The sequence below is a fragment of the Bidens hawaiensis genome, unplaced genomic scaffold, assembly GCF_021521415.1.
Source record: "Bidens hawaiensis isolate Kalapana, Puna unplaced genomic scaffold, B.hawaiensis_p1.1 tig00001692_1, whole genome shotgun sequence".
In the NCBI taxonomy this organism is placed as follows: domain Eukaryota; kingdom Viridiplantae; phylum Streptophyta; class Magnoliopsida; order Asterales; family Asteraceae; genus Bidens; species Bidens hawaiensis.
In genome coordinates, this window is record NW_027491096.1 from 3811683 (window position 1) to 3883771 (window position 72089).

The 72089-nt window shown below is 34.9% G+C and overlaps 1 pseudogene; it reads left to right on the forward strand.

Moving 5' to 3' along the window:
- Positions 1–33852: 33852 nt before the first annotated feature.
- LOC143594265 (uncharacterized) lies at positions 33853–34797 on the forward strand (annotated as a pseudogene).
- Positions 34798–72089: the final 37292 nt, after the last annotated feature.

The window sequence follows — 72089 nt, forward strand, 5'->3', positions numbered from 1 at the left end:
TGTTGCTGCTCTTAATGTCAAAAAGAAGGAGAGTATTCTTGAGGGTATGTTCGGAAAAACTAGCAGGGGGGCTGTTGGCTGGAAGTTGGTGGCTGGTGGCTGGTGGCTGGAAGCTGGTGGCTGTAGCTGTTAGCTGTAGCTTTTTAGATATATTTAAGTGTTTGGCAGAGTAGCCGGAGCTTTTAATAAAACTAGTTTGGTGTCTGTACAGCCTTTGCACAAAGAGGTGGTCGGGTAACTTGACATCAACCACATAATCAGTCTTGGTACATGATTCACTTCTTGATAGCGCACACATAACCCGAATGTAGACGTTTAATTCGTGCAATGCAATACGCTTGTAATCGGTGGCGAAAATCAAGAAGCAAGAAAAAATGTACAGTAACTTCAAATAGATAATTTTTTAAATCAACCTGCTTTGATCCAAATCCCGTTCCGACCCGGCACTATTATAACCTGAAACATGTTCTGACCTGACCTCTTTCAACTCAAAACCGTACCGAACACGAACCAAACTAAATAACCCTTTTTGCATCGACTCGTTCCGACCTAATTTGGTTTTACACATGACCCGAGCTCTCCTGACACAACTTGTGGCCGATCCTAATCGGTAATTACATAATATGTTACTTTTTTAAAGTTAGAGAAGTATAACAATACCATACACAAATTAAAGAGAATGAAATGCTCGTTTTTATGATGTGTGAAAAAGTTATGGCCTCATAAAAAGTCGTGGGGTTAGTTGCTTTTGAATAAGATTTAAATGTATAACTATTATGTAAATTAACAAAAGCTGATGGAAGTTCAAGAACCAAACTTGTAAAATTTTAAATACTAAAAGCTTATAGCTTTTTTTAAACGCTACTAGTAGGAGCTTTTAGCTTCAAGATTTTTTTCCTAACCAAAAAGCTTCAAGATCCTTCAACTAAACAAAGTTTTTTATTGAGTATGAGCTTTATCTTAAACGCTTGAAGCTAGAAACTCCTAAAAGCTCCCTACCAATCATACCCTGAGTCTTCTTAAAAAGCAGCTGAAAAGAAACCAAATGAATCAGCAAATAAAGCTGCTGAAGAAATTGCTCAGTTAAAAGAAATGCTCAAAAGAGAAAGAGAAGCAAAGGACAAGGCTTTGGTCAGCAAACACGGAAAAACCCAGATGAAACAATCTCAGCAAAGACCAAAAGACCAAAGTCCAAATCCCAAAAAGGAAGAAATTGGATACAAAGACAAGTTGTTTCTCAAACTAATGATGAAACAGAAGAAATACCAGTAGTTTCTCAAACTACTGATGAACAACAACCAATTGTTTCATCAACGGCTGATACAAGACCAGCAATTTTACAAACTGTTGATGCTGCTAAAGCTACCCAAACTACTAGAGCTTCACATGAACCAATAGTAGTTTCAGAGACTGTTAAAGCACACAATGTTCCACAATAACCAATAGCTATTCCGAAGGCTGTTGACACCTTGAAGTCAAAGTCCACTCAAAAGACTTATGACTGTAGTTTGAATAGAAGAAAGTTGATCCTGCCTAAAGTAGATGATTCACCACCTTCTCCTCCTTCCAAGAAGTCTAAGGCAAAGAACATTGAAGACGTTGTATCTGATCAAGAAAAGGAGGCTTCGAAAACATTGGTAGAGACTGCTAGGATCAAGTATGATGAAGAAGCTACAAGAATATATCAACAAGAGCTTTTGAAGATAAGAGACTTTGAACAACAAGATTATAAAATATGCTTGGTTGTTTTAAGAAGACCAATAGCTGATAGACAGGTATTAATTGAAGAAAAGAAGGTTGCTCTAATATGTCTTCAAGAGCACGCAAAATACAAAATCTCCCTTTGCAGATTCAGATGTGGGACCTATGAAGAACTACAAGCAGAATGTGGGAGAATAAGGAAGCTCATTGAAAAAGACCCTAACCAAGATTACCCTGAACCTGATTGGGAGGTTGTAAAAGAAATAATAAATGTGGAGAAAGAAAGGGAGATCCTCAAAATGAAAATGGAACTAGCTAAGGCTAAGTTTCATTCTAGAAGAGAGACTGCCAAATAAGGAATTGATAAGCTCAGAATTTCATATAGGGATCCTGCGCTGGAAAGAAAGAATAATCCAAGCAAATACCCTGAACCAAAAGCTTTATCAAAAATTAAAATCCCTAAGAGATGTTGATACATGTTTTGTACGTCTCGATTTTTATCATGGTTATTAATGTAATAGATTAATGTATAGGGGTTATAATGTAATTATAGTAAAAAGGCCATTCGCTCTACTGTAAGTTACATTCGTTACTCCGTAACGAATGTAACACATTCGTCTAAATGTAAGCTCATTCGTTAACCATGTTTAACGAATGAGTAACGAATGAGGGCCATTCACTATCATTTAATGTACTAACGAATAAGCATGTTTATTCGTTAAAGTAACTGTAACGAATGACCTATTCGTTAAGCTTAACTTAACGAAAAGGGTCATCACCTATATATATCCCCTATAATCTATTCTAATAGTAACAGTTCTGATTATTCCATCTCAAGTCTCGTAACTCTACCGAATTGTTCTCGCAACACACACATCACTCACACATAACGTAATCAAGCCTAATCGTATTAATAATCAACATGAACATCGTCGTTATCATATGATCTAGATCCGTATAAGGTCTCTCAAGTGGTATCAGAGCCACGGGATCTGATCTTCGTTGCTTCTGTGTTAATTAATCGTATAATTAAGCTTGAAATTGATTCGTTTCATGATGAATTAACTTAGAAGGAAGTTCAATTGAAGGTTTGTGAAACAAATATGAGAAAAAATGATTCATAGTAACTGTATTAAGTGTATTGATTCGTTATGAAGATGTTAAGAGTTTAGAATTGATAGTTGGAGGATAAGTTCAGTTTGACTTTAAGTTGGATAAGCTGATTGATGTTGAATTGTTATGAATCTGGAATGAGAAATTGAATGAGTTTTGAGAGTTGTTCGTGAATCCAGACTAGGACGGTGAGGTTCGGATTTGGTTTAGGAACATGTTGATCAAGGTTTAGGGTGATTTTCATTTGATTTGGACGGATTTGAAGTTTGATTTGGTTTTTTAGACCTGATGAACATTTGAATACAGATTCGTTAAGATTAAGACTGATTCATTAAGATAAAACTGCTCATTCGTTACACCTAACGGCCCTTTCTTTTAAACCTAAGTGCCCATTCGCTAAAAAAATTCGTTAGCCATTCACTAGTCAAATCACATTCGTTCAAACAGAGTCGTTAAACTCATTCGTTAAACGAATATTGTTGATCCATTCGTTAAGCCTTTCATTCGTGAAAACTTGTTAACGAATATCACTCATTCGTTAAAGTAATTCTCATTTAACGAATGTCAGTCTTTCATTAAATCAAATTTCTCATTCGTTACGGTACCCATTCGTATAAACAGTAGACTTTAAAGATTAACAATTTTGATCCTTGAAGTTTAACCAGTGTTTCATCATGGCTTCGCAAAACATGTCTTACTATGCATTAGCCTCTCAGAGCATATTACTGCAACAGATGCTAACCATGGATAATGAAATTGGAAGTCACAAAAAATGTCCCAAATTATTAAAATTGTCAGACTTTGCTCGCTGGGAACCAAGGTTCCGTGCTCACTTGGGATCCGTGCATCCAAGTAGTGTGTATTTTCTCGACGATGTGTATGCGGCACCTTTGGTAGGCAGTGACAACATGGGATGGACACCAAAGGAATTCAATGATTATGAAACTCAAGAGTTGAAAGATTTTTAGAGTGAAACTAAAGCCTACTCAACTCTCACTATGGCATTACTGGAACAAATTTTTCATCAATACAGTACAATTAAGATTTGTGCTTCTTTGTTCACAACTTTGAAAACAAGAAGTTTGGGAAACACACTTGAGAGTAAGAAGATGCTCGTAAAATTTCAATTTAGAAATTTTATTTTGATGAAAAACGAGACGGTTGAAGAGATGATTAACCGATTTAGTCATTTGATTGTGGAGATGTCAAGTGTCAATTTTGAGCCAACTGAAATAGATAAGATTGATACACTGAAGAATGCTTTACCTCCTTCATATTCAACTTTTCTATTTGTATTGAAAGAAAACGGTTTCTTTCCAAACACCGAGCTCACAGCTATGCAATTCATCAACTAGATTGTAGAAAGGGAATTTGATATTAAATGTCAAAACTCGTTGAAAGAAAATCAAAACCAGCAATCTTCAACTCAAAACCCTTCACTCTATGGGGGTGCTTTGCCAGCAAATCATTCTTCAAGTTCTGTACCAATCAATGCTTTCTTTGCCCAAGCTCAAGAAGAAAATCCTAATGTAAACTATTCTCCTAATGTATGCTTTATGGCCAATGGAGCTAATGCAGACACAAGTGCTCCATCATCAAACTTGCCTAAAGTAAATCTGCAAGAGGCTGAACAAAAGTTTGCATTTTTGTGTGCTTTCATGACTTCATATGAACAGCTTGTTGGAAGCAAGATTGCCACAAGTGAATTAACAGATGAAGATTATGATCAAATTGACCCGGATGATCTTGAATTAATGGATCTCAAGTGGAACATGGCTATGATCGTTCGAAAAGTCAAGAGATTCATGCAGCGAACTGGGAAAGATCTTCCTGCTTTGAATAAAAGGGTCGGATTTGATAAACTGAAGGTGAAATGTTACAATTGCGGGGACTTTGGTCATTTTGCCAAAGAATGTGATAAGCCAAGAAAAGAATATTCTGGGCCACGCAATTCAGAAAGATCTTCAGGGAAGAATTCATCTATTGGGGATAAGAGTACAACGACTGTATCTAGTGGTGAATAACATAAGTCTTCTGCTACTCAAGATCTGGTGGTTAATGAAGCTGTTGATTGGTCTCAACGTCTGTTGGGGAATCAAGCTAATATGGCAATCGTTGAACCAGTAGAGAAATTCGAAGATGCTAGCAGTGATAATGTATCTAAGGAAAGTGATTCATCGGATTCTGAGACCGATTCTGATCAAAGTCAGTCGTCTCAAACTGAATCAATTCCTGATCAAGTTGAATCTTATGCATGTATGGCTAAGATTGATGAGGTATGTCCTAAACCTCAAATTAATGTTTCTGAATCTTCAACTGAAGTGATTGATTATGCTGAATGTGCTGTATTTAAAGCCAAACTTGAAACAGCTTTAAATCAGAATAATACTCTCACAAAAGATCACTTTATGATCAATGAATGCTACAAACAGAAAACAAAATTGCTAGAGCAATCAACTCTTAAAATACAAAAACTGTATGAAAACAATCATGATCTTAAAGCTAAGGTTCAGTGTAAGATCATCGAAGTTGACCAACATTTAAAGGAGAATCTTCGACTCAGAACTTGTATTTCCAATCCCGAAAATGAAGTAATGGAACTTAAAAATAAGCTTGGAAAATTTAGAGATTCTTCATTTCTTTTAAATGAAATAATCGAAGTTAACCATTCACATAAGAAAAATGGAAAAACATGTTTGGCATATGTCAAAATTCCTCCTCCTTTTAAGCAAGATTATAGTAGTATTCCTGATGTGGAAAAATGTTCAGATATGTCTACTGTTAAATCTGAAAATGTTGATACAACTGAAACTACTCGTGAACCGATTCATGTCAAAAGTAAAAGTGTTTTCACCAAAAATGAACTAGATGGTTCAATCGAGGAGTTGACTGAACCAAATGAGATTGTCAAAAACAAAGATATACATGTTGACAATCACATTCTGTGTGAACTCAAAGAGTTTGATCAGGCGGTTTGTGGCTCAAAGTTGTCGGGTAGTTCAGTGAAAAAGATTGATGTAACTCCTAAATCGAAGATGTCAAATAAACCAACTGTAACTGATGAGGAATTGATGACATTTATCAATCCTCAGTCGGTTTCTTCAAATAGGAAAGTATTTAAATTAAAGGGTTTATCAAAAGTGTTCTCGGACAAGGAAGTTCCTTTGAACCTTCTTAAACCTGAAATGATTGAAAGTGTATATCAAGATGATACCTCAAAGATCACCGAACTTGAACAAAAATTTTTTCAATCAAAATTGGTTAAAGTTCATAAAAAACATAAAATGATGTGTTTAAACCTATTAGATTTGTAAAATCATCAGGTTTGGAGAATTCTTCGAATTCAACAAATCTTGAATTTTATAAGAATAAAAAGGGTTTAAAACATGAAACACCGAAGAATGCCACATTTCAGACACCCAAAGACGATATTCGTCAATCTTTGCTATCAAAGACTACCTGTGCTTCACCATCAAAATCTTTGGACTCTCGATTATGTTTCAAGTGTGGTGAACCGGGCCATGTCTCCAAAAAGTGTAAAACAAAGATAGATGATATCAAAAGCTCATCAAATCGAAATACTGATTTGTTTCCAAACATAAAAGAAAATCAAGTTGATGAGTGTGTTATAATATATTCGAATATTAATCCGAAGAAAGTTATTCGGATTGATTCGGATAATGTATCAAACAAATGTGTTGAACATGCTCAACTAATTTGTTCAAATACTGATTCGGGAATAATACGTGATGGATACTTAAAGAAGAAAACTAAGAAAAACTGTCACATATTCTCAAGTCCCGAATGTCATCATTAATTTAAATGTTTCTCCTAATGTTTCAAAAGGAGAGCCCAAGACTGAGGCTTGGGCTGCCTTTTTGAACTAATCATTTACTAGTTTGTGTAGAGTTCATCCAGTTCAGGGTCAACACACAAGTGGATTTTGAATAGCGGATGTTCTAGGCATATAACTGGCAACCTAAATCTTCTGAGAAATGTTAAAGACATTCAAGGAGGTTATGTTGCGTTCGCTGGTAACAACGGGGGAATGATTACAAAGGAAGGAGAAGTGTCAAACGGGATTGTAAGGTTTGAAAAAGTAAATTATTGTGAGAAGGTGGATCATAATCTGCAAAGTTTTTTGCAGATCCACCATTTTCATAGACAAGGAATGTATTATCCTTCAACCGGGATATACAATTCCTGAAGATATGGTTGTCATGAGATCACCTCGATCGAATGATATTTATGTACTGGATATGAGTTATGATGTATTTGTTTCACCCTCAGCGACTTGTTTCGTGTCAAAAGCGACTGAAAAAGATTCTATTCTTTATCATCGACGTATAGGACACATTCACTTACGAAAGATGAACTTTCTTATTGCAAATGATTTAGTGCATGGTGTGTCCCTCAAGAATTTCAAGTTCAATGATCACTGCGTCTCATGCAAGAAGGGGAAACAAAAGAAGAAATCACATCCAAGCAAGTCACTTAACACGATTGTTACTCCTCTAGAACGACTTCGTATGGATCTCTTCGGTCCAGTGAATCGTGCCAGTATTGCTGGAGATTGGTATTGCTTAGTAGTGACTGATGATTTCTCACGTTACTCTTGGGTGTTATTTATGGGATCGAAAGATCAAACACCTTTCTTAATTCAGAATCTAATTACTAAGATCGAATCACTTTACAAACTAAAAGTGAGACGAATTCGTAGTGACAACAGAACTGAATTCAGGAATAATGTATTGAATTTCTTCTGCATACAGAAAGGAATTCATCGGGAATTCAGTGCACCTTATGTTCCTCAACAGAATGGTGTTTTTGAAAGAAAGAATCGTACGCTGATTGAAGCTGCAAGAATGATGCTCGTGGATTCGAAGCTACCTGTTCAATTCTGGAACGAAGCTGTGAACACAGCGTGCTATACTCTGAATCGCGTACTAACAGTAAAGAAGATCAAGAAGACGAGTTATGAGCTTCTAAAAAATCGTAAACCGAACTTAAATTATTTGGAACCGTTCGGGTGTCCATGTACTGTTTTGAAGAGAGAGGCTGGAAAGTTTGATGAAAAAGCCTTTAAGGGGTATTTCTTGGGATACAATTCTCCTAAGAAACGGGTCTTCAATATCTCTTCGGGTTGTGTGGAAGAATGGTATCATGTTGATTGCCAAAGTTATACCACTCCGCCAACTGGTACTGGTCCCGACCGGATGTTCGATTACGATGGATTATTTAATTCGTTTACTTCAACAGTTGAAGAAGTCCCTAAAGATCTCATTAGATCTTATTTGGAGGAACAATGTCTTCCGAATCCAAGGTGTTCTTCAGTTGATGTAAATGACTCAACAAACCTATCAGAAACGTCGAACGAAGTTTTTGAATCTTCCGATGATGCTAATTTTGTGGATTCATCGTCCGTTATGTTAGATGAAGCTCCAGAGACAACTGAGCCAATTCTAATTAGTGATGATTCAACGACTGTCTCTTTATACACAGCGAAGGAAAATATCATCAATTTGGGTGATAACATATCTGTCCCTGCCAATCCTTTCTTAAGGATTCATTCGAGTCATCCGTAGGAATAGATAATTGGTGATGTGAATGATGGGGTTCACAAAAGACACCAATTAGCTAATGTATGTGATGATCAAGTTGATGTTAATGTATCTCCTAAAGAAGATTCGATAGTTTGTGCTTATGCGGATTTGCACTCTTCGGGTATCCTCAGTATTGCACAATTCACCTGCTTCCTATCACAGATAGAACCGACAAGCGTCACAATGGCACTTAAGGAACCGTCTTGGGTTGAAGCTATGCAGGAGGAGCTGCAACAGTTTTTTCGACTTGGTGTATGGGACTAAATAGATAAACCTGACCGTGTGAAAAAGGCTATTCTGACCAAATGGGTTTTTAAGTGTAAGAAGGACGATCGTGGGATAATCGTGAGGAACAAGGCACGATTGGTCGTTCTTGGTTACAGTCAACAAGAAGGCATAGACTACACTAAAGTATATGCCCCGGTAGCACGACTGGAGGCTATACGTATCTTTCTTGCCTATGCAGCCTATAAAAATTTTAAGGTTTATCAAATGGATGTGAAGTCGGCGTTCTTAAACGGAGCTATTCATGACGAAGTGTATATGAAGCAGCCTCCCGGTTTCGAGGATCCAGACTTTCTGGAGCGTGTTTACCGATTAAACAAGGCTCTTTATGGTTTACACCAGACCCCGAGAGCCTGGTACAACACGTTAGCTGACCATTTGATTGAAAGTGGATTCACGAGGGGGACTGTGGATTGTACGTTTTTCTATAAGAACGTGGGTGATGATTTGCTCCTCGTCCAAATCTATGTGGACGACATAACTTTTGGTTCGACGAACGACAGCTTATGTAAAGATTTTGAAAAGACGATGCAAACCAAATTCGAGATGAGCTCGATGGGAGAGATGAACTTTTTCGCAGGATTGCAAGTTCACCAGTCTGATTACGGGATCTTTATCCATCAGACGAAATATGTGAACGATGTCTTGAGCCGATTCAAGATATCTGACAGCAAAATTCCTTCGACACCTCTTCCCGTGGGTCACAGTTTATCACCGGATGAATTGGAGGATACCGTTGATCCAACCCTATATCGTGCCATGATTGGTTCTCTCTTGTATTTGACTGCATCGTGACCTGATATTATGTTTGCTATTTGTTTGTGTGCTAGGTACCAATTGAGTCACCGAGTGACTTACCTGGTGGGAGTAAAGCGCATCTTACATTATCTGAGGGGAAATCCAGACATCGGGTTATGGTACCCCAAAGACGATAAGTTCGATTTCACCGCTTTTACTGATTCGGACTACGGAGGATGCAAAATCAACTTCAAGTCTACAACAGCGGGACGTCAATTTTTAGGAAACCGGCTTGTTTCCTGGCAGTGTAAGAAGCAGACGACGGTCTCAACTTCTATAGCCGAAGCGAAGTATGTGGCGGCCATGAGTTGCTGCTCACAGGTTCTCTGGATCCAGCAACACTTGCGGGATTACGGTTTGAAGTTTCTTACTACTCCCATTTATATTGATAATTCTGCTGCAATTTCAATCACCAAAAATCCGGTTCATCATTCGAAGACCAAACATATTGAAATCCGTTATCATTTCATACGTGATTGTTTTGAAAAGAAATTAATATCAATTGATAAAATTCACACGGATTTTCAAAAGGCTGATCTGTATACCAAAGCATTTGACAGAACACGTTTTCAATATCTGCTGGGTATAAATGGTTTAAAAACTTTAAAAGAGATTCAAAAGCTTGGTTAATCATTTTATTTCTTGTTTTGTTTTGATTTTTTTCGTTTTTAGGGGGAGAAAATATATAAACCAAAAATAATGTGTTTTCAGTTTTGTACAGAGAAAATTAAAAACTCCAAAAACATTCAAATATTGAAAATTTTCAAAAACAATGAAAAATGCTCCTCAAAATGAGTTTGGAAGCAAAAAGGGAAAATGATAGTACATTGATGGGATTGAGCTAGTACATGAATAAACTAGATTAAAAATTACCGTAAGGCCAGCAATATGATATGTGAAGATAGACTTGACAGACTATATAGGAACTGATAAGATATAAAGATAATGAATGCCGAACCTAGTAGAATTACATCTTGAAAGATTGATACTATATCTTATTTAAAGAAAAGTCAAAAGTCAAAATGATTACTGTATCGATTTGCGACTAGATCTTGGCTCGTAATAACGTATTTACATCTGGTCCCGTATTGGATCATCTCCTGCGCGATAAGATTATCCGACCTAAGGGTTAATATTTGAGTATTCTGCTTTATTTTCTTGGTGTTTCGTTTAAAATCTTGGACTTTCTTCGCTCGATAATACGGGATAATCCGAATTAAGAGTTAAGATTTTTTGCAACTTCAACTTATTTTTATCTTTTTATTTTGTTGAAATGGAACATTATCTGCGTGTAGTAATACCGATCTTAAGGGAAAATTTTGACATTCTACTTTATTTTCTTTTTATTATTTTTGCTTGAGTCACAGTTAATCAAAATTTGGAAAAACAAAGAAAAACGTACATGTGATATTCACTGTATAAGAGATAGAAATGTTATATCTGATTGATGGGGTCCACATATGGTTTTGTGCCTAATTAAACCAAATTAAAGCATATCGTAAAGTTTCCGAAAAGTTTGTGAAAAGTTTAAGAGGATAATTATATATGCAATCATCGTTGGGTTACGTGTATAATAATCATCGAAATTGAAGTGTTACTTAGTGACATTTTCGTAAATGTGATTCCCTGCTCAACTCACAAAAATATGTACCGCTTTATTAGTATAATTTTATATTCTTGTTTGTCATTTGTTAATTGAAAATTTTCGAAAATCCAAAAAGATTTTTTTTTTTCATTTCTACTTGAGTTTCGATTTACCAAGCTAGAAAATAATTCAAAAGAAAAAGAAAAAGACTGATCCCCAAAATTTTTAAGTTAATCGTGCTTAACGTATTTACATCTGGTATCAGAGCCGGCGGTTGCTCGTGATACGGTTCGGTTCGTGTTCTTCGTGTGAAGTTTCTGTTTGATCGAAATTTTGATGAATCGATGAGTGTTTGATGGAATTGATTGATGATTCAAGTTTCTGATCAAAATCCGAAGCTACGTATCGTATTCTGATGGTTAATTAGTTGTTGGATCGGAATCCACCATGGATGCCATGGTTGAAGCTTCGAAGTTTCAGAATTAAAATTAACATCAGTTAATTGTATTTGGAATGAAATTGACGATTTAAGTAAGTTGCTAATGTATTTCCGAGTATTCGTTGAAGATCTGGGATGATAATATGAAGATTGGATGAAGATTTGCGTTTTTCCGGTGGATGTAACCATTTTTTCCGGCGATATTCCGTTTTCCGGCTACAGTAATCGTTTAACGACTCATTCATTACGGAAGTTTAGCGTATGAGTGATTCGTTAAAGGGTTTAACGAATGTTTACTTCATTCGTTATGTGCGGATTCGTTACGAAGATGGACTCATTCGTCATCAATACTCTTTCGTTATTTTATTCTCTGACATCCGTCAGTTCCATAACGAATGTGTTCCTATTCGTTCAATATTTAACGAATGTGGAAAGGCTGGTTATTTATAGCGAATGTGAGTCTTTCTTTCAAGGATAACGAATGAGGAGTGCCATTTATTGTACAATGTTCAAACGAATGTGAACAGATAATGTATGAGGAATTTAAAAAAAAAGAGTATTTTCGGAAAATTTTCTTAAACGAAATTTTTCGGAGATATTTAAAACATACAGGATACTCTTCTGGCAAAATTTGATGATATATTTTTTGGCCGACTTTTCACGCATATCGAGGGGCCGAGGGGGAGTAACCAACTAAGTTAACGAGAATTTTAATGAAGATTTTCGAAGAATTGTTCAAGACCTTGCCTAATTTGTCAAGAAAAATGGGAGATAAAACTTTCAAAGAGGTTATTCGATTAGTATCTTCCTATGTTTGCAAGGATTTCTTGAAAAATTACTGCAATTCGGGAGGTAATTCATGATTGTAAAGCTATGTTTGACCGAGTTCAAGACTGTGTTTGTTCTTCGATCTTGGATTGATTTGTTCGATATTGAAACCTGATTATATGGGATACGAGTGTCTGTCCGATTACTTCTTTCTGAGGGACTTTGATCCTGACAATGTTGGCTACGAGTATTCGGCGGATTGCTTCTGTTGAAGGGGACAATTCTTGAATGGGTTGATCTTGTTGAGGAATATACGAGTCTTGTCATCTGATTGAAGAATGTGATCGTTCGGGATTGATTAACGAAGGTTGGAACTCTGAATTAGCGCATCCAAGCGTTTTGGTTGCCGAAGAGCTTCAAAGAGTTATATTTTGGGGTAGACGTTATCGAGAGAGTGAAGACCGATGTGAAAGATGTGGAATGATTGGGTTGTTCATGAAGATGTGTGACGAGGTTAAACGTAAAGACATTTTTATGTTACTGGTGCGACAGATATGCGATCACTTGCTACTGATTTACTCGTTTGATCGAACCATATCCTATGCCAGTTGAATGATCGAAATGATCACCTGGAGATGCTTATTTGAGGGGGAGATCCGATACGAATAGCTACCAGTTGTTGGTTTGCTTACAAAGAGTTATATTTTGTCTGATTGCACAAGCCCGAAAATCATCAGCCAAGGGGGGTTGACTGTACGGCTGATGATATGCAGATAAAGTATTCACGGTTAAAGTATTCAACGTTAACGTATTCGTCGTTAAAGTATTGAAGACTAAAGTATTGGGTGCTAAAGTATTGGAAAGCATTCGACAGCTACGGAAAACGGGGAGTCTGTAAGTGCGCGGATTTGGTATCCGTAACTGTTCAAATAGGATAGGGGTTGTTTTGTCTTTATATTAATGTATAAAGGCACATTAGCTAAGGATGTTTAGCGAATGGGCCTCATTCGTTAAAGACTAGACATATTCATTAATGTAAGAGCTCATTTGTTACTACTGTGTAACGAATGGAGGCTCATTCGTAAAATAATGCCCATTCGCTAAGGATGTTTAGCAAATGGGAGGTCATTTGCTATGGGAAGCCTCATTCGTTAATGATGTTAACAAATGAGGAGGACTGCCTATAAATAGGTCTTCCCTAGTGAATGTGCAGAGTGATCTGTGCTTATTTATTCCATTGTAACGTTATGCTGCCGGATTCTCTCCAGGATTAATGTATTGATCTCCATTAACGTATTGAACACGAATTAACGTATCGATTTGTGACTAGATCTTGGCTCTTAATAACGTATTTACATCTGGTCCCGTATTGGATCCTCTCCTGCGCGATAAGATTATTCGACCTGAGGGTTAATATTTGACTATTCTGCTTTATTTTCTTGGTGTTTCGTTTAAAATCTTGGAATTTCTCCACGCGATAATACGGGATTATCCAAATTGAGAGTTAAGATTTTATGCAACTTCAACTTATTTTTATCTATTTATTTTGTTGAAATGGAACATTATCTGCGTGTAGTAATACCGATCTTAAGGGAAAATTTTAACATTCTGCTTTATTTTCTTTTTATTATTTTTGCATGAGTCACAGTTAATCAAAATTTGGAAAAACAAAGAAAAACGTACATGTGATATTCAATGTATAAGAGATAGAAATGTTATATCTGATTGATGGGGTCCACATATGGTTTTGTGCCTAATTGAACCAAATTAAAGCATATCGTAAAGTTTCCGAAAAGTTTGTGAAAAGTTTAAGAGGATAATTATATATGCAATCATCGTTGGGTTACGTGTATAATAATCATCGAAATTGAAGTGTTACTTAGTGACATTTTCGTCAATATGATTCCCTGCTCAACTCACAAAAATATGTACTGCTTTATTAGTATAGTTTTATGTTCTTGTTTGTCATTTGTTAATTGAAATTTTTCAAAAATCCAAAAAGATTTTTTTTTTAATTTATGTTTTAGTTTCGATTTACCAAGCTAGCGAATAATTTAAAAGAAAAAGAAAAAGATTGATTTCCAAAATTTTTAAGTTAATCGTGCTTAATGTATTTACAACTGGTATCAGTTGTATTTTTAACGTAAAAATCCGTTTTAATTAAACATTACCGATTCTTGGTTGATCGGGTATTTTCAATGTATAAAATCAAACCCTAATGGGATTTGGTTGATTATTTTATTATTTTTTTTAAACCCTAATTGGTTTTAATATTATTTAATTCCTTAAGATATTTGTATCTCATTCGCTAAAGGAAACATGGTGATTCGTTAATTAGTTTAACGAATGTAAAGCCTTTCGTTATTTAAAGATTAACGAATGAGATTTCTCATTCGTTATAATGACATTCGCTTCCGTTGTGCATAACGAATGGAAGACATTCGTGTGACCATTAACGAATGGAATGAATTTAATGTATCATTCGTTAAAATTTTAACGAATGACATTCTTATTTGTTAGAAACGTTAAAGAATAACATATATTTGTTAAAGTTTAACAAATAAATGCTTATTCGTTTAAAAGGTTAAACGAATCAGGACATATAAGTTAACGAATGAGGCCATTCGTTAGTTTAAAATTTGAACGAATGACCTCGGGTTGCGTGAAATTATTGGGGTTTATAATCCCAAGAACAGACGACGACGGTTCAGTCACCTGTTTCCTATTTCATCGTCACCTAAGAGAACTCTTGCAAAGATTTTCCAGAATTCTTACACTCAAGATTATACCGATTAACTGATCTCATTGTGTTCTGCATGTATAGACGATGACAATGATATGATTGGTGTAGAATTTCCTTGGATATTTTTAGTTTAATCGATTGAATTATTTACTGCATGTTAACCAAACAGTTAACAATGATTAAAACCGTTTATCGGGTCGTTTCTCGAGCAAAAGACATATAATCGTAAATAAAATTAATCATCGATGCTTGTTATTAGGATTAATGGTTAAATGTTATCATATTTGTACGATTCAGACAATAATCTTCGTCTTGTTTGACCTCTTTAAGTCAAAATCATGTCAAAAATTTGACTCTGGATTGTCAAAATGATAATTAGGATAGATTAGTTAAGTGTTAACGAATGATATCTATATTCGTTAAACTTGTTAACGAATGATCATACGATTTGTTAATGAATGAAGTATAACGAATCACATTGATTCATTAATTATTTAAAAACTTATTCGTATCACACATGTTAACGAATAGGTTTCATTCGTTAAAGGAAACGAATGTAAATATAATGTATATCGAATGTCTCATTCGTTTAAATCTTTTAACCAATGAGATAACCCTTCGTTAATCAGTATTGAATATTATACTAATCTTTGTTATCTTAAACAGAAATGGCCGACGAAAACGTTCAAAATCCTACTCCTGAGCAAAACCCGATGGTTAACCATGCTGAAGCTGAACCTGAACAAGCACCAGTACTTTTGTCATGGAATGAAAGTCATAACATCTGTGCATATCTCAAGCCACAATTTGAAGATACACCGATTTTTGGCGGGATGATTAGTTTCTTGACTCGATCGAGAATTTACAAGGCCATATCCACTCGCACTGTGGTTTATCAGAAGATTATACGTGCATTCTGGGATACAGCTCGATTGAATGAAGCAGAGAATCAGATCGAGGCTGTTATTCAAGACAAGCGAGTGGTGATCGACGTTAAAGTAATTCGAGACTCGTTGGGCTTTATTGATACAATTGACGATCCATGCGAGTTCGAGAAGGATTTGATTAGAGGGTTATTCAGTCGTGTAAAGTATAATGGCGATCTGGGTAGATCCATGTATAACAAGGCTAACTTGTGTGAACAATACAAGTACTTGTTGCACGTGTTGATACATTGTCTCGGTGGACGAAGAGGTGGATTTGACAAGTGTCGAGCCATGTTACAATCTGCTTTTGTCGCCTTGGTGTTGAATAAACCATTCAACTTCTCTGAAATGGTTTATTATCACTTGAAGGATAACTTGACGAGCCGCCATAAGTTTTTAATGTATCCAAGATTCCTCCAGATGATAATCAATTATCTCCAACCTGAGTTGATTAAAGATTAGGATGATGTGATAAAGTTAAAGCATATGGATGAGGATACCATGAGACGTTTGAGATCGTACCGAGGTCAGAGTCTTGCAGATAGACCAAAGTTCAAGCATTTGATTGGTCACTTGGTGAATATTGATTATATTGCACCACCTAATGATCGTTGGATTCATGATGACTCCGATTCTGAACGTGAAGGTGGTGGTGGTGGAAATGGTGGTGATGATGGTGGTGATGGTGGTCCAGGACCATAGGCTGAGTTAAGTTATGAGCAGAAGCGTAAGGGTAAGGGTAAAGAACCTATGGTGGAAAAGGGGGAGAAACCAAAGAAGCAAAGGGTACGATGTGGCTCAAGGATTGAAATTCCTAGTCAACCGTTCGTTCATTCGACTCCTACAGTATCTATTTCAGCTCCTATTCCCACATCTCCTATGCCTCAACAAATTCCAAGGTCACCGACACTGGTTCACATGCCAGTATCTCCGGTACCTCCTTCTATGACCTTGATTACAACTGCACGACCAGATCTTGTTTTTGGTGACATACTTCAGACAGTGTTGGCTCGTATGCCTACACCACAGCCAATCACTCCAGTGCCTCCTGTTACACCTACTTCATTGCCGAGACCTGAGCATTCGTTTATGACTTTTAATCGTCCTCAGGGTCCAATGCAATTACTTCATCCTCATTTTATGAGTTATCTCCCAGTGCCCAGTGGTTTAACATATTGAATCTGGTGCATATGCAACAAACCCAGATTCAAGCAGATCGTTCATTTCAGGAACAGATGCGGGCAGAACAACAGAATATAATTAGACATATTCAGTTCATTCAGCGAGAAAATAGGGAACTGAAAGCCCTTGTTGCTGCTCAGGGGGAGAGATTGGATAAGCAGGATGAGATCATTCTTCAGTTGACATGTAAAGAGGATGAGTTAAAGAAGTTAAAGAACAATGAAGATGATCAAGATGGAGCAGGTGGTGGGATAGAACCGGGCGGCAGTTCTGCACCATCGGCATGTAATAAGACTGATTCAAGTGTTGGTGGTGGGTTTGGAGATAGTCAGATGCAGATTGTGCCATACAAAGACTACACGAGAGCCAAACCGATTGATGTTATTCAGGCCAATATGATTTTGTTTGTTGGTATGGATGGGATTGTGTACAGTATGGTGAATGCAGATGAGATCGAAGAAGGTGAATTTGTTGATCATTCATTAACAAAAGAAAAAATTGCCTTGCTTTTGGATCTAAATGAAGAAGAGGTGGATGTGTTGGGAAAGAGTGTGGACGTGGATGTTGAAATAGAAGAAAGTACTAATACAGGCATTCCACACGGGAATGTGCCTGATTTTGATGAGGTAGAGGTAAAAGATGTTACTGCAGAGGAAAATCCGGAGTTCTACACTGACAATAACAATGACTCAGGAATTCCATTTTTCACTACAGAACATTTTGATGCGCCAGAACGTCGTTTACGGGAGGAGATAGAGAAGTGGAATAAAGCTGCAGAGACCAGTCACTTATCGGCGACAGAGAAAAAGCGCAACCGTGCTTTGGATGATATGTTCGAGCATAACGTAAAGAAGATGAACAAGATGATTGAGACCTTTCGTTATCATGAACAGGAGGAAGTCAAATTAGCAAGGGCTCGAGCATCGGCATACCAAATGACAAAGTACAAGCCAGCAAAAGATGTAAGAGGTGATTTGGTGGCATGGCAGTTTGATTCAGATCTTAAGGTATATATCGTTAAGTGGGAGCATGGTATTTATTACTTCAAACGCCCACACGATATCTTATCTATGCCCAGGTGGGATGTGAGAACACTAGCTAATCGACCATTCGTGAATCGTGGGGACGATAAGTGGGCTAGTTGATTCTATAAGCAGTTATTACATGAAACCCGTTTCGGTTTCAAGTTCTTCAAGCCACAGGTGCCTACTCATAAGTACATTGATGAGATTAATACTCGCACAAGCTGGAGAAAGTTGATATTACAGGTAAAGCTGGCAAAGACGATGAAGAGGGTTCCAATGAAGATATTTCCTCAGAGTCTATTCACCACGTTTAATTATTGGTACTACGACAACGTTACGGGTGAAGCGGTTATTGTATATGGTCACGGTTCTAACACGAAGACAATACGTGTGATTGACCCAATGTGGCTAGTTAACTTATCTGAGGCTGACAATGATGCATTATCTACAAGTCAGATCAGACTTGCTAACGTAAGCGACTACGAGCATGCTATGCAGTTTCAGAAGGTTGTTAGACTCTGTTACGCATACAAGATTCACAGTTGCGTTGATTGGAAGACCAAGATGTTCCAGAGATAAATGATAAAGAGCTCGAGACGAGGGGGAGTTTGTTGATATATGTTTTGTACGTCTCGATCTTTATCAGGGTTATTAATGTAAAAGATTAAAGTATAGGGATTATAATGTAAATATGGTAAAAAGGCCATTCGCTCTACTCCGTAACAAATGTAACACATTCGTCTAAATGTAAGCTCATTCGTTAACCATGTTTAACGAATGAGATAACGAATGAGGGCCATTCGCTATCATTAAATGTACTAACGAATAAGCATGTTTATTCGTTAAAGTAACTGTAAGGAATGACCTATTCGTTAAGCTTAACTTAACGAATATGGTCATCACCTATATATATCCCCTGTAATCTATTCTAATAGTAACAGTTCTGATTATTCCATCTCAAGTCTCGTTACTCTGCCGAATTGTTCTCTCAACACACACATCACTCACACATAACGTAATCAAGCCTAATCGTATTAATAATCAACATGAACATCGTCGTTATCATATGATCTAGATCCGTATAAGCTCTCTCAAGAGGCAAAGAAAAACACAAAGTACTACTCTAATCACTTCAACAACTGCTGAAGGGATTAAAGCAATGAACTTGGCCCTTCAAGCCAGAAGAAGAAGAAGAAGAAGAAGAACTGCAAGCCATCAAGGATATTAACAGAGACGCCAAGTTGGGCTTTGAATTTGATGTTCAATATATGCCTCCTTCATCTTCTTTGACTACATCTCCTGCTTTACCAACTGAAGGTTAAAGCCAGTCAAAGTTAGGGATTATCAAATGGAGCAAACTTAAAAATAGCTCCTTTGTAACCTTGGAATATGATACTGGTATATCAAAAAGGATATATCTGCAAGGTGTACCCATGTTAGAAGAAGACGTTTTAAAGATGCACATAGACCTTCCTGTGCAGATGGAAGAGGGTGGCAATTTGGGAGCTGAATTTCTAGAGTTTATCAAAGATTCAAATAAAAGAAGTTTGTCAAGATAATACAATGGAGCAAAATAATAAAGGGTTTTGGCATCATCATTTCAGGGGAGCTTTTTGAACCTAGCAAAGAACCGATGACCAGAAAACTAAACAACCGATGGTTCAAACACCAGTTGTTCTCCATTAAGGTTTTCGTCAAATTGCTGCTCCAAACATCTGAGTAAACTGCATAAATAAAAGAACTGAAGACAAAACAACTGCTCAACAAACTATTGAGATCCGAAAGACTGAAGACAAACAACAAATGGTTCAAACATCAGTTGTTCCAAAAAAGATCAGTAGTTTGCATAGAATTCTTTAATAGACAGTTGTTTGTATTAGTTTGTCAGTAGTTTATAACAGAATTCATTAGACGTCACTTTCACCTTTAGCTCATCAGTAGTTTAACACTTGTATAAAATGAAGAAGCGAGTGTGTTATTCATAACACTTTTTACACATCACATTCACCTGATCAGAGTACCTTTGTACTGAAAATCAATGAATGATGAGCTAAGGTTGAGGGGAGGGGGGGCAATAGAATGTAATCATTCGATAATAATTAATACAAAGTTGTTCTTCCACATGAAACCTCTTATAGCTTGGTAATTTCTGCTACTTATTAACTTTGATAATCAAATTGATTCATAATTCAATATGAACTCAATTATTGTGATACTAATCTATTAAAAGGATTTGATCAGTTGTTTACTGTTCTATTGGCGTGATTTGTGTTCACTTGTTTAAGCTTAGTTAAGAACTCGATCCCAACAATGTGTGATACCTTCAAGATCAAGGACGTTACTGAAGACGCAATTAGTTGCAACTTTTCTCTTTTCCGCCAGTTCGATAACATCCTGGACCAGAATGGTTGCATCGTTTTTTAATCAAATTCTTTCCACCTTCTAAAATGCATCGGATAAAAGGAAGTATCTACTCGTTTGAATAGGAAATGAGAAATCACTTGCTGAGGCATGTTATCGATATAAGTAGTTGTTGAGAAGTTGCCCAAATCATGGGATGGAGCCCTAGATGGTAGGTAACATGTTCTACAACAGTTTATGTGCATCATATATACAAGTTCTCGACACAAAAGCAGGTGGACTGTTTAACGACTTACTTTCCTCTGCTGCCCACACTTTAATCGAACAGATCGCTGTCAAATCTTACTCATCTATTCATAATAGAATTCCGGCTAAAAAGGTTGATCTTCATATAATCCATCTAGTATAAAACAATCCATGTAATTAATTCAAATAAGTAGCAGAAGTATAATTAAAAGACATTTTTGCACAACTGTATTTATTAGTGTAATAGGTGTTTCCTCGTTGAAGGTTGAGGGGTTAAAATTCATAGTAGGCAATTTAGATAAATTTATAAATAATTATTAGTTGTTCCAAAAACTAGCAATAAGTATATCTTTTTTTACGTATGTCGCAATTGTAGCAGTTTCTCTATCAAAGGGCTATAAACTGAATACTGAGGTTTGAATCTCAGTTATAGTGATACTGCCAGTATTTTACAATGCAAACATGAGTTCAGATTCAAATCTGAGACAAAAAAAAAATTCTAAGAAAAATCCCATTACCACCCGTCAAAGTGGTGAACGCAACAGGTCAACTTTGTCAATTGTATTTCTTTTTTTACCCCATCTGATAGACCTAAATTTAGATTAATTAATTTAAATGTTAATCGTTTATAGTTAGATATATGGTGCGTACTTTTTTACAGAATCTCACAGGAAAATAATATTTTCTTTATACTGAAAGTATGATCCAAAAGAAATGAGTGGCACATACAATTCCCCAAGACCTTGTCATGATGAAGTAAAGTTGGATTTAGAGAGAGAGTATGATTTCATGATTGGAATGCATGAACTTTATGATTGATCTACATGATGTTAGTTATGGACAGAGCCTTTAAAAAAAAGCGAATTGGAGAAGTATTTTGGAAGTTGTTTTATGCATATATAACAAAATATCTATTTATATGTTTTTTAGTTCGATTTTTTAGTGGAATAATCTATTAAGTTTCCAATTTACCTACCTTGAATAAAACCACTAGTGATTTAAATGGTGTTTGTGGTGAGGATGAGAAATTAATAGCTAAAAGCCTATTTACTAGTGATTTAAATGGTGTTTGTGGTGAGGATGAGAAATTAATAGCTAAAAGCCTATTTATGTGATTTGATAACTTAGATTCTTTTATGATACAATTACGTTAGTCTTTAATGTTTATTGGAAGTAACAATATTAAGTATTAAGGTTTAAAATTCATATGTATGGGTATTCATTTTTACATTTGTAACAAATTTAATTAATAATTGTAACTTATGTTGAGTGTTAGCAAAAATGGAAAGCATTTTCATCATTTTTTAAAAGAAAATTAGAATCTTACTATACTATTAAACCAATACAAGGTTTTCATATGTCATTCAACTAACATGTTTACATGGGCTTCCAACTCATCAATTTTCTATTTATATAATTTTCACATTTTAATTTGAACATTAATTTTAAATATTAACTCCTAAGTTAAAGAAAAATTCAAAATAAATTGTTATAATCATCATTTATTGAGTAATAAAGACAATTAATTGTTTTCATTGTCATTTTTTAAAATTTTGAGACTTTGTTATTTTATTTTTTTTTTTATTTTGGGAAATTATTTATGAACTTTAGACTGGATGTTTGGATTGAAATGGTTGTTTAAAGCATGAGGTTTGGATTATACTGTTGATTTATTAGACGCGCGATTTAATAAAAATTATAATTATATCTCATTGTTATATTCATATTTTTAGTATTTTTTATGATGTGTACTTAAATGTTTTGTAATTTCAATAAAAATAGTTTTTATAACACAAAACTTATGTTACAACATATAAATGTTTTTGCGCTTCGTAGTTACAACATATATGACTTCAGTAGATGATGAAGTTTTAACTAATATGTCTTTTTTGTTTCATGGTATAAGTTAGAAATGCGTGGCATAACTTAAAATTTTGTTTTAAATTGTTATTTTCTTTATTTGTCTTTATATGTTGGGTTTCTTTTAATAAAAATAAAAATGTGATGTCTTATAATAATAATAATAATAATAATTCAAGATTATCTCAATTTATTAAAATGTATATAGCATGCGCGCTCACACACACAAACATATATATATATATATATATATATATATATATATATATATATATATATATATATGAATGTATATAAAGTTTTATATATTTTCCGTCCGTGTATAACACGGGATTTAACCTAGTGTCTATAATATATATAAACGAAACCTTTAGAAGCTCTCTGGTTGCTCCTTAAATTCTCTCAAGCTACCAGATTACTTTATTTGTAAATGCAGACTTCACGGGTGTAGATCTCACCAAACCCGCATAGATCTTAAACGGGTTATAACATCTCATTAAACTAAAAATTAATCTTACAAAGTATTTGATATGAAAATTTTATAAAAAAGAGATATACTAAAAATTAATATCCGATAAAAAAAGATATAATTTATAATGAAAAAACAATTTATAGTAAAAAAATAAGGGATCATGGGTTATCAAACAGACAACTTTTAAACGGTTTATAACATATTATTTATTTTTGAAACCCCTTCATCATCAAACACTAAAAATATTATTAAATTTCTTAAAAATAGAAAAATTAAAATCCAAAAATTAATATTAAAAAAAAGAAAATTGTAAAACAACCCCCTTAATATGGGAATAAAACCTTATATATATATATATATATATATATATATATATATATATATATATATGGTGAGGATCCTAAGAAAACTTTTTAAAATTGAGAAGTTTGAGAACCATTTTGGACCACAAAACAATCCTTCAAAAACATATTTAAAAGATTATAAAATGAAGAAAAGGAAATTTTTTTAAAAAAGTAAAAAAAAACAAAAGTTTTTATTTTTCATTCCAGTTTCATAAAAAAAGTAATTATACACATATGTATATTTTTATTTAATTTTCATTTGCTTAATGTGCACATGTGTACATTATCATTTATCTTAGGTTTATTGGATTTTAATAATCTCTATTGACTGATATTACCCGATAATAATCCCTATTCATTTTATCACCACAGGCGGTCACAAATTTAAAAAAGTTGGCCCCAAATGGTCCCCCGTTAAAAATGACTTAACGGCGTTATACTTTTTTCCGAATTTCAAACTAACGTTTTAGGGCTTTTGATCGAGAAGAGGATAAGAGTCGATTGATGTAGAACTTAGCTCGTAACGGTGATCTAGACGACTTGATTTTTGTTAATTGTAAGTTCAAACACCCGAATTGAAGCATTGTTTTGTTGTTTTGGAGCACCGTTTCGAACGAAATTTTACATCAATCGACTTGTATCGACATTCCGATCGAAAGCCCTAAGCGTTAGTTTGAAATTCGGAAAAAAGTATAACGCCGTTAAGTCATATTTAATGAGGGACCACTGGGGGGCAACTTTTTTAAATTTGGGACCACCAGTGGTGATAAAATGAATAAGGATTATTATCAGTTAATACCAGTCAATATTGATTATTATAATCCAATAAACCTTTATCTTAATTATACATATGCGTATAAAGAATAACATGTATAGAATAAAAAATAAGTATTATACATATATGAAACCGGGATGAAAGGTAAATTTTTTTTGTTTTTTTTACTTTTTTTATTTTCACGTTTTTTTGTTTTATAATTGTTTTTATTTTTTCTTAAAAAGAGTTTTTTTATGATTCAAAATGATTATTAAAGCTCTCAATTTCAAAATGGTTCTCACATTATCCCAATCCTATAAATCACACACACACACATATATAATACAATAATCCTTATCGTACAAAAACGTAGACGACTACCAGAATCTTTCGATTTCAAAAACTCATAAGCCTTGAACACAATTTTTCAGCAAAATCAATTTTCGCGGGTTGCTCCGATTCTTCAGTAAAATCAATTAACGCAATTCCTCAGCAAAATCAGTGAAGCTTCCTCCCTGTCTTCTCGATATATTCACAAATTGCATGCTAGAAGGTAAACGGCATCTATAAACTTGAAATTGATTCATGAAATCACATCAAATAATATCGAAATCATCTATCTATATCTAATTAATCATCAATTCATTCAAACAAACATATCTGGATGTTCAATTGAATCAATTTTTGACCTGAGCGTAACTGGGTTTTCCTTAAGCGTATTAGAGTTGGAATTCAGTTGAGCTTTTTTTATATTTTGGTTTTGAGTGTTTTTGTTTTTGGATTTGGGTGTTTTTATTTCTTCTGGGTGTTTTGTGTTTTGGCTTGAGCGTAATTCGCGTACGTTTTTGTACATTAAGGATTATTGTACAATAACTTAACTCTCTCTCTCTCAATATATATATATATATAGGGTTTAGATGAAATACAAATTAAATCAACGTGTTAATTGTGAGATCAAGTAGTGTAATTATATATACAACATAGTGTAATTACACTAAGATATACTTACATAATACACTACTTGTATATATAATTACACTATTTGATTCGCATGTTTAGTATACTTTTATAGTTTGTACGTTAACTTTACCATATATATATATATATATATATATATATATATATATATATATATATATGGGAGGGTTATCCTAAAAAAAAGTAGTTTCCTAGAAAGGCTAGGAATAAATCATAGCCATTGGATCATGTTGATCAATGATTGATATTTAAAATTATCTAAAACCAATAGTTTCCTAGAATTGTTACTCTTTCACCATTATAACCGTCATAGTTTCCTAGAATTGTTATTTTACCATAATTTGTAATGACATATTTCAAAAATCTATTGGTTCTTACCATTCGTAGAAAACTTTTTATTTTTATTTGAACCATTTTCTATATATATATATAGGGAGAGAATCAAGAGAAAACTCACATTTAGAGAGATAACTTAAAACTCCTAAAGAATTATTTTTAATTAAAAAAATTTTTTCAAAATTATGTTTTAGCCATTATTCTTATATTTTCTTATATTTCATTCGAAAAAAATAAAAAAAAATTAAAAATAAAATCAAATAAACCGCTGTAATGCACATACGTATTACTGTGCGATACTATTGTATTACACATGTGTATTACTATGTATTTTTGAGTTTAATAGTGTTTTATTGCATATATTCAATATCTGTGTATTGTATATGTGTAGCTGTGTTGTGTTATATGGAAAAAATAATAATAATAAAATAAAAGTCGATGTGGTGCACATGTGCGTTAATGTTGTATTACACATACGCATTAATGTGTATTTGATGTGTGTATTAATCTTATATTGCATATATACAATAGTGTGTATAAAATATGTGCAATAGTGTTGTATTCTATGCAATATAAACACTTTTGCATATATGCAATGCGCACTATTACACACGCGCACTATATCGACGAGGTTACCGACAAGTTTTTTTTTTTTTTTGAACCAATAACAACATATAAGAATAATGGAAAAAAAAGAAACTTCAAAAAATAAATTTTTTTAAGTTAAAAATAGTTTTTTGGAAGTTTTTAAGAGTTTTTAAGTTTTCTCTTTAAGAGAAGTTTTCACTAGAACCCACCCATATATATAAGATCAAGTTCAAGAGAGAAATGATTTTGAGTGTTTGGTTTTTAGGCTGAGCATTTTGTGTTTTGGCTTGATCGTAATTCGCGTAAGCTTTTATACGTTAAGGATTGTTGTACAATAACTTAACTCCATAAATATATACACACATATATACACACACACACATATAGATATATACATATACATATACATATATGTATATGTATATATATATATATATATATATATATATGTATATATATATGTGTGTGTGTATATATATTTTATATATATATATATATATATATATATAGTTTGGATAAAATACAAATTAAATCAACATGTTAACTGTAAGAATCAGCATAATGTAATTACATAACGATATAATTACATAATTACACTATTTGATTCGCATGTTTAGTATAGTTTGTATGTTAACTTTACCCTATACATACATAAATATATATATGTATATATATGTGTGTGTGTGTGTATAGGGTGAAGTTATAATCAGAAATGGAATGTGTCTAAAAGGTATAAGAAGTAACTTGGTGCGTTAGATTTAGTGATCTGATTGTCTAGTCGGAAAGTGTGTTTTGTAGGCTATGTGTTTTATTTTAATACCTGTTTTATAACACTCCAGGTACATAATCATCTAGTGTGCTATATTATATATGAAAACATTATTAATCTATAATTATCATTTTTAATCCAAATTTAAAACACAACACCAAGAACATAACAAGATATATAACAGCGTGTTGTAAATCAAAATAATCAAAATTTATACAAACATCATATTTTAATCCAAATTTAAAACACAACACCAAGAACAAAAACACACTTTCATTAGCAAAAAACACGGCAATATTAAACACACAATAACTATATATTCATATTATAAGAACAGCCTTACAAGGCATCTAACCATTTTCCCACAAACACCCATTAAATACACACACACACACACATCAATCCACCCCCCCCCCCTCCATCACAAAATCCATCAATGGCTGAAAAATTCTCCCCTGCCTCCAAGCCCGTCCGCCACCGCCGCCCTCAAAACCTACGTTTCCGGCAACCAAGGATCATATCTACAACCACTCTCGTATTTTCCCATGTTTCCTCAAACCCTACGTTTTTGTCGCCGCCCTCAAACCCTATTTTCCTAAAAACACACATTATGTCTCTGAATCAGCAAAAAGAAAGATCGATTGTGAGTCGAATCTATGTTGCTGTGGGTTATAAAAACGACGGCATTTAGGGGTTGGGTTTGGTTTAATGGAAGCTGTGATTTTGGTTTAGTGGGATTTGTAGTTTTTTTCATTCGGTATTCCCCCAGAAGAATAGTGGTTGAAGATTCGCATGTAATGGCATGATTTTCACGGTGGTTGAAGATATGGGTACAGAACCTAGTGTTTAAATTTATGCATGGCATATCTAGTTTGAATTTATCCTACACATTATTTGTCAGCAAGTGATAACCATTGATTATTTTATGATGGTTATTGGTGGTCTACAAATGGATTGATCATAGCTAATTATTTTCCACCGACTTGGGATTGCTTAAGGATAACAGTCATAAGCGCACGGATTTGGTGTCCGCAGCTGTTCGAATAGGATAGGGGTAGTTTAGTATTTATATTAATGTATAAAGGATCATTCGCTAAGCATGTTTAGTGAATGAGGCCTCATTCGTTAAAGACTAGGCTCATTCGTTAACTTAGGAGCCCATTCGTTACTACAGTGTAACGAATGGAGACTCATTCATTAAGGTATACCCATTAGCTAAGCCTGTTTAGCGAATGGGCTCTGAAAAGACCTTATTCGTTAACCTTGTTAGCGAATGAGAGGTCTCATTCGTTACTATAGTTCTAATGAATGAGTCCAGCCTATAAATAGGTCTTCCATAGTTAGTTTGCATAGAGATCTGTGCCATATTTATCCATTGTAACGTTATGCTACCGTATTCTCTCCAGGCTTAATGTATGAACACAAGTTAACGTATCGATTTGTGACTAGATTCCAGGCTCGTAATAACGTTTTTACAACTGATATCAGAGCTGGCGGTTGCTCGTGATATGTCCAGTTTGTGTTCATCGGAGTTAACGTATTGTTTAGATCGGATTTAGAATGATTTCGTGGATGAATCATGAAATTGAAGATATAATCAGATTCTTGATCAAATTCCGAGCTATCTTGTGAAATATGGTGGTTAATTATAGAGAATTGGTGAATCTGCCATTAAAGGAACTTGAAGATTTGAAGTTTCCGGCCACCGTAAACATATTTTCCGGCGATTCCCGTTTTTCCGCTGTCTACAGCAATCGTCCAACAACCCGTTCGTTAATTTTAAATACATTCGTTACGGAGGAATAACGAATGTGTTCATTCGTTAAGGAATATAACGAATGTGAATTTCGTAAAAAATGAGATCATATTTGTGTACTGTTTACATGAATAAGGGTCCTTAACATATGAGGTTATTCATTAACAATGTTAACGAATGTGACATATTTATTCAAATGTAACGAATGAGAGAGTTTGACGTATAAGCACATTCGTCATTGGGTTAACGAATGAGAACCCTTGGTTGGAGATTGGACGAATGTGCTGCTGTTGTAACGAAAGAGGCCAGATAACGTATGAGGATGTAAAAAAAAAGAGTATTTAAATAAAAATTTTCGGGGATATTTTAAATATACGGGATCCTCTTCATGCAAATTTTGGTGATATATTTTCCGGCCGACTTTTAACGCATATCGAGGGGCCGTGGGGGAGTAACCGACTAAGTTAACGAGAATTTTATTGAAGATTTTTAGAAGAATTGTTTAAGACCTTACCGAATTTGTCAAGAAATGGGGGAGATAAAAACTTAAAAGAGCTTATTTGATTAGTATCTTCCTACGTTTGCAAGGATTTCTTGAAAAATTACTGCAATTCGGGTGGTAATTCGTGATTGCAAAGCCATGTTTGACCAAGTTCAAGACTGTGTTTGTTCTTCAATTGTTGATTGATTTCTTGAAAAATTGGTGAATCTGCCATTAAAGGAACTTGAAGATTTGAAGTTTCCGGCTACCGTAAACATATTTTCCGGCGATTCCCGTTTTTCCGCTGTCTACAGCAATCGTCCAACAACCCGTTCGTTAATTTTAAATACATTCGTTACGGAGGAATAACGAATGTGTTCATTCGTTAAGGAATATAACGAATGTGAATTTCGTAAAGAATGAGATCATATTTGTGTACTGTTTACATGAATAAGGGTCCTTAACATATGTGGTTATTCATTAACAATGTTAACGAATGTGACATATTTATTCAAATGTAACGAATGAGAGAGTTTAACGTATAAGCACATTCGTCATTGGGTTAACGAATGAGAACCCTTGGTTGGAGATTGGACGAATGTGCTCCTGTTGTAACGAAAGAGGCCAGATAACGTATGAGGATGTAAAAAAAAGAGTATTTAAACGAAAATTTTCGGGGATATTTTATATATACGGGATCCTCTTCTAGCAAATTTTGGTGATATATTTTTCGGCCGACTTTTAACGCATATCGAGGGGCCGTGGGGGGGTAACCGACTAAGTTAACGAGAATTTTATTGAAGATTTTTAGAAGAATTGTTTAAGACATTACCGAATTTGTCAAGAAATGGGGGAGATAAAAACTTAAAAGAGCTTATTTGATTAGTATCTTCCTACGTTTGCAAGGATTTCTTGAAAAATTACTGCAATTCGGGTGGTAATTCGTGATTGCAAAGCTATGTTTGACCAAGTTCAAGATTGTGTTTATTCTTCAATTGTTGATTGATTTGTTCGAAATTGAAACCTGACTATGTGGGATGCGAGTGTCTGTCCGTTTAGTTCTTTCTGAGGGACTTTGATCCTGACTATGTTGGCTAAGAGTATTCGGCGGATACTTGAATAGGTTGATTTGATTGAAGGGGACAATTCTTGAATGGGTTGATTTGATTGAAGAATAGACGGGTCTTGTTATTGGATTAAAGAATCTGATTGTTCAGGATTGATTAACGAAGGTTGGAATTCCGAATCATATGCCCAAAATAGTAGTGCGTCCAAGTGTATTGGTTGCTAAAGAGCTTCAAAGAGTGATGATTTGGGATAGACGTTATCGAGAGAATGGAGACCGATGTGAAAGATGTGTAATGATCGAGTTGTTCATGAAGATGTGTAACAAGGTTAAACGTAAAGACATTTTTACTTTACCGGTGTGACAGATAGTCGATGAATTGCTGCTGATTGGCTCGTTTGATCAAACCATATTATTTGCCAGTTGGATGATCGAGATGATCACCTGGACATGCTTATTTGAGGGGGGAGATCTGATACGAGTAGCTGCTACAAGTTGTTGGTTTGCTTACAAAGAGTTATATATTTTGTCTGTTCGTACAAGCCCGAGAATCATCGGCAAGGGGTAGGTTGGTATTATGGCAGATGATATGAAGTTAAAGTATTCACGGTTAAAGTATACATCGTTAACGTATTCGTCGTTAACATATTCGACGTTAATGTATTCGTTGCTAACGTATTCGTGTTGGTACATAGATGTCAGTATTTCATAGTCTAGCGTTTGTAATCGAGTCTGTAATGTAATTGTGTTTAAGTTTATCCTTATGTATGTAAGCGAAGTTGTCAACAAGTTCGCTTAGGCGAACTTGTTGAACACGCGAAGTTGTTGACAAGTTCGCCTAGGCGAACTTGTTCAACGAGCGAAGTTATTGACAACTTCGCCTGAGGCGAAGTTGTCGTGTATTTAAGTAACCTACGGGTTACTGTTTAGATGTTGGTTTTTCGAGAGTTTGTTTAAGAGTTAGTGATAGTGTGTGATCATTTCACGTGTCAAGTGTCTGTAATAGACGTGGTTCGAGTTATAATATAACGTGGTTTCGTTTGTATCGTGTGTTCGTGTTTTACGTATTCTACGCTCGTAACTACCTACGCAGGGATTCCGCACCTGCGCAGATAGCGATATCCCGTGTAAGATCCGTCCGGGAACCTACAATTGGTATCAGAGCTTAGGCTCGATTGTGAGGTTCGGGATTTCACGCGGGTGTAGAAAACGTCTCGTTTGAGCTATTCGCGGGACGCGTTTTAGTTGGGATTGTGTTATACTCACCTTATACAGTCATATTCAAGCTGTTACACTGACCGGAAACTGCTAAATCGTCGAAAACAGATCTGAATATTTTCAGTGTTCTTCGGGCGAAGTTACTGTTCTTCAGGCGAAGTTGCCGCCACTGGAAGTAGGGTTTCGGCGAAGATATAAGGCTAAGCGAAGTTATCCACAACTTCGCCTACCTCATAAGTTCGCCTAAGCGAAGTTATCCTCAACTTCGCTCACCTCCAAAGTTCGCTTACCTTAAGCGAAGTTATTCTCAACTTCGCCAAGTCACGCGAATTTAAGAATTTTCCAGCGAAGTTAACACTTAAGCGAAGTTAGCCTTAACTTCGCCTATAGTACTGTTTGGAAGATTTTTTTTAATTTTCGGGTTTTTCTTGTTTTCGCGAAGATGTCGCCAATTAACATCTCTGAATTAGTCAAAATGGAAGTAGAAGCGGGGTCGGCTACTAAGGCCCCAAGGTTGATGAAAGGAACTGTCTTTGTGGCGTGGAAGGATAGATTCATTCAGTATATTAAATACCAGGTTGCAAAGATGTGGGTGTGCATCCAGGATGGATATATCCCACCGACAATGGTGTACGAAGATCGTGATGTGGTTAAGAAGTACAGCAAGATAGAGGAAGAAGAGAAGAAAATGTATGAGGCCGAAAGCAAGGCTCATGCTGCAATTACTATGGCTCTTCCTCAAGAGATTCTCCATACTTTCAGGAAGTACACTTCTGCACGAGAGCTTTGGGATGCTCTTGAGAATAGATTCGAAGGGAACGTGGGTATTCGTGCCTCGAAGATCAAGCTGTTAAAGACCCAGTTCTCTGTATTCAAGCATTTGAAGAACGAATCACTCGATGATATTATCACCCGATATTATCATCTAATGACAGAGCTGAACAACTATTCGATTGCTTACAGAGAAGAGGAAATAGTTGAGAAGCTTCTCGATGCTCTCCCACCAAAGTGGGAAATGTACACTGTTCTAATGAGGGAAGACAGAGACTTTCCTAATTATGATTTGGAGACAGCAGTAAACAAGCTCAGAACCTTTGAGCTTAATATGGTTCGTAAAGAGACACCAACAGATCAGATTCAAAACCCTGGTATGTATGGTGCCAAAGTTAACTCAGGCTCAAGTTCGAAGCCTGACTCTGCTGCTTACTACTCCAAAGGAGAGTCAGGTTCTGACTCTTCTCATGAAGGAAATGTGTCTGTAAACATGAACGGTGATGTTTGCTTCGTTGCTGGAGGATCAAGTGCTTCGAAACCTCAAGCATCCACAAGTAGTTTCTCTCCCAGTACTTTAAGCAATAACTATTCCAAGATGCCAATGAGTGTCAAATCTGCTGAAGAGCAGTTTGCAGTCTATGCATCTTTTATTGCTTCTTACGAGAACTACATACAAGGGAAGATTGTGGACCCTGCTGTTTTGGAAGAAGACTATGACCAGATCGATCCTGATGATCTGGAGGAGATGGATCTGCAGTGGCAGATGGCGATGATAGTCAGAAGAGTGAAGCGTTTCATGAAGAAGACTGGCAGAAAGTTCGTAGGTGGAAAGCCAGGATTTGACAAGTCAAGGGTGAGGTGTTACAATTGCCAACAGAATGGACACTTTGCAAAAGAGTGCACTAATGCACGGGTAGAACGTAGTCAGGGGAGGACTACACAGCAAAGTGGAAATAACAATGGGAATAGAGCCATGATGTCTGATGCTGGAGAATACAACTGGAATATGTTCTCTGGAGAACTCTTTGAGCAAGCTCACATGGCGAAGGTTGCAGCTGAAGAATGTGTGAAAGCTACTGAAAATGAAAAAGCCTTCATGGCTGATGATCAGAACACCGAGGTATGTACTAAACCTATCTGTACTAAGTGTGAGAACTTGTCTGAACAGCTTACAACAATTACTGATCAGTATGTTAAATTGGATGCCGAATTTAAAACCTTGAAAGAAGATCATCATTTTACAAAGACAAGAGAAAATAATTATAGAATAAAAATTAAAGCGTGTGAAAAGGACGTTAAAAGTTTAAAAACAAAATTAGCTGAAAAAATTGATGTGATCGATCTAAGCTACGAGGTTTTAGAAGAGAAAACCAAGTTAATTGCTGAGAAAGAAAAGCAGATTGCTGATCACCAGGTAAAAGTGGTGGAACTTAATAGGAAACTGGAGCAATTCCGGAATTCCTCCGCTATTCTTGATCACCTCGTCAGTGATCAAGGTTCCTCACCTAAGAGGGGAGGAATTGGTTACCATGAGGTTCCACCACCATATAACCATAATTATACTTTCAATCCTAGTGTTCATGAATCTGTTAATTTTGTAGCTGATCAGACAGGTACTGCGAAGGAAACTGGTAAAGTACCGGAAGTTAGTAAAGGCGAAACAAGTTCTCATTGTATTAGAATGTCTACCCCTAAACCCTCAAGCTAGCTAAAATCCTTTGAAAACAACCCTCATATTGACATGGGGTTCACAATACTCCAAAGGAACACATCCATTCCTCAACCCACAGAAAGAAGAGGCAGGAAAAAGGAGGCCGAGCCGGGGCGGTTCCTTGGAGTCCGGCGGAGGCCATGGGGAAGATACGCGGCGGAGATAAGAGACCCCACAACCAAAGAAAGACACTGGCTTGGAACATTTGACACTGCCCAAGAAGCTGCCCTTGCTTATGATAGGGCAGCCCTTTCCATGAAGGGCACCCAAGCAAGAACCAACTTCATCTACTCTACTGATCATGATAACACCAACTTACACTCTCTAATCTCACCACTTGATGTTCAAACACTATTCCCACCTACACAACTCTTCAATGCACAGCCTGTGTTCCCCCAAACACTAACATTGTTCCTCAACACGCTGACCAACCAGGTGTTGGCACCTTGTACCAATCCCCTAATGATGGCCATCATAACTTTATGATTAATGAAGGTGACAATTCTGGTTACTTGGGGTGTATTGTACCTGATGATTACCTAAACCCTAGAAGCAATACCACAAGTAACGAAAATACTAGTCATAACAATCATGATAATAACAATCCAACAGTTCAATGTTCATACTGGGATCAAAGCAACCAACTTTTTGGTTCTAACGAAGGGGATATGTATGGTGGCATGTGGGGTGGTAGTCAAAGTTCATGGGAGACAATGAATGGGTATGATTTATCTGCGGTAGTGAACTATCCCACACCGTTATCATCGTTGGCTGACGACGAAGGTCAGGGTTTATATGATCCTACTTCGAGCTACGAGTTCATGGTTGGTTCTAGTAGCAATGTGACCAACAGTTCAGCTCGTAAAAGTTGCTCCTCCTATAATGACATAGTTGGTGTTGGATACTCTCTTTGATTTGTGTTTTGAGTTGTGTGTGTTGAGTATGTTTGTTTTCCTACATGTTCAATTTTACCTACATTAATGTAAACTTTGAGTTTAAATCTTTAACGTACATCGACTCATGTGAAGAATGCCACCATGTTGTGGGTAAGGGTCGAGCGATCCATATATCTTGTTTACATTACTAATGTATGTATACTAGATTCTGATGTTGGGAAAAACGACCACCTAGCCATAAACGGTAAACAAAAATTGCGGAATTAATCTTCGTTTGACTAAACTTTTTCCCGATCCGAATGAACCAATAAGGATGCAAACAAATAGGGTAATTTAAAAGTAACAACTGACACAAAAAATTTAGCGTGGAAAACCTCTTAAGGCGAGAGTAAAAACCACGGGACTAATAGAGGCGCTTCAAATCCACTATCACCAATAATGAGCAATACAAAATTCTTCTCTAGGTAAAACTAGAGGCATACACAAAATTATCATATACTTTGTACATACAATCTTCAAGTATATGGAATCAAACTACAAAAGAGTAAACGAGTAAGAGGTATCACCAACGAGAGAATGAATCAATCTCTGGCACGTTTCTTATCTTTACCAAAACACCAAAAATTTGGAGCACCAATATTCTTCTCTTCGTAATCTTTTGTAGGCAGCAGAAAAAAAAAAGAACACCAAAAAAACCTCTGCTTCGTAATCTTCGTAATCAATGAATGACGGCAGTAGAAACACAAAACCCTTTATAATTGATTCTTTCTTGTTCCATACGTCAGAGTCAAAGCCCACACTAATGCCTTGACCAAAGCCCATATAAGACGAAAACCAATTCTCCTTTTTGCTTTTCATCCGTGAACAAACAAAAAACCAATAACAATATATTTTTTTTCTTTTACTTTTATTAGTAAATAATAATAATAATAATACTAATAGACCCATATAGACTAAAATTTGTTGGGCTTTCTCATAGGCAAAAAATACCCCAACAAATCTCCCCCTTTTGTCTATGAGAAAGAACTCACCACCCCAGCGAGCGAGCAACATATTTTCAGTTTCTCCCTTGCCAAAGCTTTGGTCAACATATCGGAACAATTATCATCGGTATGAACTTTATCAAGTTCAAACCACTTGTCTTCAATACCATTTCTAATCCAATGATACCTCACATCAATATATTTTGTTCTCCTATGATACATAGAATTCTTAGCAAGGTGAATAGCACTTTGATTATCACAAAGAACCACGTAGCGCTGTTGCATACAGCCAAGATCTTGCATAAATCTTTTCAACCACAATAATTCTTTGCATGCTTTCGCTGCTGCCATATACTCTGCCTCGGTATTAGACAAAGCAACACACTTTTGCAGTCTTGACTGCCATGACATGGCCCCCCCTACAAATAACATCAAATATCCAGAAGTGGATTTCATGTTGTCCTTGTTTCCTGCCATATCGGAATCCGTGTAACCAACAAGCATCGGCTCCCCATTTCCAAATGTTATACCCAATTTGGAAGTACCACGTAGATATCTAAGGATCCACTTAACTGCTTCCCAATACTTCTTACCCGGATTTGACAAGAACCGACTAACAACACCTACTGCATGGGCAATATCAGGCCGTGTACATACCATTGCATACATCAAGCTTCCAACCACTGATGCATATGGAACACCATCCATCTCTTCAATCTCTTTCTCAGAAGTGGGCCAATCTTTTTCAGTTAACTTAAAGTTGGGAGTAAGAGGTGTACTAACCACATTAACTTTAGACATCTTGAATCTGCTATGCACATTTTCAATGTATTGCTCTTGTGACATGTGCAACTTCTTTGAAGCTCTATTTCTAGTAATCCGAATGCTAAGAATATTCTTAACTGGCCCCAAGTCTTTCATAGAAAACGACTTGCTTAACTCTTTCTTCAGCTGAACAATTCTTTCTGCATTCTTGCCAACAATCAACAAATCATCAACATAAAGCAATAAAATGATGAAATCATCATCCCCAAACCTCTTAAAGAAAACACAGTGATCAGACACAGTCTTTCGGTAGCCTTGCTTCCCCATAACTGACTCAAATTTCTTGTACCGCTGTCTCGGTGCTTGCTTCAACCCATAAAGACTTTTCTGAAGTTTGCAAACATAATCTTCTTTACCCTTAACCTGAAAACCTTCAGGTTGCTCCATATAGATTTCTTTATTCTAGTCATCACGAAGGAATGTCGTCTTGACATCCATTTGCTTAACCTCAAGATCAAGACTAGCAGCTAAACCAAGAATCACTCTAATGGAACTCTTCTTCAGGATCGGAGAAAAAATCTCATCAAAATCAATACCCTTTCTTTGACTGAACCCTTTGACCACCAATCTTACCTTGTACCTACGCCGTGAGGTATGCTCTTCAGTCTTCACTTTGTAGACCCACTTGTTCTCCAAAGCTCTTTTGCCCTTTGGCGACTTCACCAACTCAAAGGTATTGTTCTCATACAAGGAATCCATCTCATCTTGCATGGCTTCAACCCACTCTCTTTTATGCTTATCTTCCATGGCCTCTTTGTAAAACTCGGGCTCTCCCCCATCAGTGAGTAAGACGTACTCACCGGTCGAATAACGAGTAGAAGGTTGACGGTCTCTGGTAGACCGCCTAAGTGGGACAAATGCAGGCATATCTACTGGTAACTCGGGATGAATATCCTCATCTAACTATGCGCTCTTGATTATCAACATTATCGGTACCAGGTTATTCGTCATTTTGAATACCATCTTCGTGATGTGGCTCAGATTGCTGAGTAGGAATAGGATCCAAATCAGTGAGATCATCAGTGTATTGAGGAACTACCTGTGTCTTCTCAATATCTTTCAAACTCTTATCTTCCACAAACACAACATCACGACTTCTTACAAGCTTCTTTGAAACCGGATCATATAGCTTGTATCCAAACTCACCTTGCCCATAACCAAGGAATATGCATTGTCTGGACTTCACATCAAGCTTTGATCTTTCATCTTTGGGAATATGAACAAATGCTTTGCATCCAAAGACCCGCAAATGAAGATATGAAACATCTTTGCCACTCCAAACCCTGTATGGAACATCATTATGCAAAGGAATACAAGGAGTAAGATTAATAACATGTACCGCTGGATTTAACGCCTCACCCCAAAACGAATTTGGCAACCCTGCATGTGAGAGCAAACACTTAAACCTTTCAACCAACGTTCTGTTCATCCGTTCTGCTAAACCATTCAACTGTGGTGGCTTTGGAGGTGGCCTTTGGTGTCGAATACCCTTCTCTCTACAATAAGCATTGAAAGGACCAATATATTCACCTCCATTGTCTGTTCGAATACACTTGAGCTTCTTCCCAGTTTGTCTTTCAACTAAGGCATAAAACTGCTTAAACACATCAAACACTTGATCTTTAGACTTCAAAGTATAAACCCATACCTTCCTCGAATGATCATCAATAAATGTGACAAAATATAAGCAGCCCCCAAGTGTTCTAGTCTTCATAGGACCACAAACGTCTGAATGCACCAAGTCAAGTATACTTTCTTTTCTATGAGGCGGATGACTGTAAAAAGAAACTCTCTTTTGCTTACCATTCATACAATGAGGACACTTCTTTAAATGAACATCTTTCACACCGGACAAGACATCTTTCTTCAATAATATAGACATCCCTTTTTCACTCATATGAGCAAGTCTCTTATGCCACATATCGGTTACATCAAAACTTGTCAATGAATGAACCAAGTCCTTGGAAATCTTTGGATGCGCCATTTATAACTTTGAAGTTCTTTCACCTCTTGCCACGATCAACGAACCACGAGTAAGTTTCCAAATTCCATCACCAAAAGTACTGTGGAAACCATCATCATCATCTAATGTGCCTGCGGAGATCAAATTAAGTCTAATATCTGGAACATGTTTTACATTGTGTAAAACCAAATCCATCATAGTATCAAACTTCAAACAAACATCCCCAACACCAACGATCTTTGATAGCCCATTATTACCCATCTTAACATTCCCAAAATCACCAGGAGTATAAGATGAATAAAAATCCCTTTGTGATGTCACATGACAAGTAGCACCACTGTCAACAACCCAACTCGAATCATCACGTGCAATGTTCACCCTATCATAATCACAACAAATATGAAATTCTTCGGTGGCAGTGTTAGTTTCAGAAGTACCTTCATCACCGTCGTCTTTCTTGTGGTTGTTCTTTTTATTGTTGTAATTAACCTTCTTGTTCTCCTTTTTCAATTGTTTGCAATATTTTATCGTGTGCCCTTTTCTACCACAATGATAGCACTCAAATTCTTCAAACTCTCCTTTGGACTTACTGTGGTGCTTTGTTCTATTACTCGGACCTCTACTATGGCTTCTCCCCTACTTTCGGTAACTAAGGCATCTGAATGTGAAGAGGAACCTTGTGACTTTCTTCTCATCTCTTCATTTATAATACTACCTTTAGCCAATTCCATAGTAATAATACAGTTTGCGGCGAAGTTGGACAACAACGTCCTAAAAGTCTCCCAAGAATCCGGTAACGTACCAAGAAGCCATAAACCTTATATCTCGTCTTCAAACTTAATACCCATACCTGTAAGCTGATTAATGACACCCTGAAAAGCATTCAAATGATCTGTAACAAGCGTACCATCACTGTACTTCAAGCTTATCAACTGCTTAATCAAGAACAACTTGTTGTTCCCAGTTTTCCGAGCATACAACTCTTCAAGCTTGGTCCATAGAGTACGAGCATGAACCTCCCCGCTAATATGGTTCAAAACATTATCATCAACCCACTGCCGAATATACCCACAAACCTTTCTATGCGAAATATTTCACTCTACAGCGGTTTTATCTTCAGGTTTATCGGTAGTGAACACAGGCAAATAATAATCCTTCACGTAAAGAAGGTCTTCCATCTTACCTTTCCAAACATGATAATTTGCACCATTCAAATTCACCATCCTACTTGTATTAGCTTCCATCGTTCAAACAAGTCTTAACCCAAGAACAAGAGCCGAAGCTCTGATACCACTCTGTTGGGAAAAACGACCACCTTGCCACGAACGGTAAACAAAAATTGCGGAATTAATCTTCGTTTGACTAAACTTTTTCCCGACCTGAATGAACCAATGAGGATGCAAACAAATAGGGTAATTTAAAAGTAACAACTGACACAAAAAATTTAGCGTGGAAAACCTCTCAATGCGAGAGTAAAAACCCCGGGACTACTAAAGCCGCTTCAAATCCACTATCACCAATAATGAGTAATACAAAAGTTTTCTCTAGGTAAAACTAGAGGCATACACAAATCATCATATACTTGATACAAACAATCTTCAAGTATATGGAATCAAACTACAAAAGAGTAAACGAGTAAGAGGTATCACCAACGAGAGAATGAATCGATCTCTGGCACGTTTCTTATCTTTACCAAAACACCAAAAATTTGGAGCACCAATATTCTTCTCTTCGTAATCTTTTGTAGGCAGCAGGAAAAAAAAAAGAACACCAGAAAAACCTCTGCTTCGTAATCTTCGTAACCAATGAATGACGGCAGTAGAAAAACAAAACCCTTTATAATTGATTCTTTCTTGTTCCATACGTCGTCAAAGCCCACACTAATGCTTTGACCAAAGCCCATATAAGGCAAAAACCAATTCTCCTTTTTTGCTTTTCATCCGTGAACAAACAAAAAACCAATAACAATATATTTTTTTTTCTTCTGCTTTTATTACTAAATAATAATAATAATACTAATAGACACATATAGACTGAAATTTGTTGGGCTTTCTCATAGGCAAAAAATACCCCAACATCTGATACAACAAATTTGGTGACTAATTTGCTACAAATATGCATACTATTGTAGTGCATATATATTAAAACAAGAAATCCATACAAATTGGTAACAATCTTCAATTAACTATTAGGTACCACGTCCCAGTCATAAGACCAAAGGAGCAGTGCTCTAGCGGTACCCTGATGACTTTTTCTAGGAAAGGTCGTTGGTTCAAGTTTCGTTTGTGATAAGATGTGGTCCGCGAGCTAGGGGTTATCACGGTGGGCCTTCGGGTAGTCAATTTGTGCTAAAATCGGTGGCTGGGTGGGTCACCAGTGGTGTCTGTGATCACCGACATGGTATATCTTGTGTCAATGGGTATACCTTAGTAGCTAGACTTTATTGGTCGTTAAAAAAACATTCAACTCAAAAGTTAATCAACATAATATATATATATATATATAAGGGAGATTTCAAATGAGAACCCCTTTGAGTTTTAAGAACTCGAAAGAACTCAGTGTAACGATTTTTTTTTCGAATTTTTTTTACACATGCGTAATATATGTAAGTTACATACACGTAAAAAAATTACAGAATTTTTTACACACCGAGCCGACATTTTACACATGTGTAATGAACGTAAAAGTTAGTGTAACCACTTACATCTTTATTCTCTCTCTTACTTTGACTTTTTTGCCAGATTTAATCTCAACCACATATTCCAATCTACCTAATTAAATGTGTAGCCTAGAATGGAGTTCTTAAATTCTTACAACTCAACATGATTCTTAAAAGATCCCTCTTCTATATATATATATATATATATGCCTGAGTATATCTTCCTAAAGAAGTCAAAAGAATTTGTGGAATCTGAAGTATAACTTGTCAAACCTAGCTAGGTCTTTATCCTCACCATTAACCTTGCACGTGTTAGAACATAAAAAAGGCTTAATGGAGTGGTTAGTGTCAAAAAGTATCAAATTGTGATAATCATGTGTTAGGTATGTATACTTTTTGGATATATTTGATTTGCTACATTAATCGTTTTCAATAGTTCTTTCTTGTATAGCTTACTTCTCCTTATATTAGTTTTTATATTTTGATAGCCTTGTACTACGGTGGGCGTACGTATAATATATAATGACATAAAGTAAGCAAATATTTAGCTATATATCAACCACTATTGGGTGCGAAGCTCTCTAGTGACCAGGAATTTCGAAGAAAGGCATCACGCCTTTGGCAATGCCCCGATGGGTTTCAAGGGACAAAGTCCATAACATGGGTTTTGTTAGAAAGTTGGTTCGGGTTTGAAAGTTGCTAGGAGTCGTTTGTTGTAACTAAGATCAATATCAACATGGTGTGTTAATGAGTGGGCATTTGGGATCAACATCACATGACTAGTAGTAACTAGGGTTGAGCACGGTTCGGTTATTAGGCAAAACCCAAACCGAAACCAAAGTAATCGATTATTTGAATATGCAAACCATTCGCCGGTTTTTTGGTTTTGGGTTTCGGTTCGGTTATTTTCGGTTTTTTTCAATTATGTGTTGACATTGTAAAAAAAAATAAAAAATGAAAATGCATATATTAAGCTTGTATAAGAACGTGTTAGAGTACCACAATCCACATATATATTGAATTCAAAAAACAAAAATAGGCATGTGTTACTTGGAACTATACGAATACAAAGTTGCTAAATAAAGTTTAAAAATTAAAAAACATTAAATGTTTAGTCCCGGCCTTCATTCATCATCTTATTTATTTATCATAAAAGTTTAGTTCATTCCTCATCATCTTGATAATCTTTATCATCATCAATCGGTACGGTTCGGTTTTTTTCGTTTTTTTAAAATGGATAACCGAATCGAAACCGAAATTTCGGTTTTTCAAAAATACAAAAAACTAACCGTCGGGTAATGCTTCGGTTCGGTTTTTTCGGTGCGGTTTTTTCGGTTAATTTGGTTTCGATTCGATTAATTCGGTTTTTTCTCGCCCCTAGTAGCTAGTAACTATGAACAATATTAATTGCAAATCCACACTAACTGATCATTAGTGGCAAATGTCATCAGCACCATTTTGGGAAATAAGCACTTAGGTGTGATGGTTTCTTTTCTATAAAGCATTTTGACTACAGAATCTCCAGTACTCCTCATTTTCTCTGTTAATTATCTGATTAAATATTTAATGTACCATCAAAAAACTTTAATATGATAGTAATAGGTCCACGATTCTACGGGACATCTGGGGATTGCTAAACCACTGATACACCAAATTGTGCTCAATCGTTTTTGAAACTTAGCATTATAATCTGTTAATAGGCCAAGTCCGCGTGCAGAGATGATTCTTATTAATGGGCTAAATGAAGTTTGGTCATGGGCCTTTAGGTAAGGTTTAAGGACAACCGAATTAATGAAATGATTTTAACTCAATATATTTTTCTATGCCTTACGATCCGAAACCTTGTTGTATTGATTTCTTTCGGATTTATGTTTGTATTGTACAATGAATATTAGACTTTTACTTTTTAAATTGATCATAAAAGCTTTGGGTTTAAAACTTTAGTTACATTTTTTTTAACTACAAAAATTGTGCTTTAAAGTTTAGCCATAAATTAAATTAGTATAGTATTCTTCTATGAATTGACCTCAAAATTTTAGACCTTGAAGTTGACACTTTTTATTTTTTATTTTTATTCAAAAAGGAGTAGCGGCGCAGCTTGTTGCCCGCTTGCCTTCTCTTTCGATGTAATCCAATAAACAATCATATATATAAAGTATTCCAACGTAATGATCTTAAAAAAAAAAAATTGATTTAATGAAAAATGCATGCGTAGGTGTGTTTAAATTTTTCTAGGCATTTTAGTATAAGATTTATAACAAACCGAAATGATATTGAATTCAATACAAGTATTCATATTTTATGGTTTTCGTTCGATGTAAAATACGCGTCAGTATTTTCTTGGGCATATCATGACTTTATTAGTTTCTATGGTATTGATCGATGTAAACACGTGCCGACAATCTTTTGATCATATCACACTTGTATTTCTATGGTTTTTTCTTTAGGTTACAATACCGAAACTGTAACGAATTAAACCAAACCAATACCAACCGAAACTAGATTCATGCCGCATAACGAGATTGGAATTCAAGGTCATATTTCTAAAAATTGTGTGTATTTAAGTAACAATTTTGAATACTAAATATTCAAAAGAGAATGATATAATTTAATTGATTATTAGTAGAGAGAACTTCGATTTTGATCCATGTGGTTTCTTAAAATTATCAATTTTGATCAAATAGTTTATTTATGCTTTTATGGTACAATAGTTTCAATTAACTATCAGTTTTAGTCCAACCCACTAACGTCATCCATCAACCGTTAGTTAATACAACTTTTAGAGGCTTTTTTATACTTTTCATAAACTTTTAATTCATATAAATTTTTGGGTTTTCTACCAAAATTAAGTTTTATACTTTTTGTTATTTTTTAGTATTATGGTTTCCTATATTTGTTTGTATATAAATATGTATACACTTTTTATTTTTAATAAATATAATTTTTTTGGAAACTGACGCTTTTATGCAAGTGTATATATTTAATAAATACAAACCAAGAAGTCATTCTCATTTTGATGGGCAAGCAAGGTGATTACGATGTGAAATAATTGTTTCAAACTCTATCGAGTACAAAAATTTAGTTGTTCGAAAAAAAAATGCAAACCAAAAATTAAAATTAATAAACAGATTTTTAAAAACCCTCCATCATTTGAAAAGTAAAAAAAAAAAGCAATATAAAATAATATAGGTTCTCTTTACCACCTAGAAATAAAAGCCTAAAAGTTAAGTTTTTTAAATCATTTATAGTTACTAGAAGTGTAGAACTAAAATGGAATTTTTAAAAAATAAATTTTCTATTTTTTAAAGACTAGATATTATTACGGCAATAAAAGTAAAAATAAAACTATTCAAATACAAATAAATAAATGCATAGTTGCATAAAAAGCTCCGGTTTCAAAAAAAATATATTAAAAAAGTTAAAAAGTATATATTTATATATAAACAATATAATAAACCATAATAGGTAGAAAATAACAAAAGGTATAAAACTTATATTTAGTAAAAAAAACAGAAATATTGATATGAATTAAAAGTTTGTGAAAAATATAAAAAAAGCCCATCAAAGTTGTATTAACTAACGGTTGGTGGATGACGTTAGTGGGTTGGACTAAAACTGATAGTTAATTGAAACTATTGTACTATAAAAGCTTAAAACAAACTATTGAACCGAAATTGATAATTTTAAGAAACCACATAAATTAAAACCGAAGTTTTCTCTTATTAGTAAGTTAAATACATTTTAATATGGGGTTGCTGGATTTAAATACTCTCAACCTTCATTCTTTGGTAGGGAACACTCTCAACTCAAGAAATGTTACCCACCACTCCTAACTGTCACCTTGTTTTTTTCTGACACTTTCGAACTTAACAGACCCTAACCTCGTTAGTTTTGTTGCTGAAATGGCATTTTTTGAGTGATGCCGCATGCTTAGGCAACATTTTTTAAAAACATGTGGGTCCCACATACACTTTCATCTCTGTTATCAAACTATTCATTACCACACCATCTAACCAGCCACCGGTTTCACCACCACCCACCTTCACCGCCTCCCTGTTTTTCCAGTGATCGCGACACTCCCTATAGCCGTCTCTAGCCATCTTTGCGGATGAATTAAGGTTATCAATTTTCAATATACACTTTCCAAATCCCCAATTCAACCGTCTTCGTAGTATGAAATCCTAACCCAAGCAATAAGTACATGCATTATTTTGTGAATCTAGATACTAATTTGCATAGATGAAAGCAATTTACAGACCGGAGGGTGAAAATAGAAAGTTAGATGTAACGTAGAAGTCGATCGACGACGAATCGCTTAAATTCTTCAAGTCTGACTTTGAAAGTGGGAGCTGAACTGTAGAGCAGTAAAGTTGAACCACGCTAGAAGATACTAAAGCTTTCTTTTTCTGATGTGACGATTTCCATTACAATTAATGAATCGTTATAATAGGCTGGTGGGTGTGAATCGTGTGAAGAACAAGGAGTGTGAGAAAATATGAATTATTTGAAGATTTTGGTTTTGGGTTAGAAAGAAGGGGAAGTAATGGAAAATGGTTTGTGGGTGGTGGTTGTTGTTGGTTATGGCTAGCTGGATGGTGTGATAATGAAGTTAAGGTTTGAGAGAAGATGATGAATTGGTGTTGTGAGACCCACATGCTTTAAAGAAAATGCAACATAAGCATGTCACATCACTCAAAAATGCCGCTTAAGCAACAAAACTAACGAGGTTAGGGTCTGTTAATTTCGGCATGCCAGAAGAAAATAAGGTAAGAGTGAGGAGTGATAGGTAATATTTCGTGAGTTGGGAGTGTTCTCGGTCAAACGATGAAAGTTAGAAGTATTTAAAACCAATAACCTTTAATATGTACACCTTAATTTGTAAAAAAAATTTATCAAGAAAGAAAAAGAAAGATTAATAAAACTTAAAATGTTCACAACAAAAGTTTACCATTGTTTTAAAACTGTATTCATGAAATAACATATACAACTAAGAATTAATATACGGATGATTGATGAGGAAACCAAAAATTTACTTGAAAATAAAAAAAACTTTTAATATATTAAGGTAAAGTTAAAATACAGTGAACAACAAAAATAAGAAGGGTGAGAAGGAATCTAATTTATTGATCTTAAATTTGAATGGTGGAGATTAATTTAAGAAAATAAATTGATGAAAAGGGCATGAAGGTAATAACCCATTTTTGTTGACTTTTTTTTTCCACATGCAAGATACATGTCATTTCCTCCACTGTTTTAAAACGTCCAATACTTTATTATGCAACATTATTTTAAAAAAAAATCACCATAACAACAAACGTTTTTTATCTTTAATATGAGTATCATATTGTTATATAAAAATAAAAAAAATTAATGGGTTTTTTATATTGTATTGTTGATTGTTCATTATGATTTTTAATGGGGTTTTTTATATTGTGTTATAGATTTTGATCATTGTGTTATCATATTAAAAATAACAATTAAAACAAAGATTACGTCATTGTGTTTTTTTTTTGTCATTGTGTCTTTGTGCTCATCATTTATATTACTACTTATCATTGTGTTTTAGTCATTAGGTATGTTTAGCAAGGAGCTTTTAGGAGCTTTTAGGGGCTTCAAGCTTTTAAGAAAAAGCTCCTACCTAACAAAAAGCCTTATTTGGTTCAATGAGCTTGAAGCTTTTATATTAGGAGAAAAAACTTTTTTTCTAAACGTTACTACTAGTAGGGTATGTTTGGCAATGAGCTTTTAGGAGCTTTTAGGGGCTTCAAGTTTCAAGCTTTTAAGAAAAAGCTCATAATCAATTAAAAGCCTTGTTTGGTTGATGAAGTTTGAAACTTTTAGGTCATGAGAAAAGGTTTAAAGCTTAAAGCTCCAACTAGTAGCGTTTAGAAAGAGCTACAAGCTTTTAGTATTTTAATTACTTAAATAACCTTCCAAAATAAGTATATTTAATATTATTGTTTTTTAGTTATACCCATTTTGGTCATTTTATACTTTTTATTAAAAGCTCCAGCTACTCTGCCAAACACCTAAATATATCTAAAAGCTACAGCTACCAGCTTCCAGCCACTAGTCACCAGCTTCCAGCTAACAGCCACCAGCTAGTTTTGCCAAACATATCCATTGTGTATTACGTTCATGTCATTGTGTAATATGTAGTTTCCATTGTGCTTTATGTTTCAGGTCATTGTGTTATATGTATTCACCATTGTGTTTTATGTTTCTGGTCATTGTGTTATAGGTATTCATCATTGTGTATTACGTTTCATGTAATTGTGTAATACGTATTCATCATTGTGTTTTATGTATTAGATAATTTGTTTTTATTTTTCATTATATTTACGTATTATTATTACACAACCATATTATTAGCATTTAAAAAAAACACAATGATGATTTGAAAGACACAATGACGAAAAAAATACAATAACAAACAGAAAGACACAACGACAAAAAGACACAATGACACAATGACGTAAATTTTTTTAAAAAATTTTATTTAACAAAGTGATACTCATATTAAAAACAAAAAACGCTTGTTATTATGGTGAATTTTTTTTTAAAAAAATAATGTTACATGAAAAAGTTATTGACGTTTTAAATCTATGGAGTAATTGACATATGACTTGCATGTGGAGAGAGAAAATATGTAGTATTACTTTTATACCCTTTTACCTTTGGTCACCATTTGACACATGTCAATCAACTATGGCTTCTCACACTTCTCATTTTTGTTGGCATTTGTAGAATAATCAACCCATATATATATATATATATATATATATATATATATATATATATATTTTAATTTCAAGGATATTATTAAATAAAGAAAAAGAAAAATATATGTAACTCACAAAGTTAGATATATGCATCTCATACGAGATAAATAATAATATAAGTACACTACAAGTTTTACACACACACACACACACACACACACACATAAACACACACACACAAATATATATATATAGGGAAGTATAGAATGAAAACCCGTGAAAACCCTATGTAACATCATTTTTTTTGTTTTTTTTCTTACACACGTAATATATATTGTAACATTTAATACAAAACATCGAAAACTAAAAAAAAAATATTTTGCTATTTTTTAACATTTTTTTACTAATTTTTATAAATGTTTTCAGGAGAGAGAAAAGTTATATTTATATTTACATTTTTATCCATTTTAATTGTGGACCACAAGATTTAAACTTTAATTAAAAACATGTGGTTGAGAACGAGTTTCTAAAGTTTTCACAACTCAAGTGTGTTTTTATTTTAACCTTACCCTATATATATATATATATATATATACTAGCAAAGAGCCCGCGTGTTGCAGCGGGAACATAACGTAGATTCAATCAGTAAGGGATCGGTTCGTTATGGTACCAGTTTTGTGATGTAAAAATTTCTAGTTACTATAATTTATCACACAAAAATAAAAAAGAAATTTGTATAACACTATCATAAAAATAAATAAATAAAGAATGTGTTTCTACAATTAATAAAGGATGCTATCAGCTATACAGCAAAACAAAAAAAAGTCTGTCATTAATTTCTTTATTACCTATCGTTGACTTTTAATACATTTTATCACAGTTTTCAAATTCCAACTATATCAAAAATGTCTATAATACCTCTGGGTAACCAAAGTCTGATACATATCGTACAAGTTTCACACTTTCATGTCCCTCTTCTTGAATGCATAATCTAACATCTGCATTATGCCAAAATAATAATAATAATAATAATAATAATAATAATATCTAGCAGTGAACCCGTGCTTTGCAGCGGATGTGAAATATGACCACAATACGGCTGTCAAGATAAATAAATAGAATATTAAAGATTGTGGGTCATACTCTCGGAAGCTCTAAGAGCAGCAGATGTATCGGTTGAGAAAAGCAGATTTTCGGTGCCAGCACCTATACCACAAAATATAATAGCCCGCCCTTTTTCTTGATGTCGGATTGGTGTTTGTTTGCTTTACGGTTCAAAAACCTCGGCATAGAAAAAGCCAACTGGAGACGTGTCTGATCTCCTAGTTTCTCCAATGCTAACTGGATTAATATGGGATTCATCATAGTTGCCATCATACTGGTAACATGTGAAACCCATTGTTCATAAAGAAAATTGTACAACTGGATATACGCATCAACATGCCATGTTTTGTAGTACCAGTACTTTAGTTTTTCATATATATCTCTAAATTTCATAATGTGGTATTAACTTTTCAAACATATAAAAATGTCATAGTTGTTAATTGCAATCGTGTATTTAGATAGTAATCTAAACTTATCAGCCCATTACAATTTAGTGTAGTTATAATAAACTTTTAGGGTCAACGCATTTATGTTCATGTTTACTTTGTATTAATGTTTGCTTATTTATGGCCATTTATGTATCTTCATTTTTGTTCGTTTGTTTACGTATATAAACAATTGGTTTTTACTATTAACCAACGAACACAAACACACTAAGTTTCTTAATGAACGGACGCGGACAGAAAAAGCCCATTCGTTTAGCTGTTCATGTTCGATCATATGTTTCGTTAAAGTTGAATAAACAACACGAACATGCTCTGTTCGTGTTGGTTCGGTTCGTTTACAGTCCTGGATATGTTATGCGGTCACAGTGGCTAGTAATTGGTTTATTTTAGTTACTATAGAACTTACTAATATGAAATTTTGAGCGTTTAGAAGATATATATGAAACTAATTAACATGTTTGGCCATCAGGAGATATTAATAATAATATTACCCAATTTGATAAGCAGTGCCTCTATCCATACCCGTAGGTGACATCCAAAAGAAATTGCGCCCACCAGCCACTATCGCCACCTGAAATAGAGACTGCATGTTGTAGATCACAGGCAGCTTTTCGGTCCGTTATTGTATAACCTTTTGGTAATTAAACAAAACAATATCTGGTGTTAAGTAAAAAGAAACAAAATAATTGAGCATCATTGACTTCGGAGGTCAACACCTATGTTTTCTAACTCCAGTTGCAACTCAGAGGTCACAAATTTTTGGCCATCAACAATATCAAAAACCTTTTCCCTACCCAGCATGATATCTCAAATCTGGATTGTGGCTAATTGCCAAAAACTCAATGCGTGGAAAGTCAACTCTTAATATGTTTAATATGATTAGCCTGCCACATGCATCGGTTTCGGTTTTCTGGTTTTTTGATTCGGATTTTAAGTTCCGTTTCGGTTTTTTATTTCAATTTCCGTTTGGTTTCAGTTTATTTTGAGTTCGTTTTTGGTTTTTTAGTTTTGTTTCAGTTTGAGTTCAGTTTATTCGGTCTTTGGTTTCAATTTATTCAGCTTTTGTTTTGCGGTTTTTAAGTTTCGTTTTAGTTTGAGTTCAGGTTATTCAGTCTTTGGTTTTAGCCAAACGACCCAATTGAAACCGAACACGTTGACTTTTTACCAAACCTAAATCACTAAAACGGCTATTTTAAAATGTTGGCTGGATAAAATTGTTTTTTTTTCTGTTACAAGAATATCGTTCAACTTTAGTTGGTTTTAATTTTGATATAGTTTTAGCCAACAATCCACATGGTGCACGCTAATGTGCCGGCGTAACAGATTCACACGCACATATATGTAGAGAGAGAGAGAGAGAGAGTCATATAATACCTGCAAGATTTGTGGATTAACTTGTACCATTGCCCGAAAAGGTTGAATCTGTTGGCTGTTACGCAAGAAATCCAGATTACCAGCAGCAGCCGCAGGTGCATTCCCGCCCACATCAGGAAGACCCTACCCCAAAAATTAACAATTTGGTTTTGGGATCATTTAATATATACCAAAATCTTTAAAGATATGAACTCTACAATTAATAAACAACCAACTTGCATATGACATACCTGAGGAAAAAGATTCAAAGGATTTGCATTCGGTCCAGCTGGCGGAGCTGCCGCCGCCATTGCCACTGGTGGTGGTGGTTGTGCGGGCTGAACTGGCGGCACAGCCGGAGCTCGAGCTGCTGGCGGAAGATCAGCCGACTCTAGTATGCCTTAAAATAAGCGTGCATTATAATATTAAATCACATTTTATATTTCCATGTTCAAAATTTCAATTTTAGAATGTTATATAACAATGATATAAGATTCACCGAATATAGATATTCGATAGTGCGTTCGGGATTGTTGAAAAGAGCACGGACAACCGTATCACAATCCCATGATTAATGGATTTAAAAAACAAAAACAATTAGCCCTAAAAATGCAATTAACCAATGAGATTAAGGAAATAACCAATTCAAGGCTAATAATTTATGAGAGGGTCCAAGGAAGCTAAAAACAACCATTGTGTCATCGGCTGAACCCTAACAGCTCAATTGAACGACTAATTTACATAAAGAAAAAGCATAATCGGTAAGAAATTGACGGATATACCTGCCAGAGAGAATTGTTGAATGCAATTAAAAACCAAATTGTAATACAGAACAGAGGAAGTTGAATTAAAATTTGAAAGTATGGTTTTAATCAAACAGAGAAAACCTGGCCACTGCCAAAGGCTTCCTCTCAACTTCCAATTCATATTGTAACAAAACAATCTCCTGATTTTCAAATTCTGCATCTGCCCCAAGGTGGGAAAATATTAACTCCGATTACCAAATTATTAGCAAATCATAACATACATGAAAAACCCTAAGCATGAATCCTAAAAACTGATAAAACTTATGCTTTTAATTTTGTTAAACTAAAATCATAATTAATGCTACCTGAGGAAAATGTGACGCTCAAAAGCTGCTACCATCCTTATTGGATTGAGCCTCGCCGGATTTAGTTTCAATTAACCTGTATACGAAGCAATTGCAGGCAGTGGCGAATCTATTATAGGCAAATTCGATGGATTGTACTTTCCGTTACCTACAATTAAATAGGTCGGGAATTTAAGGTCGTCAAAGTTGAAGGGATATTTGTAACATCGCTGACAGTAAAGGAGCAATTAAGGGAGCAACTGAAGGACCAAGCCAAGTAAAGTGAAAATTAAAGTCACCTGAAGTTGATTGTAACGTTGCTGGATAGTTACCTTAATTTATGCTACCTAAGCCAAAAGTTGCCGGAGCCCTTAATGACCATTCAATGCTACGGCGTCTGAAGGTGTGAGAAGGTTGAAGATGAAAGGTTGCGTATATGTTTTATAAAGTAATATATATATATATATATTACTATAGGTTTTATCCCCCGTATTACGAGGGGCTGTTTTCATTTTTCGTTTATAATATTTATAATTTAATTTTATTTATCGTTAGGAAGTTAATAATATACTTAGGTTTGATGATTAAAGAGTTTCATAAACAAATGAGATGTTATAACTCATTTAAAAACTATCTGGATTTGGTAAGACCCATGACCTACTTATTTTTTTTACTATCAAATTGTTTTCTTCATTATAAATAATATATTATTTAATTAAAATTAAACATTAATTTTAGTATATCCCTGTTTTGTAGGATTTTCGTACCAAATATTTGATAAGATTACTTTTAATATAATGAGATGTTATAACCTGTTTAAGGGTTATCTGGGTTTGGTGAGACCCATACCCATAAATTCGGGTCAAATGCATGAGAAACCTCTATTTACAAATAAAACAATCTGGTGTCCTGAGAGAATGTAGGAAGCGTTTTTAAGTAGTAGCAAACTCAAGATGTCAACTTTGTGACAGCTGAAAACAAACACGAGAACTTTTATACTAAGTTGACAATGTTCATTGACACGAAATGTCAAAATTACTAATGTTACAATAGCTTTTATATAAAACTGATGAATTGGCTAATTGCTACCGCTCATTATAAAATGAATACAAAAAGGAGAACTAAAAAGTGATTTCGATAGTATGAAAATAATAAAGGGATGTTGTACTTGGACGTGCCATGCAAATATTTGTTTATTTTATAAGCATAATAATTTTTACTATAAAATTGTTTATTAATTATAAATAAAATCTTTTTCTTTTTAAACTGAATATTAAATTTTAGTATATCCCTATTTTATAGGATTTTCATATCAAATAATTGGTAAGATTACTTTTTAATTTAATGAGATGCTATAACCCGCTTAAGAGTTATCTGGTTTTGGTAAGATCCATACCCATGAATTTGGGTTAAATCAATGAGAGACCTCCATTTAAAATCAAACAATCTGGTGGCTTTCATAAAAGGAGGGAGCGACCACATAGCGACACGTAGGATTTTAGGGGTTTCTTTTATATATATTATTACTAGATTTTATCCCCCGTATTACGGGGGTTGTTTTACATTATTTCTTTTTAATATATATATATATATATAAATTTTAATTTTATTTATTGTAAGAAAGTTAATAATTAATATACTTGAGGTTTGATGATAAAATGGTTTCACAAATAAATGATATGTTATAATCCGGTTTAAAAGCTATCTGGATTTGGTGATACCCATTACCTGTTTCTTTTCTTTATTATAAAATTGTTTTTTAAATATAAATAATATCTTTTTTTTAAAATAAAATAGGATATTAATTTTTAGTATATCCCTGCTTTATAGTATTTTCATATAAAATATTTGATAAGATTAATTTTTAATAATGAGATGTTATAACCCGTTTAAGAGCTATCTGAGTTTGGTGAGGTCTTTACTCGTGAATTCGGGTCAAATGCGTGAGAAACCTTCATTTACAAATAAAGCAATCTAATGGCTTGAGAGAATGGTTGTTTTATATTTTTCGTTTTTTAACATTTATTTTTTGGATTTTAATTTTCTTTATTGTAAGAAAGTTAATAATATGCTTAGGGTTTGATAATGAAAGGGTTTCATAAATAAATGATATGTTATAACCCGTTTAAAAGCTATCTAGATTTGGTGACCCATGACTCGCTTATGTTTTTTACTATAAAATTGTTTATTAATTATAAATAATATCCTTTTATTTTTAAATTGGATATTAAATTTTAGTATATCTCTAATTTATAGGATTTTTATATCAAATAATGGTAAGATTAATTTTTAATTTAATGAGATATTATAGATATAACTAGCTAACCATTACCAAATCCTAAACTCTAATCCTATATCTCGGACTGTTCTTATCACTTGTTCTCTATTATGCGGGATTGGAGGGTCTGGAAACATCATGTTGTTAAAGGTTGATGTGCACAAATACTCTTCTCATCGTCATCATAGGTATGAATTTGAGAGGATAAAATTTTCGCTATTCTATAATTCCAATTTAATCCATAAGTGGGCCTTTGGGTTCAAGTGAGACCCAACTTATGTTCTATGTACGTACTACTAGAACACGTGGGTAAAAAAGATTTTTGGTTGGCTACCTTATGATAGTGTTTTATTTTGTTGTGGGTGCCATTGCCTTTGATACGAACCACTTGTTTGGTTCGGTGTGTTGCGTTTGTTTTATAGGTTGCTAAAACCCTACCGACAAGGATATTTAGTTTTCGTGTTTTGAGAAACAATTATTCTGTGTCTTATTCATGAAGATATCCATTTTTCAGGAAAGAAAAATACGACATTCCGTGTAATACCTGACATGTGCGAATATATATATAAAATTTGAAAAGTTTCACATAAATCGGGTTTTGAAAATGGTTTTCACCAACAACCAAACCACACACGAAAGGCAAGTGTACCTATCGTTTGTAGCAAAGTATCGGTAAGAACCGAGTGTCAATCCATGTATACGGCTAACTTTTGATACTAAATCTTTGTAATTAATTTAACCAAACAAACAATCCAAGTAATTTTTCAAGTAACTTAAACTAGCATATAACAATAACAAAGCAAATAAAATACAACTAACAATCAATCCAAACAAAGCTACTTAGACTATGTATTCACTTAAACTTGGTGACAAAATAAAAATGATAATGACAAACATCATACATTAAGCACCAATATCAAATTCCAATCAAGGCAACCTAATACTAGCAACAAAACATCATGATGGGTTTTCAACAAGTTAATAACCATAGATTAGTAAGTTTGTCAAAACTACTTAATCTCATAATTAAAGGAAAGCTAGCATGAAAAAAACAAACTAACCACCTAAAATCATGTAAAATAGACAAGTTCAAGAACACTAGTTAAGACACATGAATCTTTCAAATTAGCAAAATATAAACTAAGGATTATGGCCTTAATCTCTAGCAAACATCAACCAATTCAAAGAATCATGTTATCACCATACAATTTTCCAATATCAAGTGATAGGTTTCATGCTTGTTAAAATTCATAACCAAGTTAGTTTCCACTAGTTATTCCTAACTTAATGATATAAACAAAGTATGCATACACAACTAAGTTCATAAACAAATGCTCAACACATAGTTTTCCAACATATTATAGTGAAACATCTATCAAACTAACAAGACTAGGAATTAAAACAAGCATTCAACCATCAAACTCTATTCAAGAACATGTCATGAACTTGAAGAGCACCAACTTGTCAAAATCATGCATAGATAAATATCACATAAGCAAAAGCTTCAACATAATCTAAGTAACAAGAGTATTTAGCCCATAAGGCTTAATACAACAACCAAAATCAAAGTAATCTTACAAAACATTGTCAAGAACAAAAGATTGCAAAATAAGATGAATGATGATTGCTACTTGAAAGGATGATCACACAAAGATGGAAGCCTTGAATTCTCTCTAGAACACACACAATAAATTTCCAGCAAGTTAAGAGAATTCCCCTAAGGCTCCACACTTGAAATGGAGGTAATTGAGGTGTATTTATGCTTTCTGGACGTCTGGCACGGGCCCTTGCACTGGCATGCACGGTCGTGCATATAAGTGGAAAGTCAACACCCCGCTTTAGTCTGACCAAAAGGTCAAATTTCTCTGTTCTGGCACGGTCATTGGCACAACCCCGCACGGTCGTGCAAGTCTTGCACGGGCATCCGCACGGGCCTGCACGACCTGTGCAGGTCTGGCAGAATGCTGTTTTTCTTCCGAAATGCCATCTTTTCGTGTTTTCTTTGTCGGGCGAGCGCCCAGACCTGCAAATTCACAAATAACTCAAATAAGTACCTAAAACAATGAATTTGCATGGAGTTCGGTATAAATATGAGGTTAATTTGATGCAATAAGATGTACACGTTGTATTACATCAAACATCCCCACACTTGAACTCTGCTTGTCCTCAAGCAAATAAAACAAACTCCACAATAGCAACAATAACCCGCAAGCAATAATCATTCAATTCTTTAATAGATCAAGTAAGCATTGTATATATATCCAAACAAGCCTAATAAGAATGAAGACATAATCTAGAGAACATTACAAAATTTCATCACATTCCCACCTTGCAAACCTCACAATGTTCACTCATACACTCGGCTATATTTAGTGATCATGCGTGTAATAGTGCATGTTGAGAACACTCGATGCCAAAACGATGACTAAGCAAGGCATAAGCTTGTTTAAGGGTCAAATCATACCGACACATACATGGCATAAAACACGAGTACTTGAGGGGTAACTTGGCTTAGGGTTAGGGTGAGGAATTTTTGGGAAAAGCGGCTAAATGGCTAGAAAATCCGAAACTAAGTTAGCTATAAAACAAAATCTAACTAACTAAACCAAATGGTTTAAACGGGCCGAGAGCTAACAAACCAAAAAATTGCTCTTTGAAATTAAGTTTCACCTAATATGTGATGAACTAACTTCTTATTTTTCTCTTCTTTTCTTATAAGGATTTTTTTTTGTCATCCTATAAATTTTACATACAAACTTGGAAGATAGCATTGTGCTTTCCCAAGTGAAAAAAAATACAATATGAAAGAAATACAAAAATAAACTAACTAACTTAGCCGAACCGGATTTCTAACCAAAAATGGGTGAAAACATAAAAGGCTATATGGCTAAGTGGCGATAGAAATAGGGTGAAATAGAAAAAACACGGGAAAAGGCTAAACATGGGCTACTAAGCGGATAATGTGTGTAGGGAAAATATAAGTGAAAAAATGGCTAGACAAAGGGTTTATCCTAAATTCCTCAATGGTTTAGGATGTATGTATGTATGTATATCAATGTAGAACTTTTAAATTATTTAAGAACCTTAAAGAACTCTTAATAACTAACATTTTTTTAAATTTTTTTGTGTGTTAATATTATTGAAATGTAGTTTTACCACTTTTTAAATTTATACTTACAATTATAATTATAAAAAATTAGTTTTTACACATATCTATGTTTTTTACCCATATGTAAATTTATTATTACATAAATTAACACATGTGTAAACTTGATGTATACATGTAATCAAAATAGTTTTTTTTAATATGATAAACTAGTCTCGAATAATCTATATATTCTAATAAATAAAATTCATTTGACTCATTCTTATTGGTTGATTTTACTACATTTCAAAAATAATAAGCCCTTATAGAATTTGTTATTAATAAAATAATTCAAAATTAAAATCATAGTAATCATTTAATCTATATAATAAATTCTATTAAAGACATTCTTTTTAGCTCATTCCTGTTGGTTGATTTTACTATATTCCAAAAATAATAAGCCCTCATAAAATTTGTTACTAATAAAATAATTCAAAATTAAAATCATAATAATCATTTAATTGGATGCGTTTTCTCCTAGGCAACCAATTATAGACACGCATACGTTTCATAACCCTAATTTTCATTAATTTCTCTCCAACTCACTGTTTGCGAATCACACCATTTTCAAATTATCTTATTTGAATATGTATCTTTCCGTCAATTTAACATGTTTCGTGTTAACATTACTATCAAGTTCTTGGTGTTTTTGAAGAGTTTAATCACTGATTGGACTAATATAAGCAGAAGTTATTGTTTCTTATCTGGAGGTAATCATAATCTTTCCTCTCTATATACTTTTGCATTAATTTTGCCTAAAGTTTGAGCTTTTCTGTTAATAACATTGTTGTTTGGTATCTGCACATATTGAATTAACTGCATTTGCAAATGAATTTTAAATTAAAATTGAACTACTTTTCTTATCATTTGCTAATATTGCTTCGCAATTGAAGCTTTAGATGTAGAAGATGATAAATTGCTATTCTCCACTGGTGAGTCACTTATGCTCCCATAAATTGTTCTATTGTTGCTCCTTTTGTTAGTAAATTATCATACATTAAACACGTGCACCTATGTTGCGAAATCAAATTTAAAATTTGGAGATCAGAAGGAAAAGAATATACAGTAAATGGCATATTAAGAATTTCCATGGATGGAAATTCCTAAGATAATGAGTTTGAGTCAAAATCAGTTGTTTTAAATTGTAGTATAAACTTAAAAGGCAACTTTATTAATGATGCATTCTTATTTTCTATGTTATTTTAAACAAGCGGGTCGGGTTGGATGGAGCAACATGCCAAATTAGATTCGGGTCAAAATGGGTAATAATGATCATAATGAGTTCGGGTCGAAACGAGTTGTTTAAGAAACAATTAAATCAGAATTAGTCAAAATAGCTAACTTTATTGAATGAGTAGGATATGATGGGTCGGTTTCGGTGTGTATCAATTACATAATATAGACCAAGGGTATAGAAGTCGTAACCCATGTTGTCTACATTCGGGCTTTCTTATCAGGTAAGGCTCATATTAGATAGTTAGTAATGGTGTGACATTCGTCAATTTCGATTCGTATTTGTATTTGTAAACCCGACCCGATAGGTCGTTTCGATGTATTATTTATCATTTATTAAAGTGTTCCCGACGTTTAAAGTTCAACGTTCGATGTTATTATTTATAGTTTCCGAGTCTTAAACATTAATCGAGTCGTGCGGGTTTAACGCGTAAACAATCCAAAACAAAATGTTATATACTTCGGTTATAAAGTTTAAAGCTAGAAGTGTAAACATCGAAAACTTATATTAACTTAAAAGTATCTCAATTCTATTTAATAAGTTTATTAAACTTCAGGGGCTAATAATGTAAATTCTATTTAAATTCTATTATTATTATTATATTAAAACCCTACCCTCACCCGCCCCCATCCCCGTTTTTCCGACAGCAGGTCCGGCCGCCGGAGTGGCAGCGCCAGCGACTCCTAAAACATCCCTAAACCTCGGTTTTTAACCCACGAAATTCGTTTAACGCATCATATCGTCAATATAATATCTTAACAAACTATTTAATTACGATATCTCGCCGTAAATCACCCCGTAACCATAGCTGGAAATCACGGAAATCACCATAAACAGATTTAACGCGTACACACTCCACCAATTACTATAAATAGGAGCCTAAGCTCCATTACAACTCGCTCATTCCTTTTAACCCCCCTCTAATACACGGATTTGTCTGTAATTGGGAGACCTTCTTAGTTTTTCCGGCGAAGCTCTTGTTCTCTATTAAACAAACATGTTTTAAGGTAACTAAAAGGTGCATATTAACGAGTATGATGCGATGAACAAAACCCCTTATCTAATTTCACCAAACAATGAACATAATCTTCAATTGAAATTAGGGTTCTTCATGGGGAATAAGATGAACTTTAAGTATTGTATATATATAATCTGTTTCAAACTTAAACTGAATATCAAACATAGAGCACCTGGTTAATCTGTGGTGTTTGTAACCAAGAGACCCGGGTTAGAAACCCGGGTCACGCGTCCTCTTATCTTTTTGTTGTAAATGTTTAGATTATTATTATTAATAATTAAAAACCATTAAAACATGTTTATATATATATAATTTAAACTGTGTCCTTAACAAATGTAACTTCCAGACCAGTTGGTTAAGACCTTGCATTCACACAGCCAAGACCCGGGTTCGAAACTTGGGTCAAACCTTCTTTTTTTATTATTAATATTATTTAATTTCAATTTATTAACAAATAATTAACGTTTTTAAGCAATTAAAAATCAAAATAAATTTATAAAAACCTTTTTAAAGTAAATAAAAATTATGTAAATTAAATATAAATTATAGCTCACCAGTTTAGATTTACAAATCAAGTTTCTCGTTTCCGTAAGTCGTTATTAAAAATTGTTTAATAAACGTAAATTAAACTTTTAATTTCTATAAATCGTTTCGTCAACGTAATAATTATAATTATAACTTACAAACACTAGTTCAAGTATTTGGAACATTCAAACTTCATATCCTCACCGTTAAAATACTTAAATCATATTGATAACCGATTTTCCGTTAAAACATAAATAATAATATTATAATCAAAAGATATAAAATAATATAAAATATTCCTTTTAAGTTATGCAATAAAACGACCCCGTATGATTATCTATTAAGTCTTGTTTTTTATCTAAATTAGTTATTGCGGATCACTCGTTTCGGCTTTCGTGACACGTTCAATTGTTGCCATCTTCAACGCTTTCAAGTTTTCTTTCTTACCTCAATTAATAAGGTGAGTTTTCACAACCCCTTTTTAAATGTTTTAATGCTTTGGGGTGACATATGTATCAATTATAAAATTCAAGTATTATTACTTCGATTACTTACAAACTACAATTCAATCATAGACTTGTGTGCTTATTTTTTTAATTATTATATACATGGAATTCAAGTGGTTGCCTCATTAAGTATGATCATACGCCCCCCTTTGCACTCAGGTCCATTTGTATTGAGGGGAAAAGGGACCTCATTATCCAAGTACGTTGGTAGTCCCAACTGGAAAGGACCTTCGTTTGTTCTTTACACTCAGGTCCATTGCATCGAGTGTAAAGAACCCTTATGTGCTTTTCACAAGTTTTCATGGAATTGTATGGATTTTACGTAATATTTAAACTGTGGAAATCCACCAGCTATATTTATAGCTGACCGTATTTTATACATATGTTATAGGTACCGTGATTAGAGGATGAAGGACTAGAAGACACTTAGAATACCTAGGTTATTTAATAAACGAGACATTTGTTTTGATTATTGTTTATCTTTGATTTAAACTTGTACTGTTTACTTGATTGAACTTGTGTACTTGGCTATTTAATGAATTAATGTTATTATGGTCATTTAATAGGGCTACGTGTGTTTGAGCAATCTGTACGTCACACTCGGGCGTTTTCGTTTTAGCCGGGGTGTTACAAAGGGGCTTGGCTATGTTGCTGTATCCAATGATTTGGATTAGGTGATCGTTTCACAAAATTATTGAGAATTTAATTACAAGAAAAAACATATTACAATTGAACTATTGATAATTTCTTTTAAGTTGATCCTTTCAGAGAGCTATTTGTATTTGGGGACTTTTTGAATCGGTACGTCATTATAATAATATTATAGTTTCATCTTTCTTTTTTGTTTGGTTAAATGCGACAGGATTTTGTGGATATACAAAAATCTTCAGCGATAATATTTGGCAACATGACTGCAAGTTGGTCATCCTTTGTCGTAGAGGTAACAATTTTGTGCATGTTACTACTTATAATGTGTTGATTAATTTTTCTATGTAATATGTAATTTTAAGCAGCATTGTAATATAAAACGTAGTTCTATTAATAATATATGATAATTTTATTGTATATCATATTTTGTTTACATTTTCTTAAATTGGTCAAAATCTAACATATCTATTTCTTTTAGTAAAAAAGTTTGGACCACTATAACCATCGTCTCTTCTAAATTACACTAACATTAATATCAAATATATAAAATAGCCACATTTATTTGGCATAATATATTTATGATGGTTTAAATAGAAATTGGTTTAAAAAATTTACAATTACATAAAATGAATTTTTAACACATATTGTTGTGACACACTAAATTAAATAAAACATATAGGATTAGTTTTTTGTAACAAATTAATTATTCGAGGTAAAACGATCTAATTTATGAATATTGTTGTATCACGTAAAATTAAATAAATATATAGGATTATTTTTCATAGCAAATTAATTATTCAAAGTAAAACGATCTATTTTATGAAAAATTGAAAATATTTAAAAATGAAACAAAATAAGGAGCCCTTATATATATATATATATATATATATATATATATATATATATATATATATATATATATATATATATATTACAAATGGTGTTATGTTCACTAAAATGAATTATTAATTTTATGGTTATTAAAATGCATTTTTATATGTGAGTTAAGGACAAATATAACATTTATTTAAAACAATTTGACACAAATACAAAATTTACAAATTGTTCAAATATATAAGCATATATATATATATATACAAAATTGACACCTTTAGATAAAAAAAGCTTCTATTTAAGTTTTAGAGAAGATAGTTTCCTGTTGTAGTTTGGTTTTGCAATGATCATCAACAAAAGTCTAGGCCAGTCTATAGCAAGAGTTGGCATACTTAAAAAGACCCATTTTACACATGGTCAACTTTATGTAGATTTATTAAGAGTGAAGAGTAGAGACGAACAAAAAATAAATACTTATTTTAGATAAGCAAGAGAAAGTTGCAAACAAAGCAAAAGTTTATAAGTAAAAATTTGTAGCTTTTGAAGTTTATGTCTTAACGTTTAAAATTTTGTTTGTAAACATTCTACTATGTAAGGTCATTTTTTGTAAGTCCATGTCTTTCAATATTATGTTTTCATTTGAATATGACTTATACAATTATAAATTATATTGTTGTCTCAAAATACATATTAAAAAATGTTGTCGTTTGAAATTATATATACGTTTATTTGGACGGTTTTTTATATTTTTTCCCGTGTAATACACGGGTCGATAACCTAGTGTTAATATATAAAAAAATTAATTCGAGGCCCGTGTATTTCACGGGTAATTGATAAAAATTTTAACTTTAGCCATTAAGTGAAATACAGTCAACAAAATAATCATATATTGTTAGGTGGTGTTTGGGATTCCTTATTTTACCTTCTTATAACTTTTCATTAAGTTAATAAGTTATAACATTGTAACTTATGAAACTTTTCCTCTCACAATATAAGCAATCCCAAACACCTTATTACTTTTCAAAAAGTTAATAAGTTATAAGTTGATGAAAAAAAGCAATCCCAAACACCCCCTTAATACAATTACAACTTATATTAAAATTATAAAAATTACATAACTAAGATTACACAATATGTTATAAATAAGTAAAACTTTCAGTGTACACTACATTTGTGACTGTATTGGTCGGTATTATTTACCAAAAATCAAAATCTTTAGTCCATGTCTAATTGTAACTCTTGATAAGATAACATATAGGTCTGCTTATAACTTTTTCGTGTGACAAATAAGTTTCTTCAAGTGCATACCAACTCTAGATAAATGACAATGTATCCATGAAACTAACAAAAAAATTATTCATGCACATAAAATATCATACCTTTTAATCAATTAATATGATGTCATTTGAGATCATATTCTCATGTTTATCTAAAAAACATGATTATCCCAAAAACCAGATTACCTGAAATTTGATGATAAATCATCCTTACAATCTTTAGAATTTGAAATTGATTGGCCATGATAAATTTGTTATCATTAATAATCTGTGTATGACAAACTTTTAATTGATTTTATATTTTATGATTAACAATTGTATAATCAAGCAACATATAAAACCGAAAATTAAAATATAACAAAATAATTTGTTTCATTTAATATGATTGTAATTTGTAGGAAACTGACAAATAATACTAGCTTTAAAGTCATGTTCAAATAATAGTGAGTTAATAGAATATTAGAAGATTAAAAGCTGCATAAAGTGAAGGTAGTGATTCTTATTTATAATAGTTGAAAGTATTGTGATACAAACGTGAGTAGATAACCTAGGCGTACCCTAGCGGCGTTACCCTTGGCCAACCAAGAGAGCAACGATAGTCGTGATCCGGCCGACCGGAATTCACAAGAACAACAAAAGAACCTTGTTGTAGAGAAGATAAAATTTCCAAATAACTCAATAATCCTTTCTAGCCACAATTACAATATAAATAAAAGAAAGATAACAAACTAATGGATAAAACTTATCCACCTAAGAAATTCAAATGTTTAAACAAACCAACAAATAGATAAAATAAATAAAACAAATACTAGAACTCGACTGGAAGTTAAAACGAACTCGAACGCGCCCGTTAGCCACTTTGCGTCAAACCCAGTTTGTCACGGTCTTGACGGTCATCCGGTCCCGTATCATTCTCCCCCCCTAAAAAACGACTCGTCCCCGTGTCATCCTCTAAATCATCATCAGCCGTATAGGGGGTAAGATCAGCAACATTAAATGTAGCCGAAACATTGTAGTGGCCCGGTAACTCGACTTTGTAAGCATTATCATTGATGCGCTGAAGAATACGGAAAGGCCCATCGGCTCTCTGCTGGAGTTTCCCGAAACGTCCCTGCGGGAATATTTCTTTCCTCAAATACACCTACACAAGGTCAACCACCTCAAAAACAACATGGCGTCGATGTTTATTAGCCCGGTTTTGGTACTGCAGATTATGCTTCGTGATTTGCTCCTTAACATGTTCATGGATTTCCTTGATTTGCAAAACCTGTTCCTCGGCATTTGTAGACAATCGCTCGGTATCCACGACTGGCGAAAAGTCTAAAGGCGTGAAAGGATTTCGGCCGTAAACAACCAAAAAGGGGCTACGGCCCGTGGCACTATGAGTGGACCGATTATATGCAAATTCGGCTTGAGGAAGGACTAAATCCCACTGTTTTGGATGATCTCCCACTAGACTTCGAAGTAAATTCCCAAGACTTCGGTTTGTAACCTCAGTTTGACCATCGATTTATGGATGGTGTGACAAACTAAACTGCAGTTTAGCACCTAGTCGCTTCCAAAGGGTTCGCCAAAAATGACTAACGAACTTAACATCACGATCCGACGTTATAGTCTTTGGAATACCATGTAAACGTACGATCTCGGTGATATACAAGCGGGCGACTTGGGAAGCATCAAACGTTTTATTACACGGAAGGAAATGTGCCATTTTAGAAAATCTGTCAACTACAACCATAATGGAGTCCTTCTTCCGTTGGGTGACCGGTAAGCCGAGAATAAAATCCAAAGAAACGTCCTCCCACGGGGCGGACGATGTAGGCAACGGTGTGTATAACCCTTGATTAGTACTGTGTGTTTTCGCCACGTGACATACACGACACCTTGCCAGAACTTTAATAACATCCTTAGTGATACTCGGCCAATAAAACCGCTCGATGACTGAAGCCACCGTCTTTGCTCGTCCAAAATGACCTGCTAAAGCACTTGCATGACATTCGAGAACAAGGGCCTCCCGAAACGACGAAAGCGGAACACACAATCAGCGCCCTTTATAAAGGAGTTCGCCTTGTCGATAAAAATCTTTAAACATGCCAAGAGCACATTGCGACCAAATATCACGAAAATCTGGATCATCACGATAGAGGTATGAAAAATAAGCCACGCTGGTTACCTCAAAACTCGAAGAATTGAATAAAACGGGACGGCGGCTAAGTGCATCGGCCACGGGATTAGCGGTACCCGGTTTATGACGAATTACGAACTTGAAATCTTGTAGTAGCTCAACCCACTTTGCATGACGTGGGTTCAAATGTGTTTGGCCGTGAATAAACCTAAGGGCTTGATGGTCAAAGTAAAGTATGAACTCATTCGGAAGAAGGTAGTGGCGCCAATATTCGAGACTTCGGATAATGGCATAAAACTCCTTATCATATGTACTATACCGCTTCCGAGTGTCATTAACCTTCTCACTGAAAAAAGCAATAGGGCGATTATTTTGACTCAAAACCCCACCGATGCCTAAGCCGGAAGCATCGCATTCAACGGTAAAAACTTTATCGAAAGACGACATAGCTAAAACCGGAGCCTTTGTGACCGCCTCCTTCAACGAGTCAAAAGCTTGTTGTGCAGCTTTTGTCCAAACGAATTTGGACTGCTTTAAATAGTCCGTAATTGGTGTAACAATGGAACAAAAATCCCGTATAAACCGCCGATAAAAAGAAGCGAGGCCATGGAAGCTACGTACCACGTGTAACGAAGAGGGTGGCGGCCAAGAAGTGATAGCGGCTGTTTTTGACGGGTCCATGTGAATACCCTTGTCGGAAACTAAATACCCCAAAAACAAGACCTCGGATGTCAATAAATGGCACTTGTTCGGATTAGCATATAGCTTTTGATCCCGGAGAACTTGAAAATTTTCACGCAACTGTTGTAAATGTAATTGAAGGGTTTTGCTAAAAACGAGAATATCGTCGAAATAAACGACGGCACAACGACCGATAAAAGACTTGAAAACCTGATTCATGAGACGCATAAAAGTACTCGGAGCGTTAGACAAACCGAAAGGCATAACAAGCCATTCGTAGAGGCCATCCCGAGTCTTAAAAGCGGTTTTTCATTCATCACCTTCACGCAACCAAATAACCACTACGCAAATCCAATTTAGAAAAAACCGTTGAACCATCCAAATGATCCAATAAATCATCAAAACGTGGGATCGGGAACCTGTATTTAATTGTGATTTTATTTACCGCCCGACTGTTAATGCACATGCGAAAGGCGCCCCCCGGTTTAGGAACCAGTAAGGCGGGAACAGTGCAAGGACTCATGCTTTCGTGTATGAGACCTTTGTTTAATAAATTCCCGACTTGGCGTTGTAGTTCTTCAAACTCCTTCGGGTTCATACGGTATGCGGCTTTGTTTGGAATGGTTGAACCGGGAAAAAAATCAATACAATGTTGAATGTCACGCAACATAGGTAGACCGGGTGGGATTTCTTTGGGAAAAATATCACTGGATTCATGGAGAAGAGGCGCAACGTCTGCGGGTGGGTCGTGAATCTGGGGATTCTCTTCGGCCAGAAATAAACCAAAAACCAGAGGGGTTGGATGCATGCGAACGAGACCGGTAAATTCCGAATTGGACACTAATGGTGAAGGTGGCGGTTCATCCTTCGGGTTCAAAGGAGCTAATGTGATGTGCATGCCGTCTTTTTTGAACGTATAAGTATTGCGAAAGCCATCGTGTTTAACACGTCTATCGTAAAGCCAAGGACGACCTAAAAGCAAATGACATGCATCCATCGAGATAACCTCGCACCATAACTCATCCGCATATTTAGAGCCGATAGAAAAATTCACCAAACATTTTTTTGTGACCCGCACAATATTTCCCTTACGTAACCACGACAATTGGTATGGTTCGGGATGGTCTTGGGTGTCCAATGCCAACTTCTCGACAATGGTGGTGGACACCATATTCTCGCAACTACCCCCATCAATGATAATTGTGCAAACATTCCCTTTGGCCGTGCATTGTGTTTTAAAAATATTGTTACGTAACCACAAAGTGTCATCGGTGGAAGGGTGCACCAAAGCAGTAAGAAGGCGACGAGTAACGAGAAGCTCGCCCTTATCCGGGTAAACAAGTTCTGGATTGTCATCATCACCATCCGATCCAGAATCCGGATCAACCAAAGTAAGTAACTGTTTATTCGGACAATCCCATTTAAGGTGGCCAAAACCTTGACATTTGAAACAACGAAGATTAGGGGACGGATTACTACCTGCTTCCGGTGTGGGTTGAGGACCCGGTGGGTCGGCTTTGATTGGGCCGGCCCATGTAGCCGAAGAAGCGGCCGATGTGGAACGAGTAGGTAGGGGTGCACAGGTCGTTGTTTTGGATCTAGAGGTGAGCTGTTTTTCCACCCTTAGCGCGAGCGGACAAACATCATCAAACGTATAGTATTGCTGGAGATAAACAACCTCGGTTATCTCGGTTCGTAAACACCCCAAAAACCTGGCTATAATCTGTTCCTCTTCTTTCTCCATACCATAGCGCATACGCATGCGTTCAAATGTCGAAATAAACTCCTCGACGGACAGTGATTGTTGCTTTAAGTTGTGGTATTCCAAATACGTATCCTGTTTATGCGTAGCGGGCAGTAACTTTTTCTTTAACAATCGCTTTAACTTGTCCCACGTAGTAATCCGACGTTTACCCTCCCGACGCCGTTGAGATTGAACGTGTTCCCACCAAAGAGACGCGTGTTTCTTAAACTTTAAAACAACTAGCTTTACCTTTAAAGCATCAGGAACGTGGCGGATGTTGAAAACCCGCTCGATTGTGTGCAACCAATCAAGAAAATCATCCGGTTGAAGACGACCTTCGAACTCTGGGATTTCAAGACGAAACCTTAAAGCGCGTAAAGGGTCTACCGGTGGAGGGGGTGGGGTACGGTGTCTGTGTCGTGGATGTGAACGTTCACCGTGATCACCATGTTGGTTAGCAAAAACATTATCAAAATCTTCCTCATAATCGGTGTATGTATCATCAGAAACATTAGAACCCAACCTTTCGAAAGAACGAAGCTCCAACTCACCAACACGGCGCTGAAGCTACTCGATCTCAGCATCACGAGGGTCGCGATCATCATGAACAGCCCTACGTGGACGGTGATTTCCTGCTGCCGCCATGCTGAGAGTCTCCTGGTCTCGTGATACCATTTGATACAAACGTGAGTAGATAACCTAGGCGTACCCTAGCGGCGTTACCCTTGGCCAACCAAGATAGCAACGAAGGTCGTGATCCGGCCGACCGGAATTCACAAGAACAACAAAAGAACCTTGTTGTAAAGAAGATAAATTTTCCAAATAACTCAATAATCCCTTCCAGCCACAATTACAATATAAATAAAAGAAAGATAACAAACTAATGGATAAAACTTATCCACCTAAGAAATTCAAATGTTCAAACAAACCAACAAATAGATAAAATAAATAAAACAAATACTAGAACTCGACTGGAAGTTAAAACGAACTCGAACGCGCCCGTTAGCCACTTTGCATCGAACCCAGTTTGTCACGGTCTTGACGGTCATCTGGTCCCGTATCATATTGGATTAAGAATATATAAACTTTGAATACTAATTGAATATATAAACTTTGAATACTAATTGAGAGAGCATGATAGGATCTAGATCTTGTGATTACAACGATGAATTCGTCATGTATGTATACGATTAGGCTATATTACTTTAAGTGTGTGAAGTGTGTGTATTGAGAGAATATTTTGGAAGAGTAACGAGGGGGAATGCGAATGAATAAGAACTTTTATATTAATGAATAGATTACAGGGGTATATATAGAGGATGACCTCATTCGTTAAGATAGACTTAACGAATGAGTCATTCGTTACATTAACCTAACGAATAAACATACTTATTCGTTAATACATTATCATAGCGAATAGCCTTCATTCGTTATGTTACATTTGTTAAGCTGGGTTAACGAATGGGACTTACATTAATACGAATGTGACCCATTCGTTATGGAGTAACAAATGTGTCTTACAATTAGACGAATGGCATAATTACATTAAAACCCCTATAATACTAAACTATTACATTAATACCCTGATAAAGACCGAGACGTACAAAACATGTATCAACAAACTCCCCCTCGTCTCGAGCCCTTTATCTTCATCTCTGGAACATCTTTGTCTTCCAGTCCACACAACTGTGAATCTTGTATGCATAACAGACACGAACCACTTTCTGGAATTACATAGCAAGTTCATAGTCGCATACATTAGCAAATCTGATCTGACTTGTAAATAAGGCATCGTTATCAAACTCATATAAGTTAACCAACCACATTGGATCAATAACACGAATAGTCTTCGTGTTTGACCCAGAGCCAAATACAATAACCACTTCACCTGTATGATTGTCATAATACCAATAATTAAACGAGGTGAATAGACTCTGAGGGAATGTCTTCATAGGAGCCCTCTTCATTGTCTTTGGCGGCTTTACTTTTAGAATCCTCTTCCTCCAGCTAGTGCGTTGATCAATCTCATCAATATACTTGTGAGTCGGCACTTGTGGCTTGAAGAACTTGAAACTATAACGGGTTTCATGCAATAATTGATTATAGAACCACTTAGCCAAGACATCATCTCCTCGATTCACGAACGACCTGTTAGCTAGTGTTCTAACGTCCCATCTTGGCATAGATAAGATATCGTGTGGGCGTTTGAAGTAATAAATACTGTGCTCCCACTTTACGATATATACTTTAAGCTCAGAATCAAACTGCCACGCGACTAAATCACCCTTCACATCTTTCGCCGGCTTGTACTTTTTCATCTGGTATGCCGATGCTCGAGCCTTTGCCATTTTGACTTCCTCCCATTCATGATAATGAAAGGTCTCGATCATCTTGTTCATCTTCTTTACATTATGCTCGAACATACCATCCAAAGCACGTTTGCGCTTTTTCTCAGTCGCCGACAAGTGACTTGTCTCTACAGCTTTATTCCATTCATCCATCTTTTCACGTAAACAACGTTCTGCTGCATCAAAATGTTCTGTGGTGAAAAACAAAATTCCTGAGTCATTATTGTTGTTGTCGGTGTAGAACTCAGGATACTCCTCAGCAGTAACGTCTTCTACCTCCACCTCATCATAATCAGGTACATTCCCACGAGGAATACCTGTATTCGTACTTTCTTCAATCTCAATATCTACACCCACGCTCTTACCCAATTCTTCAACCTCATCTTCGTTTAGATCTAGAAGCAAGGCTATTTGTTCTTTTGTTAATGAATGATCAACAAATTTGCCTTCTTCGATCTCATCTGCGTTTACCATACTGTACATAATCCCGTCCATACCCACAAACAGAAGCATATTAGCCAGAATAACATTAATTGGTCTGGCTCTCGTGTAATCCTTGTATGGAACAATCTGTAGATTACTTGCTTCAAACCCACCACCAGTACCCGAATCAGTCTTATTACCTGCCGACGGCGTAGAACCACCGCCCGGTTGCTGATCTACACCTCCCGTTCCATCCTGATCATCCTCATCATTCTTTAATTTCTTCAACTCGTCATCTTTACAAGTGAGCTGGAGGATGATTTCATCTTGTTTGTCCAATCTCTCCCCCTGAGCAGCAACAAGGGCTCTAAGTTCCCTGTTTTCTCGTTGAGTAAACTGAATATGTCTTAACAAATTCCTTTGCGCTAGCTCATGGGCAGCTCTATCAGCTTGCATTTGTGTCTGTTGAAGATGCAACAGATTCATCATATGAAACCACTGAGTTTGAAGATTCATACCAAAAAAGTTAGGATGAACTAGTTGCAAGGGACCCTGTGTAACACCCGTTAATTTTTCGTTCAAAGGATTTAAGCTTGTAGAGTATGTATATTCCTCGGGATTTAACCGACATTTCTCGGAGACCTTTTCGTCATACCGGTACGTTAAGTTATTTAACTTTTCTTTCAAGATGCCATATAATTTAATTTGGAGGGGCTAGGATGAAAATATTTTATATTATAACAAAACACAAAACCCATTCCCTTCCCCCTCTCTTGCAGCCGATCGGCCTAGTGCAGCCCCCCCTTGCGAATTTCTTTTGTGCAGCCAAGATTAAGCCATAAAACTTCAATTCAAGGTTGGTTTTATGATTCCTCATGTCTTTTACACCTTAATTGATCTTTGTATTACGTGTATTGATCGATAAACGACTTGTTTTAGGTTAACCGGGTGGCTGTCCATTTGAGCGGTTTTGAGACTGTTTTGGTTGATGTTTTTGCACCAAAATCTTCCTAGGTATGTCTAGTATAACATACTTAAAAATCATGTTCATTGGTGTTCTTACTAGTTGTAGTTAGATTGTTAGTGTTCGGTTGACTAAAATTATAGTTTGATGCGTTTAACACGAGTGTTGATGTGATTAACAACCAATTCAGCTCGGGGACACTCGGTTTGATGTACGGGCTGTTGAAAAATCATTTTTATATGTTTTGGGGCTGAATTGGTTGTCGGTTACTCCAACGGGTCGGTACAATGCGCAATTGCGTTTATGGAGTAGTTAGTGCGTTGTACTTGCGAGTTATTGACCCATTTAACTCGTGTAGCGTCGTGTTGACTTGTTGGCTATGATTTTATCATGTTGGGTCCACACGGGGCTGAGTT